The following is a 62,460-nucleotide window of genomic DNA, read 5'->3' as shown; positions in this document are numbered from 1 at the left end:
TACATAGGATTACAGGATTACATAGGATTACAAGGATTACATAGGATTACAGGATTACATAGGATAACAGGATAACATAGGATTACAGGATTACAGGATTACATAGGATTACAGGATAACATAGGATTACAGGATTACATAGGATTACAGGATTACATAGATTACATAGGATAACATAGGATAACAGGATTACAGGATTACATAGGATTACAGGATTACATAGGATACAGGATTACATAGGATTACAGGATTACAGATTACAGGATTACATAGGATAACAGGATTACAGGATTACATAGGATTACAGGATTACATAGGATAACAGGATTACATAGGATAACAGGATAACATAGGATTACAGGATTACATAGGATAACAGGATAACATAGGATTACAGGATTACATAGGATTACAGGATTACATAGGATTACAGGATAACAGGATTACATAGGATTACAGGATTACATAGGATAACAGGATTACATAGGATTACAGGATTACATAGGATAACAGGATTACATAGGATACAGGATTACATAGGATTACAGGATTACATAGGATAACAGGATTACATAGGATTACAGGATTACATAGGATTACAGGATTACATAGGATAACAGGATTACATAGGATTACAGGATTACATAGGATAACAGGATTACATAGGATTACAGGATTACATAGGATAACAGGATTACATAGGATTACAGGATTACATAGGATAACAGGATAACATAGGATTACAGGATTACAGGATTACATAGGATTACAGGATTACATAGGATAACAGGATTACATAGGATTACAGGATTACATAGGATAACAGGATTACATAGGATTACAGGATTACATAGGATTACAGGATTACATAGGATAACAGGATTACATAGGATTACAGGATTACATAGGATAACAGGATTACATAGGATTACAGGATTACATAGGATAACAGGATTACATAGGATAACAGGATAACATAGGATTACAGGATTACATAGGATAACAGGATTACATAGGATAACAGGATTACATAGGATAACAGGATTACATAGGATTACAGGATAACATAGGATAACAGGATTACATAGGATAACAGGATAACATAGGATTACAGGATTACAGGATTACATAGGATTACAGGATTACATAGGATTACAGGATTACATAGGATAACAGGATTACATAGGATTACAGGATTACATAGGATTACAGGATTACATAGGATAACAGGATAACATAGGATTACAGGATTACATAGGATTACAGGATTACATAGGATAACAGGATAACATAGGATTACAGGATTACATAGGATTACAGGATTACATAGGATAACAGGATAACATAGGATTACAGGATTACATAGGATTACAGGTTACAGGATTACATAGGATAACAGGATAACATAGGATTACAGGATTACATAGGATTACAGGATTACATAGGATAACAGGATAACATAGGATTACAGGATTACATAGGATAACAGGATAACATAGGATTACAGGATTACAGGATTACATAGGATAACAGGATTACATAGGATTACAGGATTACATAGGATTACAGGATTACATAGGATAACAGGATTACATAGGATAACAGGATAACATAGGATTACAGGATTACAGGATTACATAGGATAACAGGATAACATAGGATTACAGGATTACATAGGATTACTAGGATTACAGGATTACAGGATTACATAGGATAACAGGATAACATAGGATTACAGGATTACATAGGATAACAGGATTACATAGGATTACAGGATTACATAGGATAACAGGATAACATAGGATTACAGGATTACAGGATTACATAGGATTACAGGATTACATAGGATTACAGGATTACATAGGATAACAGGATAACATAGGATTACAGGATTACAGGATTACATAGGATAACAGGATTACATAGGATAACAGGATTACATAGGATAACAGGATTACATAGGATTACAGGATTACATAGGATAACAGGATTACATAGGATAACAGGATTACATAGGATTACAGGATTACATAGGATAACAGGATAACATAGGATTACAGGATTACAGGATTACATAGGATAACAGGATTACATAGGATTACAGGATTACATAGGATTACAGGATTACATAGGATAACAGGATAACATAGGATTACAGGATAACATAGGATTACAGGATTACATAGGATAACAGGATTACATAGGATAACAGGATAACATAGGATTACAGGATTACAGGATTACATAGGATTACAGGATAACATAGGATTACAGGATTACATAGGATTACAGGATTACATAGGATAACAGGATAACATAGGATTACAGGATTACAGGATTACAGGATTACATAGGATTACAGGATTACATAGGATTACAGGATTAACAGGATAACATAGGATTACAGGATTACAGGATTACATAGGATAACAGGATTACATAGGATTACAGGATTACATAGGATTACAGGATAACATAGGATTACAGGATTACATAGGATTACAGGATTACATAGGATAACAGGATAACATAGGATTACAGGATTACATAGGATAACAGGATTACATAGGATTACAGGATTACATAGGATTACAGGATTACATAGGATTACAGGATTACATAGGATAACAGGATTACATAGGATAACAGGATTACATAGGATTACAGGATTACATAGGATTACAGGATTACATAGGATTACAGGATTACATAGGATAACAGGATTACATAGGATTACAGGATTACAGGATTACATAGGATAACAGGATAACATAGGATAACAGGATTACATAGGATAACAGGATTACATAGGATTACATAGGATAACAGGATTACATAGGATAACAGGATTACATAGGATAACAGGATAACATAGGATTACAGGATTACACAGGATTACAGGATTACATAGGATAACAGGATAACATAGGATTACAGGATTACAGGATTACATAGGATTACAGGATTACATAGGATAACAGGATTACATAGGATTACATAGGATAACAGGATTACATAGGATTACATAGGATAACAGGATTACATAGGATAACAGGATTACATAGGATAACAGGATTACATAGGATTACAGGATAACATAGGATTACAGGATTACATAGGATAACAGGATAACATAGGATTACAGGATTACATAGGATTACAGGATTACATAGGATAACAGGATTACATAGGATTACAGGATTACATAGGATAACAGGATTACATAGGATAACAGGATAACATAGGATTACAGGATTACATAGGATTACAGGATTACATAGGATAACAGGATAACATAGGATTACAGGATTACATAGGATTACAGGATTACATAGGATAACAGGATAACATAGGATTACAGGATTACATAGGATAACAGGATTACATAGGATAACAGGATTACATAGGATAACAGGATTACATAGGATTACAGGATAACATAGGATTACAGGATTACATAGGATAACAGGATAACATAGGATTACAGGATTACATAGGATTACAGGATTACATAGGATAACAGGATTACATAGGATTACAGGATTACATAGGATTACAGGATTACATAGGATTACAGGATTACATAGGATTACAGGATTACATAGGATTACAGGATTACATAGGATTACAGGATTACATAGGATAACAGGATTACATAGGATTACAGGATAACATAGGATTACAGATACAGGATTACATAGGATAACAGGATAACATAGGATTACAGGATTACATAGGATTACAGGATTACATAGGATTACAGGATTACATAGGATTACAGGATTACATAGGATTACAGGATTACATAGGATTACAGGATTACATAGGATTACAGGATTACATAGGATTACAGGATTACATAGGATTACAGGATTACATAGGATTACAGGATTACATACGATTACAGGATTACATAGGATAACAGGATTACATAGGATTACAGGATTACATAGGCATTACAGGATTACATAGGATAACAGGATAACATAGGATTACAGGATTACAGGATAACATAGGATTACAGGATTACATAGGATAACTGGATTACATAGGATAACAGGATAACATAGGATTACAGGATTACAGGATTACATAGGATTACAGGATAACATAGGATTACAGGATTACAGGATTACATAGGATTACAGGATTACATAGGATAACAGGATTACATAGGATAACAGGATAACATAGGATTACATAGGATAACAGGATAACATAGGATTACAGGATTACAGGATTACATAGGATAACAGGATAACATAGGATAACAGGATTACATAGGATTACAGGATTACAAGGATTACAGGATTACATAGGATAACAGGATTACATAGGATTACAGGATTACATAGGATTACAGGATTACATAGGATTACAGGATTACATAGGATAACAGGATAACATAGGATTACAGGATTACATAGGATAACAGGATAACATAGGATTACAGGATTACATAGGATTACAGGATTACATAGGATAACAGGATAACATAGGATTACAGGATTACACAGGATAACAGGATTACATAGGATAACAGGATTACATAGGATAACAGGATTACATAGGATTACAGGATTACATAGGATTACAGGATTACATAGGATAACAGGATTACATAGGATAACAGGATTACATAGGATTACAGGATTACATAGGATTACAGGATTACATAGGATAACAGGATTACATAGGATAACAGGATAACATAGGATTACAGGATTACAAGGATTACAGGATAACATAGGATTACAGGATTACAGGATTACATAGGATAACAGGATAACATAGGATTACAGGATTACATAGGATTACAGGATAACATAGGATTACAGGATTACATAAGATTACAGGATTACATAGGATTACAGGATTACATAGGATTACAGGATTACATAGGATTACAGGATTACATAGGATAACAGGATAACATAGGATAACAGGATAACATAGGATTACAGGATTACATAGGATTACAGGATAACATAGGATTACATAGGATTACAGGATTACATAGGATTACAGGATTACATAGGATAACAGGATAACATAGGATTACAGGATTACATAGGATAACAGGATAACATAGGATTACAGGATTACATAGGATTACAGGATTACATAGGATAACAGGATAACATAGGATTACAGGATTACAGGATTACATAGGATTACAGGATTACATAGGATAACAGGATAACATAGGATTACAGGATTACAGGATTACATAGGATTACAGGATTACATAGGATTACAGGATTACATAGGATAACAGGATTACATAGGATAACAGGATTACATAGGATTACAGGATTACATAGGATTACAGGATTACATAGGATAACAGGATAACATAGGATTACAGGATTACAGGATTACATAGGATAACAGGATTACATAGGATTACATAGGATAACAGGATTACATAGGATTACATAGGATAACAGGATTACATAGGATAACAGGATTACATAGGATAACAGGATTACATAGGATTACAGGATTACATAGGATAACAGGATTACATAGGATAACAGGATAACATAGGATTACAGGATTACATAGGATAACAGGATTACATAGGATTACAGGATTACAGGATTACATAGGATAACAGGATAACATAGGATTACAGGATTACATAGGATAACAGGATTACATAGGATAACAGGATTACATAGGATTACAGGATTACTAGGATTACAGGATTACATAGGATAACAGGATAACATAGGATTACAGGATTACATAGGATAACAGGATAACATAGGATTACAGGATTACATAGGATAACAGGATTACATAGGATTACAGGATTACATAGGATTACAGGATTACATAGGATTACAGGATTACATAGGATACAGGATTACATAGGATTACAGGATTACATAGGATTACAGGATTACATAGGATAACAGGATAACATAGGATTACAGGATTACATAGGATTACAGGATTACATAGGATAACAGGATAACATAGGATTACAGGATTACATAGGATTACAGGATTACATAGGATTACAGGATTACATAGGATTACAGGATTACATAGGATTACAGGATTACATAGGATTACAGGATTACATAGGATTACAGGATTACATAGGATTACAGGATTACATAGGATTACAGGATTACATAGGATTACAGGATTACATAGGATTACAGGATTACATAGGATAACAGGATAACATAGGATTACAGGATTACATACGATTACAGGATTACATAGGATAACAGGATAACATAGGATTACAGGATTACATAGGATTACAGGATTACATAGGATAACAGGATAACATAGGATTACAGGATTACAGGATAACATAGGATTACAGGATTACATAGGATAACAGGATTACATAGGATAACAGGATAACATAGGATTACAGGATTACAGGATTACATAGGATTACAGGATAACATAGGATTACAGGATTACAGGATTACATAGGATTACAGGATTACATAGGATAACAGGATTACATAGGATAACAGGATACATAGGATTACATAGGATAACAGGATAACATAGGATTACAGGATTACAGGATTACATAGGATAACAGGATAACATAGGATAACAGGATTACATAGGATTACAGGATTACAGGATTACATAGGATAACAGGATTACATAGGATTACAGGATTACATAGGATTACAGGATTACATAGGATTACAGGATTACATAGGATAACAGGATAACATAGGATTACAGGATTACATAGGATAACAGGATAACATAGGATTACAGGATTACATAGGATTACAGGATTACATAGGATAACAGGATAACATAGGATTACAGGATTACATAGGATAACAGGATTACATAGGATAACAGGATTACATAGGATAACAGGATTACATAGGATTACAGGATTACATAGGATTACAGGATTACATAGGATAACAGGATTACATAGGATAACAGGATTACATAGGATTACAGGATTACATAGGATTACAGGATTACATAGGATAACAGGATTACATAGGATAACAGGATAACATAGGATTACAGGATTACAGGATTACAGGATAACATAGGATTACAGGATTACAGGATTACATAGGATAACAGGATAACATAGGATTACAGGATTACATAGGATTACAGGATAACATAGGATTACAGGATTACATAAGATTACAGGATTACATAGGATTACAGGATTACATAGGATTACAGGATTACATAGGATTACAGGATTACATAGGATAACAGGATAACATAGGATAACAGGATAACATAGGATTACAGGATTACATAGGATTACAGGATAACATAGGATTACATAGGATTACAGGATTACATAGGATTACAGGATTACATAGGATAACAGGATAACATAGGATTACAGGATTACATAGGATAACAGGATAACATAGGATTACAGGATTACATAGGATAACTGGATTACATAGGATAACAGGATAACATAGGATTACAGGATTACAGGATTACATAGGATTACAGGATAACATAGGATTACAGGATTACAGGATTACATAGGATTACAGGATTACATAAGATTACAGGATTACATAGGATTACAGGATTACATAGGATTACAGGATTACATAGGATTACAGGATTACATAGGATAACAGGATAACATAGGATAACAGGATAACATAGGATTACAGGATTACATAGGATTACAGGATAACATAGGATTACATAGGATTACAGGATTACATAGGATTACAGGATTACATAGGATAACAGGATAACATAGGATTACAGGATTACATAGGATAACAGGATAACATAGGATTACAGGATTACATAGGATAACTGGATTACATAGGATAACAGGATAACATAGGATTACAGGATTACAGGATTACATAGGATTACAGGATAACATAGGATTACAGGATTACAGGATTACATAGGATTACAGGATTACATAGGATAACAGGATTACATAGGATAACAGGATAACATAGGATTACATAGGATAACAGGATAACATAGGATTACAGGATTACAGGATTACATAGGATAACAGGATAACATAGGATAACAGGATTACATAGGATTACAGGATTACAGGATTACATAGGATAACAGGATTACATAGGATTACAGGATTACATAGGATTACAGGATTACATAGGATTACAGGATTACATAGGATAACAGGATAACATAGGATTACAGGATTACATAGGATAACAGGATAACATAGGATTACAGGATTACATAGGATTACAGGATTACATAGGATAACAGGATAACATAGGATTACAGGATTACACAGGATAACAGGATTACATAGGATAACAGGATTACATAGGATAACATGATTACATAGGATTACAGGATTACATAGGATTACAGGATTACATAGGATAACAGGATTACATAGGATAACAGGATTACATAGGATTACAGGATTACATAGGATTACAGGATTACATAGGATAACAGGATTACATAGGATAACAGGATAACATAGGATTACAGGATTACAGGATTACAGGATAACATAGGATTACAGGATTACAGGATTACATAGGATAACAGGATAACATAGGATTACAGGATTACATAGGATTACAGGATAACATAGGATTACAGGATTACATAAGATTACAGGATTACATAGGATTACAGGATTACATAGGATTACAGGATTACATAGGATTACAGGATTACATAGGATAACAGGATAACATAGGATAACAGGATAACATAGGATTACAGGATTACATAGGATTACAGGATAACATAGGATTACATAGGATTACAGGATTACATAGGATTACAGGATTACATAGGATAACAGGATAACATAGGATTACAGGATTACATAGGATAACAGGATAACATAGGATTACAGGATTACATAGGATTACAGGATTACATAGGATAACAGGATAACATAGGATTACAGGATTACAGGATTACATAGGATTACAGGATTACATAGGATAACAGGATAACATAGGATTACAGGATTACAGGATTACATAGGATTACAGGATTACATAGGATAACAGGATTACATAGGATAACAGGATTACATAGGATAACAGGATTACATAGGATTACAGGATTACATAGGATTACAGGATTACATAGGATAACAGGATAACATAGGATTACAGGATTACAGGATTACATAGGATAACAGGATTACATAGGATTACATAGGATAACAGGATTACATAGGATTACATAGGATAACAGGATTACATAGGATAACAGGATTACATAGGATAACAGGATTACATAGGATTACAGGATTACATAGGATAACAGGATTACATAGGATAACAGGATAACATAGGATTACAGGATAACATAGGATAACAGGATTACATAGGATTACAGGATTACAGGATTACATAGGATAACAGGATAACATAGGATTACAGGATTACATAGGATAACAGGATTACATAGGATAACAGGATTACATAGGATTACAGGATTACAGGATTACAGGATTACATAGGATAACAGGATAACATAGGATTACAGGATTACATAGGATAACAGGATGACATAGGATTACAGGATTACATAGGATTACAGGATTACATAGGATAACAGGATAACATAGGATTACAGGATTACATAGGATTACAGGATTACATAGGATTACAGGATTACATAGGATTGCAGGATAACATAGGATTACAGGATTACATAGGATTACAGGATTACATAGGATAACAGGATTACATAGGATAACAGGATAACATAGGATTACATAGGATAACAGGATTACATAGGATAACAGGATTACATAGGATAACAGGATTACATAGGATTACAGGATTACATAGGATTACAGGATTACATAGGATAACAGGATAACATAGGATTACAGGATTACAGGATTACAGGATTACATAGGATAACAGGATAACATAGGATTACAGGATTACATAGGATAACAGGATAACATAGGATTACAGGATTACATATGATTACAGGATTACATAGGATAACAGGATAACATAGGATTACAGGATTACAGGATTACAGGATTACAGGATTACAGGATAACATAGGATTGCAGGATAACATAGGATAACAGGATAACATAGGATTACAGGATTACATAGGATTACAGGATTACATAGGATTACAGGGTTACATAGGATAACAGGATAACATAGGATAACAGGATAACATAGGATTACAGGATTACATAGGATAACAGGATAACATAGGATAACAGGATAACATAGGATTACAGGATAACATAGGATAACAGGATAACATAGGATTACAGGATTACATAGGATAACAGGATAACATAGGATAACAGGATAACATAGGATTACAGGATTACATAGGATAACAGGATAACATAGGATAACAGGATAACATAGGATTACAGGATTACATAGGATTACAGGATTACATAGGATAACAGGATTACATAGGATTACATAGGATAACAGGATAACATAGGATTACAGGATTACATAGGATAACAGGATAACATAGGATAACAGGATTACATAGGATAACAGGATAACATAGGATTCCAGGATTACATAGGATTACAGGATTACATAGGATTACAGGATAACATAGGATTACAGGATAACATAGGATAACAGGATTACATAGGATTACAGGATTACATAGGATTACAGGATTACATAGGATAACAGGATTACATAGGATTACAGGATTACAGGATTACAGGATTACAGGATTACATAGGATTACAGGATTACATAGGATTACAGGATTACAGGATTACAGGATTACATAGGATTACAGGATTACATAGGATTACAGGATTACAGGATTACAGGATTACAGGATTACAGGATTACATAGGATTACAGGATTACAGCATTACATAGGATAACAGGATTACATAGGATTACAGGATTACATAGGATTACAGGATTACATAGGATTACAGGATAACATAGGATTACAGGATTACATAGGATAACAGGATTACATAGGATAACAGGATTACATGATTACATAGGATAACAGGATTACATAGGATAACAGGATAACATAGGATTACAGGATTACATAGGATAACAGGATTACATAGGATAACAGGATAACATAGGATTACAGGATTACATAGGATAACAGGATTACATAGGATAACAGGATAACATAGGATTACAGGATTACATAGGATAACAGGATTACATAGGATAACAGGATTACATAGGATTACAGGATTACATAGGATTACAGGATTACACAGGGTTACAGGATTACATAGGATAACAGGATAACATAGGATTACAGGATTACAGGATTACATAGGATAACAGGATTACATAGGATTACAGGATAACATAGGATAACTGGATTACATAGGATTACAGGATAACATAGGATAACAGGATTACAGGATAACATAGGATTACAGGATTACATAGGATAACAGGATAACATGGGATTACAGGATTACATAGGATTACAGGATTACATAGGATTACAGGATAACATAGGATTACAGGATTACATAGGATTACAGGATTACATAGGATTACAGGATAACATAGGATAACAGGATTACATAGGATTACATAGGACAACAGGATAACAGGATTACATAGGATAACAGGATTACATAGGATTACATAGGATAACAGGATAACAGGATTACATAGGATTACAGGATTACAGGATAACATAGGATTACAGGATTACATAGGATAACAGGATAACATAGGATTACAGGATTACAGGATTACATAGGATTACAGGATAACATAGGATTACAGGATTACATAGGATTACAGGATAACATAGGATTACAGGATTACATAGGATAACAGGATTACATAGGATAACAGGATAACATAGGATTACAGGATAACAGGATAACATAGGATTACAGGATTACATAGGATAACAGGATTACATAGGATAACAGGATAACATAGGATTACATAGGATAACAGGATAACATAGGATTACAGGATTACAGGATTACATAGGATAACAGGATAACATAGGATTACAGGATTACAGGATTACATAGGATTACAGGATAACATAGGATTACAGGATTACATAGGATTACAGGATAACATAGGATTACAGGATTACATAGGATAACAGGATTACATAGGATAACAGGATAACATAGGATTACAGGATAACAGGATAACATAGGATTACAGGATTACATAGGATAACAGGATTACATAGGATAACAGGATAACATAGGATTACATAGGATAACAGGATAACATAGGATTACAGGATTACAGGATTACATAGGATAACAGGATAACATAGGATAACAGGATAACATAGGATTACAGGATTACATAGGATTACAGGATTACATAGGATAACAGGATTACATAGGATTACAGGATTACAGGATTACAGGATTACATAGGATTACAGGATTACATAGGATAACAGGATTACACAGGATTACAGGATTACAGGATAACATAGGATTACAGGATTACATAGGATTACAGGATTACATAGGATTACAGGATTACATAAGATTACAGGATTACATAGGATTACAGGATTACATAGGATAACAGGATTACATAGGATAACAGGATAACATAGGATTACAGGATTACATAAGATTACAGGATTACATAGGATTACAGGATTACATAGGATTACAGGATTACATAGGATAACAGGATAACATAGGATTACAGGATTACATAAGATTACAGGATTACATAGGATAACAGGATAACATAGGATTACAGGATTACATAGGATAACAGGATAACATAGGATTACAGGATTATATATGATTACAGGATTACATAGGATAACAGGATTACAGGATTACAGGATTACATAGGATAACAGGATAACATAGGATAACAGGATTACATAGGATAACAGGATTACAGGATTACAGGATTACATAGGATAACAGGATAACATGGGATAACAGGATAACATAGGATTACAGGATTACATAGGATAACAGGATAACATAGGATAACAGGATAACATAGGATTACAGGATTACATAGGATTACAGGATTACAGGATTACATAGGATTACAGGATTACAGGAATACATAGGATTACAGGATTACATAGGATAACATGATAACATAGGATTACAGGATTACATAGGATAACAGGATAACATAGGATTACAGGATTACATAGGATTACAGGATTACAGGAATACATAGGATTACAGGATTACATAGGATAACATGATAACATAGGATTACAGGATTACATAGGATAACAGGATAACACAGGATTACAGGATTACATAGGATTACAGGATTACATAGGATTACATAGGATTACATAGGATTACAGGATTACATAGGATTACAGGATTAGATAGGATAACAGGATAACATAGGATTACAGGATTACATAGGATAACAGGATAACATAGGATTACAGGATTACATAGGATTACAGGATTAGATAGGATAACAGGATAACATAGGATTACAGGATTACATAGGATAACAGGATAACATAGGATTACAGGATTACATAGGATTACAGGATTACATAGGATAACAGGATTACATTGGATTACAGGATTACATTGGATTACAGGATTACATAGGATAACAGGATAACATAGGATTACAGGATTACATAGGATTACAGGATTACATAGGATTACAGGATAACATAGGATTACAGGATTACATAGGATAACAGGATTACATAGGATAACAGGATAACATAGGATTACAGGATAACAGGATAACATAGGATTACAGGATTACATAGGATAACAGGATTACATAGGATAACAGGATAACATAGGATTACATAGGATAACAGGATAACATAGGATTACAGGATTACAGGATTACATAGGATAACAGGATAACATAGGATTACAGGATTACATAGGATTACAGGATTACATAGGATAACAGGATAACATAGGATTACAGGATTACATAGGATAACAGGATTACATAGGATAACAGGATAACATAGGATAACAGGATTACATAGGATTACAGGATTACATAGGATAACAGGATTACAGGATTACAGGATTACATAGGATAACAGGATAACATAGGATTACAGGATTACAGGATTACAGGATTACATAGGATTACAGGATTACATAGGATAACAGGATAACATAGGATTACAGGATTACAGGATTACAGGATTACATAGGATTACAGGATTACATAGGATAACAGGATAACATAGGATTACAGGATTACAGGATTACAGGATTACATAGGATTACAGGATTACATAGGATAACAGGATAACATAGGATTACAGGATTACATAGGATAACAGGATAACATAGGATTACAGGATTACATAGGATTACAGGATTACATAGGATAACAGGATAACATAGGATTACAGGATTACATAGGATAACAGGATTACATAGGATAACAGGATAACATAGGATTACAGGATAACATAGGATTACAGGATTACATAGGATAACAGGATAACATAGGATTACAGGATTACATAGGATTACAGGATTACATAGGATAACAGGATAACATAGGATTACAGGATAACATAGGATTACAGGATTACAGGATTACATAGGATTACAGGATTACAGGATTACAGGATTACATAGGATAACAGGATAACATAGGATTACAGGATTACATAGGATTACAGGATTACATAGGATAACAGGATAACATAGGATTACAGGATTACATAGGATTACAGGATTACAGGATTACATAGGATTACATAGGTTAACAGGATAACATAGGATAACAGGATAACATAGGATTACAGGATTACAGGATAACATAGGATAACAGGATAACATAGGATTACAGGATTACACAGGGTTACAGGATAACATAGGATTACAGGATTACAGGATTACATAGGATTACAGGATTACATAGGATTACATAGGATAACAGGATTACATAGGATAACAGGATAACATAGGATTACAGGATTACATAGGATTACAGGATTACATAGGATAACAGGATAACATAGGATTACAGGATTACATAGGATTACAGGATTACATAGGATAACAGGATAACATAGGATTACAGGATTACATTGGATTACAGGATTACATAGGATTACAGGATTACATAGGATTACAGGATAACATAGGATTACAGGATTACAGGATAACATAGGATAACAGGATAACATAGGATTACAGGATTACATAGGATAACAGGATTACATAGGATTACATAGGATAACAGGATTACATAGGATTACATAGGATAACAGGATTACATAGGATAACAGGATTACATAGGATAACAGGATAACATAGGATTACAGGATTACAGGATTACATAGGATTACAGGATTACATAGGATAACAGGATTACATAGGATTACAGGATTACATAGGATTACAGGATTACATGGGATTACATAGGATAACAGGATTACATAGGATAACAGGATTACATAGGATAACAGGATAACATAGGATTACAGGATTACATAGGATTACAGGATAACATAGGATTACAGGATTACAGGATTACAGGATTACATAGGATTACAGGATTACAGGATTACATAGGATTACAGGATTACATAAGATGACAGGATTACATAGGATTACAGGATTACATAGGATAACAGGATAACATAGGATTACAGGATTACATAGGATAACAGGATTACATAGGAGAACAGGATAACATAGGATTACAGGATTACATAGGATTACAGGATTACAGGATTACAGGATTACATAGGATTACAGGATTACATAGGATAACAGGATAACATAGGATTACAGGATAACATAGGATAACAGGATTACATAGGATAACAGGATAACATAGGATTACAGGATTACATAGGATTACAGGATTACAGGATTACATAGGATTACAGGATTACATAGGATAACAGGATTACATAGGATAACAGGATAACATAGGATTACAGGATACATAGGATAACAGGATAACATAGGATTACAGGATTACAGGATTACAGGATTACATAGGATTACAGGATAACATAGGATTACAGGATTACAGGATTACATAGGATTACAGGATTACATAGGATAACAGGATTACATAGGATAACAGGATAACATAGGATAACAGGATAACATAGGATTACAGGATTACATAGGATAACAGGATTACATAGGATAACAGGATAACATAGGATAACAGGATAACATAGGATTACAGGATTACAGGATTACATAGGATTACAGGATTACATAGGATAACAGGATAACATAGGATTACAGGATTACAGGATTACATAGGATTACATAGGATAACAGGATTACATAGGATTACAGGATTACATAGGATTACAGGATTACATAGGATTACAGGATTACAGGATAACAGGATAACATAGGATAACAGGATTACATAGGATTACAGGATTACATAGGATAACAGGATAACATAGGATTACAGGATTACATAGGATAACAGGATTACATAAGATTACAGGATTACATAGGATAACAGGATAACAGGATTACATAGGATTACAGGATTACATAGGATAACAGGATTACATAGGATTACAGGATTACATAGGATAACAGGATTACATAAGATTACAGGATTACATAGGATTACAGGATAACATAGGATTACAGGATTACATAGGATAACAGGATTACATAAGATTACAGGATTACATAGGATAACAGGATAACATAGGATTACAGGATAACATAGGATTACAGGATTACAGGATAACAGGATAACAGGATTACATAAGATTACAGGATTACATAGGATTACAGGATTACATAGGATTACAGGATTACATAGGATTACAGGATTACTTAGGATAACAGGATAACATAGGATAACAGGATAACATAGGATTACAGGATTACAGGATAACAGGATTACAGGATTACATAGGATAACAGGATAACATAGGATAACAGGATAACATAGGATAACATAGGATAACAGGATTACATAGGATTACAGGAATACATAGGATTACAGGATTACAGGATTACATAGGATTACAGGATTACATAGGATTACAGGATTACATAGGATTACAGGATAACATAGGATTACAGGATTACAGGATTACAGGATTACATAGGATTACAGGATTACATAGGATTACAGGAATACATAGGATTACAGGATTACATAGGATTACAGGATTACATAGGATTACAGGATTACATAGGATTACAGGAATACATAGGATTACAGGATTACATAGGATTACAGGATTACATAGGATAACAGGATTACATAGGATTACAGGATTACATAGGATTACAGGATTACATAGGATAACAGGATTACATAGGATTACAGGATTACATAGGATAACAGGATTACATAGGATTACAGGATTACAGGATTACAGGATTACAGGATTACATAGGATTACAGGATTACATAGGATTACAGGATTACAGGATTACAGGATTACATAGGATTACAGGATTACATAGGATTACAGGATTACAGGATTACAGGATTACAGGATTACATAGGATTACAGGATTACAGCATTACATAGGATAACAGGATTACATAGGATTACAGGATTACATAGGATTACAGGATTACATAGGATTACAGGATAACATAGGATTACAGGATTACATAGGATAACAGGATTACATAGGATAACAGGATTACATGATTACATAGGATAACAGGATTACATAGGATAACAGGATAACATAGGATTACAGGATTACATAGGATAACAGGATTACATAGGATAACAGGATAACATAGGATTACAGGATTACATAGGATAACAGGATTACATAGGATAACAGGATAACATAGGATTACAGGATTACATAGGATAACAGGATTACATAGGATAACAGGATTACATAGGATTACAGGATTACATAGGATTACAGGATTACACAGGGTTACAGGATTACATAGGATAACAGGATAACATAGGATTACAGGATTACAGGATTACAGGATTACATAGGATAACAGGATTACATAGGATTACAGGATAACATAGGATAACTGGATTACATAGGATTACAGGATAACATAGGATAACAGGATTACAGGATAACATAGGATTACAGGATTACATAGGATAACAGGATAACATGGGATTACAGGATTACATAGGATTACAGGATTACATAGGATTACAGGATAACATAGGATTACAGGATTACATAGGATTACAGGATTACATAGGATTACAGGATAACATAGGATAACAGGATTACATAGGATTACATAGGACAACAGGATAACAGGATTACATAGGATAACAGGATTACATAGGATTACATAGGATTACAGGATTACAGGATAACATAGGATTACAGGATTACATAGGATAACAGGATAACATAGGATTACAGGATTACAGGATTACATAGGATTACAGGATAACATAGGATTACAGGATTACATAGGATTACAGGATAACATAGGATTACAGGATTACATAGGATAACAGGATTACATAGGATAACAGGATAACATAGGATTACAGGATAACAGGATAACATAGGATTACAGGATTACATAGGATAACAGGATTACATAGGATAACAGGATAACATAGGATTACATAGGATAACAGGATAACATAGGATTACAGGATTACAGGATTACATAGGATAACAGGATAACATAGGATAACAGGATAACATAGGATTACAGGATTACATAGGATTACAGGATTACATAGGATAACAGGATTACATAGGATTACAGGATTACAGGATTACAGGATTACATAGGATTACAGGATTACATAGGATAACAGGATTACACAGGATTACAGGATTACAGGATAACATAGGATTACAGGATTACATAGGATTACAGGATTACATAGGATTACAGGATTACATAAGATTACAGGATTACATAGGATTACAGGATTACATAGGATAACAGGATTACATAGGATAACAGGATAACATAGGATTACAGGATTACATAAGATTACAGGATTACATAGGATTACAGGATTACATAGGATTACAGGATTACATAGGATAACAGGATAACATAGGATTACAGGATTACATAAGATTACAGGATTACATAGGATAACAGGATAACATAGGATTACAGGATTACATAGGATAACAGGATAACATAGGATTACAGGATTATATATGATTACAGGATTACATAGGATAACAGGATTACAGGATTACAGGATTACATAGGATAACAGGATAACATAGGATAACAGGATTACATAGGATAACAGGATTACAGGATTACATAGGATAACAGGATAACATGGGATAACAGGATAACATAGGATTACAGGATTACATAGGATAACAGGATAACATAGGATAACAGGATAACATAGGATTACAGGATTACATAGGATTACAGGATTACAGGATTACATAGGATTACAGGATTACAGGAATACATAGGATTACAGGATTACATAGGATAACATGATAACATAGGATTACAGGATTACATAGGATAACAGGATAACATAGGATTACAGGATTACATAGGATTACAGGATTACAGGAATACATAGGATTACAGGATTACATAGGATAACATGATAACATAGGATTACAGGATTACATAGGATAACAGGATAACACAGGATTACAGGATTACATAGGATTACAGGATTACATAGGATTACATAGGATTACATAGGATTACAGGATTACATAGGATTACAGGATTAGATAGGATAACAGGATAACATAGGATTACAGGATTACATAGGATAACAGGATAACATAGGATTACAGGATTACATAGGATTACAGGATTAGATAGGATAACAGGATAACATAGGATTACAGGATTACATAGGATAACAGGATAACATAGGATTACAGGATTACATAGGATTACAGGATTACATAGGATAACAGGATTACATTGGATTACAGGATTACATTGGATTACAGGATTACATAGGATAACAGGATAACATAGGATTACAGGATTACATAGGATTACAGGATTACATAGGATTACAGGATAACATAGGATTACAGGATTACATAGGATAACAGGATTACATAGGATAACAGGATAACATAGGATTACAGGATAACAGGATAACATAGGATTACAGGATTACATAGGATAACAGGATTACATAGGATAACAGGATAACATAGGATTACATAGGATAACAGGATAACATAGGATTACAGGATTACAGGATTACATAGGATAACAGGATAACATAGGATTACAGGATTACATAGGATTACAGGATTACATAGGATAACAGGATAACATAGGATTACAGGATTACATAGGATAACAGGATTACATAGGATAACAGGATAACATAGGATAACAGGATTACATAGGATTACAGGATTACATAGGATAACAGGATTACAGGATTACAGGATTACATAGGATAACAGGATAACATAGGATTACAGGATTACAGGATTACAGGATTACATAGGATTACAGGATTACATAGGATAACAGGATAACATAGGATTACAGGATTACAGGATTACAGGATTACATAGGATTACAGGATTACATAGGATAACAGGATAACATAGGATTACAGGATTACAGGATTACAGGATTACATAGGATTACAGGATTACATAGGATAACAGGATAACATAGGATTACAGGATTACATAGGATAACAGGATAACATAGGATTACAGGATTACATAGGATTACAGGATTACATAGGATAACAGGATAACATAGGATTACAGGATTACATAGGATAACAGGATTACATAGGATAACAGGATAACATAGGATTACAGGATAACATAGGATTACAGGATTACATAGGATAACAGGATAACATAGGATTACAGGATTACATAGGATTACAGGATTACATAGGATAACAGGATAACATAGGATTACAGGATAACATAGGATTACAGGATTACAGGATTACATAGGATTACAGGATTACAGGATTACAGGATTACATAGGATAACAGGATAACATAGGATTACAGGATTACATAGGATTACAGGATTACATAGGATAACAGGATAACATAGGATTACAGGATTACATAGGATTACAGGATTACAGGATTACATAGGATTACATAGGTTAACAGGATAACATAGGATAACAGGATAACATAGGATTACAGGATTACAGGATAACATAGGATAACAGGATAACATAGGATTACAGGATTACACAGGGTTACAGGATAACATAGGATTACAGGATTACAGGATTACATAGGATTACAGGATTACATAGGATTACATAGGATAACAGGATTACATAGGATAACAGGATAACATAGGATTACAGGATTACATAGGATTACAGGATTACATAGGATAACAGGATAACATAGGATTACAGGATTACATAGGATTACAGGATTACATAGGATAACAGGATAACATAGGATTACAGGATTACATTGGATTACAGGATTACATAGGATTACAGGATTACATAGGATTACAGGATAACATAGGATTACAGGATTACAGGATAACATAGGATAACAGGATAACATAGGATTACAGGATTACATAGGATAACAGGATTACATAGGATTACATAGGATAACAGGATTACATAGGATTACATAGGATAACAGGATTACATAGGATAACAGGATTACATAGGATAACAGGATAACATAGGATTACAGGATTACAGGATTACATAGGATTACAGGATTACATAGGATAACAGGATTACATAGGATTACAGGATTACATAGGATTACAGGATTACATGGGATTACATAGGATAACAGGATTACATAGGATAACAGGATTACATAGGATAACAGGATAACATAGGATTACAGGATTACATAGGATTACAGGATAACATAGGATTACAGGATTACAGGATTACAGGATTACATAGGATTACAGGATTACAGGATTACATAGGATTACAGGATTACATAAGATGACAGGATTACATAGGATTACAGGATTACATAGGATAACAGGATAACATAGGATTACAGGATTACATAGGATAACAGGATTACATAGGAGAACAGGATAACATAGGATTACAGGATTACATAGGATTACAGGATTACAGGATTACAGGATTACATTGGATTACAGGATTACATAGGATAACAGGATAACATAGGATTACAGGATAACATAGGATAACAGGATTACATAGGATAACAGGATAACATAGGATTACAGGATTACATAGGATTACAGGATTACAGGATTACATAGGATTACAGGATTACATAGGATAACAGGATTACATAGGATAACAGGATAACATAGGATTACAGGATACATAGGATAACAGGATAACATAGGATTACAGGATTACAGGATTACAGGATTACATAGGATTACAGGATAACATAGGATTACAGGATTACAGGATTACATAGGATTACAGGATTACATAGGATAACAGGATTACATAGGATAACAGGATAACATAGGATAACAGGATAACATAGGATTACAGGATTACATAGGATAACAGGATTACATAGGATAACAGGATAACATAGGATAACAGGATAACATAGGATTACAGGATTACAGGATTACATAGGATTACAGGATTACATAGGATAACAGGATAACATAGGATTACAGGATTACATAGGATTACATAGGATAACAGGATTACATAGGATTACAGGATTACATAGGATTACAGGATTACATAGGATTACAGGATTACAGGATAACAGGATAACATAGGATAACAGGATTACATAGGATTACAGGATTACATAGGATAACAGGATAACATAGGATTACAGGATTACATAGGATAACAGGATTACATAAGATTACAGGATTACATAGGATAACAGGATAACAGGATTACATAGGATTACAGGATTACATAGGATAACAGGATTACATAGGATTACAGGATTACATAGGATAACAGGATTACATAAGATTACAGGATTACATAGGATTACAGGATAACATAGGATTACAGGATTACATAGGATAACAGGATTACATAAGATTACAGGATTACATAGGATAACAGGATAACATAGGATTACAGGATAACATAGGATTACAGGATTACAGGATAACAGGATAACAGGATTACATAAGATTACAGGATTACATAGGATTACAGGATTACATAGGATTACAGGATTACATAGGATTACAGGATTACTTAGGATAACAGGATAACATAGGATAACAGGATAACATAGGATTACAGGATTACAGGATAACAGGATTACAGGATTACATAGGATAACAGGATAACATAGGATAACAGGATAACATAGGATAACATAGGATAACAGGATTACATAGGATTACAGGAATACATAGGATTACAGGATTACAGGATTACATAGGATTACAGGATTACATAGGATTACAGGATTACATAGGATTACAGGATAACATAGGATTACAGGATTACAGGATTACAGGATTACATAGGATTACAGGATTACATAGGATTACAGGAATACATAGGATTACAGGATTACATAGGATTACAGGATTACATAGGATTACAGGATTACATAGGATTACAGGAATACATAGGATTACAGGATTACATAGGATTACAGGATTACATAGGATAACAGGATTACATAGGATTACAGGATTACATAGGATTACAGGATTACATAGGATAACAGGATAACATAGGATTACAGGATTACAGGATTACAGGATTACATAGGATAACAGGATAACATAGGATTACAGGATTACATAGGATTACAGGATTACATAGGATAACAGGATTACAGGATAACAGGATAACATAGGATTACAGGATAACAGGATAACAGGATAACATAGGATAACAGGATAACATAGGATAACAGGATAACATAGGATTACAGGATAACAGGATAACAGGATAACATAGGATAACAGGATAACATAGGATTACAGGATAACAGGATAACAGGATAACATAGGATAACAGGATAACATAGGATTACAGGATAACAGGATAACAGGATAACATAGGATTACAGGATTACATAGGATTACAGGATTACAGGATTACAGGATTACATAGGATTACAGAATTACATAGGATAACAGGATAACATAGGATAACAGGATTACAGGATTACAGGATAACATAGGATAACAGGATTACAGGATTACAGGATAACATAGGATAACAGGATTACATAGGATAACAGGATTACATAGGTTAACAGGATAACATAGGATTACAGGATAACATAGGATTACATAGGATAACAGGATAACATAGGATTACATAGGATAACAGGATAACATAGGATTACAGGATTACATAGGATTACATAGGATAACAGGATAACATAGGATTACATAGGATTACAGGATAACATAGGATTACATAGGATTACAGGATTACATAGGATTACATAGGATTACAGGATTACATAGGATTACAGGATTACATAGGATTACATAGGATTACAGGATTACATAGGATTACAGGATTACATAGGATAACAGGATTACATAGGATAACAGGATAACATAGGATTACAGGATTACCTAGGATTACAGGATTACATAGGATTACCTAGGATTACAGGATTACATAGGATAACAGGATTACATAGAATTACCTAGGATTACAGGATTACATAGGATAACAGGATTACATAGGATAACATAGGATAACAGGATAACATAGGATTACAGGATTACATGTGATAACAGGATTACATAGGATTACCTAGGATTACAGGATTACATGTGATAACAGGATTACATAGGATTACCTAGGATTACAGGATTACATAGAATTACCTAGGATTACAGGATTACATAGGATTACAGGATTACATAGGATAACATAGTATAACAGGATAACATAGGATTACAGGATTACATAGGATAACATAGGATTACAGGATTACATAGGATAACATAGGATTACATGATTACATGTGATAACAGGATTACATAGGATTACCTAGGATTACAGGATTACATAGGATAACAGGATTACATAGAATTACCTAGGATTACAGGATTACATAGGATAACAGGATTACATAGGATAACATAGGATAACAGGATAACATAGGATTACAGGATTACATGTGATAACAGGATTACATAGGGTTACCTAGGATTACAGGATTACATGTGATAACAGGATTACCTAGGATTACAGGATTACATAGAATTACCTACGATTACAGGATTACATAGGATTACAGGATTACATAGGATAACATAGGATAACAGGATAACATAGGATTACAAGATTACATAGGATAACATAGGATTACAGGATTACATAGGATAACATAGGATTACATGATTACATGTGATAACAGGATTACATAGGATTACATAGGATAACAGGATTACATAGGATTACAGGATTACATAGGATAACAGGATTACATAGGATAACATAGGATAACAGGATTACATGTGATAACAGGATTACATAGGATTACCTAGGATTACAGGATTACATAGGATTACAGGATTACATAGGATTACAGGATTACATAGGATAACAGGATTACATAGGATAACATAGGATAACAGGATAACATAGGATTACAGGATTACATGTGATAACAGGATTACATAGGGTTACCTAGGATTACAGGATTACATGTGATAACAGGATTACATAGGATTACCTAGGATTACAGGATTACATAGAATTACCTAGGATTACAGGATTACATAGGATTACAGGATTACATAGGATAACATAGGATAACAGGACAACATAGGATTACAGGATTACATAGGATAACATAGGATTACAGGATTACATAGGATAACATAGGATTACATGATTACATGTGATAACAGGATTACATAGGATTACCTAGGATTACATAGGATAACAGGATTACATAGGATTACAGGATTACATGTGATAACAGGATTACATAGGATTACCTAGGATTACAGGATTACATAGGATTACAGGATTACATAGGATAACAGGATTACATAGGATAACATAGGATAACACGATTACATAGGATAACAGGATTACATAGAATTACCTAGGATTACAGGATTGCATAGGATTACAGGATTACATAGGATAACATAGGATAACAGGATAACATAGGATTACAGGATTACATAGGATAACATAGGATAACAGGATAACATAGCATTACAGGATTACATAGGATAACATAGGATTACAGGATTACATGTGATAACAGGATAACATAGGATTACAGGATTACATAGGATTACCTAGGATTACAGGATTACATAGGATAACAGTATTACATAGGATAACATAGGATTATTTAGGATTACACGATTACACAGGATAACAGGATAACATAGAATTACCTAGGATTACATGATTACATAGGTTAACAGGATTACATAGGATAACATAGGATTATTTAGGATTACAGGGTTACATAGGATAACAGTATTACATAGGATAACATAGGATTATTTAGGATTACAGGGTTACATAGGATAACAGGATTACATAGGATAACATAGGATTATTTAGGATTACAGGGTTACATAGGCCCCGGGCCGTGGAGCGTGGAGCCGGCGATGGTGAAGAGGAGGCCGCACTGGAGCATTCACATCCCGACGATGTGTTCGGCGAGTCGGGCGGAGGAGCGCAGCGCAACGAGCAGCAGCGGCAGACTCACGACGCGCTGCAGCACGTCGGCCGGCCGCTCCATTTCGGGTAACTCGCAGTCCGGATGGGAGGAGGGGCATGGTGGCCGGAGCGGGAGAAGCAGGCCACCACACGTGGAGCCGGCAACAGTGAGGAGGAGGCCGCGGTGAAGAGGAGGACGGAGCGGCTGAGGGACATCGTGCTCCCACTGCCACGGGAAGCCATTGTATTGACTCTGAACGCGGCGCTGTATGTATAGCTGACGCGTCCCGACGGGGAACAAGCACTCCATTGTACTTTGTTACATATGGCAAATAAATCTAATCTGAATCTGAATCTGAATCTGAATCAGATAACATAGGATTATTTAGGATTACAGGATAACAGGATTATTTAGGATAACATAGGATTACATAGGATTACGAACATACACACGAACATACGAATTGGAGCAGGAGTCGGCCACTCGGCCCCTCGAGCCTGCTCCGCCATTCAATACGATCACGCCTGATCTGATGACTCCACATTCCCGTCGACCCCCGATAACCTTTCACCCCCTCGCTTACCAAGAATCTATCTACCTCTGCCTTAAAAATATTCAAAGACTCCGCTTCCACCACCCTCTGAGGAAGAGAGTTCCAAAGACTCACGACCCTCTGTGAGAAAAAAATCTCTCCTCATCTCTGTCTTAAATGGGCGACCCCTTATTTTTAAACAGTGACCCCTAGTTCTAGATTCTCCCACAAGAGGAAACATCCTCTCCACATCCACCCTGTCCCGACCCCTCAGGATCTTGTACGTTTCAATCAAGTCCCCTCTTACTCTTCTAAACTCCAGCGGATACAAGCCTAGCCTGTCCAGCCTTTCCTCATAAGACAACCCGCCCACTCCAGGTATTAGTCTGGTAAACCTTCTCTGAACTGCTTCCAACGCATTGACATCCTGCCTTAAATAAGGAGACCGATACTGTACACAATACTCCAGATGTGGTCTCACCAATGTCCTGTATAACTGAAGCATAACCTCCCTACTTTTGTATTCAGTTCCCCTTGCAATAAACGATAACATTCTATTAGCTTTCCTAATTACTTGCTGTACCTGCATACTAAACTTATGCGATTCATGCACTAGGACACCCAGATCCCTCTGCATCTCCAAGCTCTGCAATCTCTCACCGTTTAGATAATATGCTTCTTTTTTATTGGGAGGGAGGGAGGGTGGGCAGCACGGTGGCATAGTGGTTAGCACAGTTGCCTCACAGCGCCAGGGACCCGGGTTCGAATCCAGCCTCGGGTGACTGTCTGTGTGGAGTTTGCACATTCTCCCCGTGTTTGCGTGGGTTTCCTCCGGGTGCTCCGGTTTCCTCCCACAGTCCAAAGATGTGCGGGTTAGGTTGATTGGCTATGATAAATTGACCCTTAGTGTTAGGGGGATTAAATACGTGGGGTTACGGGGATAGGGTGGGATATGTGTTGGTGTAGGGGTTACGGGGACCGGGTGGGATATGCGTCGGTGCAGGCTCGATGGGCTGAAATGGCCTCTATCTGCACTGTGGGGTTTCTGTGGACTTTCTGTGGTATGCTGTGAGGAGGATGTCGTGAAACTCCAGTACGATTTGGACAGGTTAGGCGATTGGGCAGAAACATGGCAAATGCACTATAATGTGGATACATGTGAGGTTATCCACTTTGGTGGCAAAAACAGGAAGGCAGATTATTACTTGAATGGCAATAGATTGGGAGAAGGGGAAGTGCAACGAGACCTGGGTGTCCTTGTGCACCAGTCGCTGAAGGTAAGCATGCAGGTGCAGCAGGCGGTTAAGAAGGCAAATGGTGTGTTGGCCTTCGTAGCAAGAGGGTTCGAGTACAGGAACAAGGATGTCTTGCTGCAGTTGTACAGGGCCTTGGTGAGACCACACCTTGAGTATTGTGTGCAGTTTTGGTCGCCTTATCTGAGGAAGGACGTTCTTGCCATGGAAGGAGTGCAGCAAAGATTCACCAGGCTGATACCTGGGATGGCAGGAATGACGTATGAGGAGAGATTGTGTCGATTGGGCTTCTACTCACTGGAGTTTAGAAGATTGAGAGGGGATCTCATCGAAACTTATAAAATTCTGTCAGGCCTGGACAGACTAGATGCAGGAAGGATGTTTCTGATGGCCGGGGAGTCCAGAACGAGGGGTCATAGTCTAAGGATAAGGGGTAGGCCATTTAGGACTGAAATGAGGAGGAGTTTCTTCACCCAGAGAGTGGTGTCCACATCACGGAAGACCTCTCCTGGTCCCTCAATACCTCCTCTTTGGTGAAGAAGGCCCAGCAGCGCCTATATTTCCTAAGGAGGCTGAAGGGATGTAACCTATCACCCCTGATCCTCTCTAACTTTTACCGCTGCACAATAGAGAGCATCCTGACGAACTGTATCACAGTACGGTATGGCAGCTGTAGCTCCAATGACCGGGAAGCCCTGCAGCGGGTAGTCAAAACTGCCCAACGCATTACCGGCACCCGGCTACCGACCATAGAGCACATATACCAGAAACGCTGTTTACGGAGGTCACGGTCCATCATCAAAGACCCTACCCACCCCAGCCACAGTCTGTTCGCCCTCCTGCCACCTGGGAGACGCTACAGATGCATTCGCACCCGTACGACTAGATTTAGGAACAGTTTCTTTCCCAGGGCTGTCATCCTACTGAACTCCACAAATAAACTCTAAAGCCTGCACACCTGCCAATGTACTTTATTATGGTCATGTTTATGTTAATGTATTACAAGCCAAATGTATGTTGAATGTTTAAATGTCTTAATCTAAATGTACACTCTCGGGAGCCGCAAGCCTACATTTCGTTGTACTGCACTTGTGTACTAACAATGACAATAAAAGTTGATTTGATTTGATTTGATTTTGATTTGATTTGAAAGAGAGATTAGGCTCTTTGTCGGCCGGCACAGACAAGATTGGCCGAATGGCCTCCTTCTGTGCTGTAAACTTCTAGCGATTCTAGGATCCTGTACGCTTTGTTAACTGCTTTCTCCACCTGCCCTGCCACCTTCAACGATTTGTGCAACACATACCCCCAGGTGTCTCTTCCGGATTGTACCCTTTGAGTTTACATTGCCTAGCATCATAGAGTCATCGAGTTATACAGCGCAGAAAGAGGCGCTTCGGCCCGTCGTGTCCGCGCTGGCCATCAAGCCCTGTCTATTCTAATCCCATTTCCCAGCACCAGGTCCGTCGCCTTGTATGCTGTGGCGTTTCAAGTGCTCATCTAAATGCTTCTTGAATGCTGTGAGGGTTCCTGCCTCGACCACCCTTTCAGGCAGTGAGTTCCAGATTCCAACCACCCTCTGGGTGAAAAATTTTTTCCTCAAATCCCCTCTAAACCTCCTGCCCCTTACCTTGAAACTATGCCCCCTGGTTATTGACCCCTCTACTAAGGGGAAAAGTTCCTTTCTATCTACCCTATCTATGCCCCCTCATAATTTTGTACACCTCAATCAGGCCCCCCCCCCGCCTCAGCCTTCTCTGCTCTAAGGAAAACAACCCCAGCCTTTTGTACACCTCAATCAGGTCCCCCCCCCAGCCTCAGCCTTCTCTGCTCTAAGGAAAACAACCCCAGCCTGTCCAGTCTCTTTTCATAGCTGAAGCGCTCCAGCCCAGCTAACATCCTGGTGAATCTCCTCTGCACCCTCTCCAATGCAATCACATCCTTCCCATAGTGTGGCGACCAGAACTGCACACAGTATTCCAGCTGTGGCCTAACTAGCGTTTTGTACAGCTCCATCATAACCTCCCTGCTCTTATATTCTATGCCTCGGCTAATGAAGGCAAGTATCTCATATGCCTTTTTAACCACCTTATCTACCTGTCCTGCTGCCTTCAGGGATCTATGTACATCCACTCCAAGGTCCCTCTGATCCTCTGTCCTTCCTAGGGTCCTATCATTCATTGGGTATTCCCTTCACAGAAATCACAGAAACCCCACAATGCAGATAGAGGCCATTTCGGCCCATCGAGCCTGCACCGACACATATCCCACCCGATCCCCGTAACCCCTACACCAACACATATCCCACCCTATCCCCGTAACCCCACGTATTTAATCCCCCTAACACTAAGGGTCAATTTATCATAGCCAATCAACCTAACCCGCACATCTTTGGACTGTGGGAGGAAACCGGAGCACCCGGAGGAAACCCACGCAAACACGGAGAGAATGTGCAAACTCCACACAGACAGTCGCCCGAGGCCGGATTCGAACCCGGGTCCATGGCACTGTGAGGCACAGTGCTAACCACTATGCCACCGTGCTGCCCTTGCCTTGTTAGTCCTCCCTAAATGCATCACCTCACACTTTTCAGGGTTAAATTCCATTTGCCACTGTTCTGCCCATCTGACCAACCCATCCACATCGTCCTGTCTTCTTCTTAGGCAGTCCCTCGGAACCGAGGATGACTTGCTTCCACACTGAAAATGAGTTCTCAGGTGACTGATGAGTCCAATGCAGGACCTACAGTCTCTGTCACAGGTGGGGCAGACGGTGGTTGGAGGGGCGGGTGGGGTGGGGTGCTTGGGTTGACGTGCGCTCCTTGCGCTGCCTGCGCTTGGCTTCCACTTGCTCCTGGCGAAGAGACTCGAGGTTTTGGGCGCCTTCCCGGATGCTTCTCCTCCACTTTGTGCGGTCTTGGGCCAGGGATTCCCAGGTGTCGGTGGGGATGTTACACTTTTTCAAGGAGGCTTTGAGGGTGTCCTTGAAGCGTTTCCTCTGCCCACCTGGGGCTCTCTTGGCGTGCTGTAAGAATTCGCAATAATTTACAGTTCTGAAGATTAATTTTTTTGATTAAAGAATCCCTGGGCGTTGTGCTTTTAAATTTCATGGGATAAAAATGTCTGTCGCACCACATGGCCGAAGACAAAGGACTTGGAAAGCAGCTTTCTGTGTCTGGAAGTAAGGTTCAATGGAGCTGCCAATCAAAGGGTGTCCCCACCCCACCCTGCAGCAGGACAATCGATACCTGTACCACAGGACAATGCTTTGTTTACAAAGCAATTGAATGCTATTAGCATTTGTTTGTATATCGAGCGGATACATCTAAACTGCAGAAGAGACTTTTGCACCTTGAATGGGAATCGTTCAAGATTTGAATGGGTTTTAAATCACCCAGCACTGGACAATAGAGCAGTTGTATCTCCCTTTTGTTTCACCCAGGCAGCTCCGGAAGACACATTAACCCAGTCCAACCACTCTGAGTTAGCCAATCACAGCTTTCTCTTGTGTATTGGACCCTTTTGGGTGGGGAATTTTGCACACAGCCCTTGCAAGGCAGAACGGCAGGGGCCGCACCAGGTATAAAGATAGCGGCTGAGAAGCTAGCTCGCGCTCTTACTTCGCTGGATCACAGGTGAGCAGGGTGTTCTGACTCCTCGGCAAGGCAACCTAGCAGGAGTTAGGGGGTGGTGATTTGAGGGTAATTGCTAAGATTGTTGAAGTAACATTGGAGCCATTTTATCCCTCGTTTTCACCGTCTGCAACCCCCTGTTATATATGTAGCCAAGTGGGGAAAATGCAGTGAATATTTAAGTCCACTAGATGGCGCGGTTCATTTTCCCCTTTAGTAATTTGAACAAGGAGAAAAGGATTATGGGTAGGACCATGTGATGCCAAAGGAACCTCCCCTTTCTTCACAGCCTCCATTTTCTACATCCAGCGTGAGAGATTTCTTGAGGGAGCTGGGATGAATATGACTTTTGAAATGAACTTATTCTGTGTAAAGTACAACTAAAACAGTATTAAATGTAACCCAGACATAGTTTTAAAGTGATATTGTTTCCCAAATCACTCGATACCACGGGGATGCTTGCAGATTGTCCCACCATGTGCTGGTGTTAACACTTGCTAAAATTGTTGTTGAGTCCTTGGGGGCTACGTTGCGAACGAGTTTAATATTCTGTGTTTTCTTGTAAGATGTAACAAGTGATAACGGGACATAAGAATGTATTGTACTATTGGTTTTGTTTTGTATAATGAGTGTTAGCTAACTAACTAACTGCACCTGTGGTTTGCCTCGTGTTCTGTTCTACAGCAAGCCACTGCTGTATTTTATCGACTGTGTTTTCTTGTATTTGCCGTATTTCCGTCTTTTCTGTATTTTATACAATTAAATGTGGTTTTATGTATTTACAACTACATCCTAAGCCTATAACCCAAGTTATCAATTCAGAATAAAAAACCCCAGAAAAAAGAAAGTTCTGTGTCCTGTGCTGCACCATTTCGCCAGGCTACATATAGTTTTACTGTAATTACTGTGTTCGTGTGGTATAGTTTATTCTTTTGATTGTAGTTTATTTAGGTAATAAAACTTGATTTTTCTCTCATCCAAACCACTTGTCCGTTTTAAAATCATTAATTATAAGTTCCTCCACTCAGAACTGAAGGAGGGGTAGCGATTCGAAACCACTGTTTGTAAATTGGTTTCGAGTGCAGCAGCAAAAGGCTGCTGACCAGGTGAATTACCGTAAACCAGGTAAAAGGTTGGAATTGGTCAGAGCTCAGAGGCAAAGGCTGCTGGCCGGGTAAATTACCATAAACCAGTTAAAAGAAGCCCCCCCTTACAGTGCTGGAGCTCCGAGTAGAGCGCTTGTCCAGTAGCCTGAGGCTTCCCTCCTCGCTATTTACCACTCCACCAATTTTTGTGTCATCTGCGAACTTACTGATCATACCTCCTACATTCATATCTAAATCATTAATGTACACTACAAACAGCAAAGGGACCCACCCAGCACCGATTCCTGTGGTGCATCACTGGACACAAAGCTGGGTGGGAGGGTAAGCTGTGAGGAGGATGTCGTGAAACTCCAGTACGATTTGGACAGGCTGGGTGATTGGGCAGAAACATGGCAAATGCACTATAATGTGGATAAATGTGAAGTTATCCACATTGGTGGCAAAAACAGGAAGGCAGATTATTATTTGAATGGCAATAGATTGGGAGAAGGGGAAGTGCAAAGAGACCTGGGTGTTATTCTGCACCAGTCGCTGAAGGTAAGCATGCAGGTGCAACAGGCGGTTAAGAAGGCAAATGGTATGCTGGCCTTCGTAGCGAGAGGGTTCGAGTACAGGAACAAGGATGTCTTGCTACAGTTGTACAGGGCCTTGGTGAGACCGCACCTTGAGTATTGTGTGCAGTTTTGGTCACCTTACCTGAGGAAGGACGTCCTTGCCATGGAGGGAGTGCAGTGAAGATTCACCAGGCTGATACCTGGGATGGCAGGAATGACGTACGAGGAGAGATTGTGTCGATTGGGCTTATACTCACTGGAGTTTAGAAGATTGAGAGGGGACCTCATCGAAACCTATAAAATTCTGTCAGGCCTGGTCAGACTAGATGCAGGAAGGATGTTCCCGACGGTCGGGGAGTCCAGAACCAGGGGTCATAGTCTAAGGATAAGGGGTAAGCCATTTAGGACTGAAATGAGGAGGAATTTCTTCACCCAGAGAGTGGTGAACCTATGGAATTCTCTGCCACAGAGGGCGGTGGAGGCCAGTTCATTAAATATATTCAAGAAAGAGTTGGATATATTTCTTGAGGCTAAAGGGATCAAGGGATATGGGGAGAAGGCAGGGACAGGGTACTGAATTTGGATGATCAGCCATGATCGCATTGAATGGCGGAGCAGGCTCGAAGGGCCGAATGGCCTACTCCTGCTCCTATCTTCTATGTTTCTATGTTTCCAGTCACAAAAACAACCCTCGACCATCACCCTCTGCCTCCTGTCACTAAGCCAATTTTGGATCCAATGTGCCAAATTGCCCTGGATCCCATGGGCTCTTACCTCGTTCTTTCCACCGAAACGAAATGAGAGGTGATCTTATTGAAACATATAAGATTCTGAGGGAGCTTGGCAGGGTGGATGCAGGGAGGATGTTTCTCCTCTTGGGGGGGAAACTAGATCTAGGGTGCACAGCCTCAGGATAAGGGGTCACCCATTCAAAACGGAGATGAGGAGGAATTCCTTCTTTCGGAGGGTGGCGAATCCTTGGAATTCTCCGCCCCAGAGAGCTGTGGAGGTTGGAGTCGGTGAATATATACAAGGCGGAGATTGACAGATGTTCGAGCTAAAAGGGGAGTCAAGGGTTATGGGGAGCAGGCGGGAAAGTGGAGTTGAAACCAAGATCAGATCAGCCATCTTATTGAATGGCGGAGCAGGCTCGAGGGGCCGAATGGCCTATTCCTGCTCCTTGTTCTTATGTTCTGAGAGTGAGGGACTGAGAGACACCAGTCAGTGTACAGATATCTCCCTGAGAGAGGGAGAGACTGAGAGACACCAGTCAGTGTACAGATATCTCCCTGAGTGAGAGAGACTGAGAGACACCAGTCAGTGTACAGATATCTCCCTGAGGGAGAGGGACTGAGAGACAGCAGTCAATGTGGCATAGTGGTTAGCACTGTTGCCTCACAGCGCCAGGGACCCGGGTTCGAATCCAGCCTTGGGTGACTGTCTGTGTGGAGTTTGCACATTCTCCCCGTGTTTGCGTGGGTTTCCTCCGGGTGCTCCGTTTCCTCCCACAGTCCAAAGATGTGCGGGTTAGGTTGATTGGCTATGATAAAAAAAAATTGACCCTTAAGTGTTAGGGGGATTAAATATGTGGGGGTTACGGGGATAGGGTGGATATGTGTTGGTGTAGGGGTTACAGGGATCGGGGTGGGATATGTGTCGGTGCAGGCTCGATGGGCCGAAATGGCCTCTATCTGCACTGTGGTGTTTCTGTGAGTCTGTGTGATTCTGAATGTACAGATATCTCCCTGAGAGAGAGGGACTGAGAGACACCAGTCAGTGTACAGATGTCTCCCTGAGAGAGAGAGGGACTGAGAGACACCAGTCAGTGTACAGATATCTCCCTGAGAGAGAGGGACTGAGAGACACCAGTCAGTGTACAGATACCTCCCTGAGAGAAAGTGACCTAGAGACACCAGTCAGTGTACAGATATCTCCCTGAGAGAGAGGGACTGAGAGTTACCAGTCACTGTGCAGATATCTCCCTGAGAGAGAGGGACTGAGAGACACCAGTCAGTGTACAGATATCTCCCTGAGAGAGAGGGACTGAGACACACCAGTCAGTGTACAGATATCTCCCTGAGAGAGAGGGACTGAGAGACACCAGTCAGTGTACAGATATCTCCCTGAGAGAGAGGGACTGAGAGACACCAGTCAGTGTACAGATATCTCCCTGAGAGAGAGGGACTGAGAGACACCAGTCAGTGTACAGATATCTCCTGAGAGAGAGGGACTGAGAGTTACCAGTCACTGTGCAGATATCTCCCTGAGAGAGAGGGACTGAGAGACACCAGTCAGTGTACAGAAATCTCCCTGAGAGAGAGTGACTGAGAGACATCAGTCAGTGTACAGATATCTTCCTGAGAGAGAGGGACTGAGAGACACCAGTCAGTGAATATATTCACGGTGGAGATAGAGAGATATTTGAGTCGAGGGTTGTGGGGAGCGGGCGGGGAAGGACTTTGAGGCCAGGATCAGATCAGCTAAGATCTTATTGAATGGTGGGACAGGCTCGATGGGCCGAATGTCCTCCTCCTGCTCCTATTTCTTATGTTCTTATGCACCACTTGGCACTTTACCAGGTTTAAATTGCATCTGCCACCTGCCCGCCCATCTACGCCCAATTGAAGTCCATCCCAATCCTTCTCCTCCCCCTCACTGCTCACTATACTGCCCATTTTTAGGGCCTCCTCCACAGTGGGTTATGGAAAGTGTTGGGGGGACACAGATTGAATGGCTCCCCCAGAGGCAGCTGGGAGATGTAGTTCCCCAGCACCATTTTAACATGAGGCGGGCGGCGGGGCGAACTACAACTCCCGTCATGCACCGGGCGGCCCTGTCTGAACAACAGGAGAGAGGGCCGCCACCGCAGTGCCCGCTGGGAGCTGTAGTTCACCGACTCCATTTTAACATGAGGCGGGCGGCAGGGCGGACTACAACTCCCAGCGGGCCGCGGGCGGCCCGCTGTTAACAAGAAGGGAGATATGGCCGCCACCGCAGAGGCCGCTGGGAGCTGTAGTTCCGCGCCTCCATTTTAACATGAGGCGGACGGCGTGGCGGACTACAACTCCCAGGGTGCCGCGGGCGGCCCAGACTGGGGATATTGAGGGAGATGGGCCGCCAGGTTAACTCATTTTTCAAACAGAAAACAAACTTCGGGGGCCTCCCTTCACACATTCTCCTCCATCGGCAGCACCGATATGTTTGATTATTAAAACATTTTTTCGACGGGGAGCGTGTGTCCAGGGGCTTGATCTTAACTTCATGTTTTGATGATGTTGTTGTGGTTTAACTCCCGTTTCCTATTGGCTGGCGTTTTGTTGTTCACCCGCCCCAATTCCCTGCTCTGTGATTTGCGGGCTTGCCCTTCACGAAGATGGCGGCGCTGTCCCTTTCCCTGCTCTTTGATTGGCGCGTTTGCCCTTCACTAAGATGGCGGCGCTGTCCCATTCTCTGCTCTCTGATTGGCGGGTTAGACCTACACTAAGATGGCGGCGCCGCCTCAGTCCCTACTCTGTGATTGACGGGTTTCCCCTTGACCAAGATGGCGGCGCTGTCCCAATTCCTGATCTCTGATTGGCGGGTCCGCCCTCACAAAGATGGCGGCGTTTCTCTCATCCCCGTTCTCTGATTGGCGGAGTTTCCCTCATCCCCGTTCTCTGATTGGCGGAGAGCCGAGCAGGTGAGGGCGGAAGTAAGGTGCCAGTTTCCGGTCCAGCTCTACGCCGGCTGAAGGTCGATGGCGGCGCTGTTGCAGCTGGCGAGACGGGCGGGGAGCGGATCCCTGCGGCAGGCGGCGGCCCAGAGCCGGAGGTAAAGGCGGGGGGAAGGTCATAGGGCAGGGATAGGGGCGAGACAGGTCATGGGGCGTCATAGGGCAGGGATGGGGGCGAGACAGGTCATGGGGCGGTCATAGGGCAGGGATAGGGGCGAGACAGGTCATGGGGGGGGTCATAGGGCAGGGATGGGGGGCGAGACAGGTCATGGGGCGGTCATAGGGCAGGGATAGGGGCGAGACAGGTCATGGGGGGGGGTCATAGGGCAGGGATGGGGGCGAGACAGGTCATGGGGCGGTCATAGGGCAGGGATAGGGCGAGACAGGTCATGGGGGGGTCATAGGGCAGGGATGGGGGCGAGACAGGTCATGGGGCGGTCATAAGGGCAGGGATAGGGGCGAGACAGGTCATTGGGTGGGGACATAGGGCAGGGATGGGGGCGAGACAGGTCATGGGGCGGTCATAGGGCAGGGATAGGGGCGAGACAGGTCAATGGCGGGTCATGGGGGGTCATAGGGCAGGGATTGGGGCGAGACAAGTCATGGGGGGAGTCACAGGGAAAGGATAGGGGCGAGACAGGTCATGGGGGGGTCGCAGGGCAGGTATAGGGGTGAGACAGGTCATGGGAGGTCACAGGGCAGGGATAGGGGCGAGACAGGTCATGGGGGGGTCATAGGGCAGGGGTAGGGGTGAGACAGGTCATGGGGGGTCATAGGGCAGGGGTAGGGGCGAGACAGGTCATGGGAGGGTCATAGGGTAGGGATAGAGGCGAGACAGGTCATGGGGGGTCACACGGCAGGGATAGGGGCGAGACAGGTCATGGGGGGGGTCATAGGGCAGCGATAGAGGCGAGACAGGTCATGGGGGGGTCACAGGGCAGGGATGGGGCGAGACAGGTCATGGGGGGTCATAGGGCAGGGGTAGGGGCGAGACAGGTCATGGGAGGGTCATAGGGTAGGGATAGAGGCGAGACAGGTCATGGGGGGTCACACGGCAGGGATAGGGGGCGAGACAGGTCATGGGGGGTCACACGGTAGGGATAGGGGCGAGACAGGTCATGGGGGGTCACAGGGCAGGGATAGGGGCGAGACAGGTCATGGGGGTCACAGGGCAGGGATAGGGATGCCACAGGTCATGGGGAGGTCACAGGGCAGGGATGGGGCGAGACAGGTCATGGGGGGTCATAGGGCAGGGATAGGGGCGAGACAGATCATGGGGAGGTTACAGGGCAGGGATGGGGCGACACAGGTCATGGGGGGTCACAGGGCAGGGATAGGGGCGAGACAGATCATGGGGGGTCACAGGGCAGGGATAGGGGTTAGACAGGTCATGGGGGGTCGTAGGGCAGGGATAGGGGTGAGGACAGGTCATGGGGGGTCGTAGGGCAGGGATAGGGGCGAGAGAGGTCATGGGGGGGTCACAGGGCAGGGATAGGGACGAGAGGTCATGGGGGGTCACAGGGCAGGGATAGGGGCGAGACAGGTCATGGGGGGTCACAGGGCAGGGATAGGGGCAAGACAGGTCATGGGGGGGTCACGGCAGGGATAGGGGTGAGACAGATCATGGGAGGTTACAGGGCAGGGATGGGGCGAGACAGGTCACGGGGTCACATGGCAGGGATGGGGCGAGATAGGTCATGGGGGGGATCAGAGGGCAGGGATCGGGGCGAGACAGGTCATGGGGGATCACAGGGCAGGGAGTGGAGGGCACAGGGCAGGGAGTGGGGGGCACAGGTCATGGGGGTGTCACAGGGCAGGGAGTTGCGGGGAGACAACTTCTCCAGTCTCTCCATGCCTAATCCCCGGTACCATTCTGGTCAATCTCCTCTTAACCTTCTCTGCTCCAAGAAGAACAACCCCAGCTTCTCCAGTCTCTCCACATCACAAGTCCCTCATTCCTGGTACCATTCTGGTCAATCTCCCCTTAACCTTCTCTGCTCTAAGGAGAACAACCCCAGCTTCTCCAGTCTCTCCACGTAACTGAAGTCCCTCATCCCCGGTACCATTCTGGTCAATCTCCCCTTAACCTTCTCTGCTCTAAGGAGAACAACCCCAGCTTCTCCAGTCTCTCCACGTAACTGAAGTCCCCTCATCCCTGGTACCATTCTGGTCAATCTCCCCTTAACCTTCTCTGCTCTAAGGAGAACAACCCCAGCTTCTCCAGTCTCTCCACGTAACTGAAGTCCCTCATCCCTGGTACCATTCTGGTCAATCTCCCCTTAACCTTCTCTGCTCTAAGGAGAACAACCCCAGCTTCTCCAGTCTCTCCACGTAACTGAAGTCCTCATCCCCGGTACCATTCTGGTCAATCTCCTCTTAACCTTCTCTGCTCTAAGGAGAACAACCCCAGCTTCTCCAGTCTCTCCATGTAACTGAAGTCCCTCATCCCTGGTACCATTCTGGTCAATCTCCCCTTAACCTTCTCTGCTCTAAGGAGAACAACCCCAGCTTCTCCAGTCTCTCCATGTAACTGAAGTCCCTCATCCCTGGTACCATTCTGGTCAATCTCCGCTTAACCTTCTCTGCTCCAAGGAGAACAACCTCAGCTTCTCCAGTCTCTCCACATCACTGAAGTCTCTCATCCCCGGTACCATTCTGGTCAATCTCCCCTTAACCTTCTCTGCTCTAAGGAGAACAATCCCTGCTTCTCCAGTCTCTCCACGTCACTGAAGTCCCTCATCCCCTGGTACCATTCTGGTCAATCTCCCCTTAACCTTCACTGCTCTAAGGAGAACAACCCCAGCTTCTCCAGTCTCTCCACGTCACTGAAATCCCTCATCCCCTGGTACCATTCTGGTCAATCTCCCCTTAACCTTCTCTGCTCTGAGGAGAACAACCCCAGCTTCTCCAGTCTCTCCATGTAACTGAAGTCCCTCACCCCTGGTACCATTCTGGTCAATCTCCCCTTAACCTTCTCTGCTCCAAGGAGAACAACCCCAGCTTCTCCAGTCTCTCCATGTAGCTGAAGTCCCTCATCCCTGGTACCATTCTGGTCAATCTCCCCTTAACCTTCTCTGCTCTAAGGAGAACAACCCCAGCTTCTCCAGTCTCTCCACGTAACTGAAGTCCCTCATCCCTGGTACCATTCTGGTCAATCTCCCCTTAACCTTCTCTGCTCTAAGGAGAACAACCCCAGCTTCTCCAGTCTCTCCACGTAACTGAAGTCCCTCATCCCTGGTATCATTCTGGTCAATCTCCCCTTAACCTTCTCTGCTCTAAGGAGAACAACCCCAGCTTCTCCAGTCTCTCCACGTAACTGAAGTCCCTCATCCCTGGTACCATTCTGGTCAATCTCCCCTTAACCTTCTCTGCTCTAAGGAGAACAACCGCAGCTTCTCCAGTCTCTCCACGTAACTGAAGTTCATCATCCCCGGTACCATTCTGGTCAATCTCCCCTTAACCCTCTCCAAGGCCTTGACATCCTTCCTAAAGTGCGGTGCCCAGGATTGGACACAAGACTCCAGTTGGGATCTAACCAGTGTTTTATGAAGGTTCATCATATTTCCATTGTTTTTGTACTCGATGCCACTGTTTATAAAGCCCACGATCCGGTCTGCTTTATTAACAACCTTCTCCACTTGTTCTGCCGTCTTCAAAGACTTGTGTCCGTCCACCCTCAGGTCTCTCTGTTCCAGTTGCCCTATTTAGGATTGTACTACTTGGGTGAGGTCTGGGGGAGCGGGGTTCACCGGTTTGGGGAAGGGGGGGCGGGTGGGGAGTGTCACAGGTCCTGCTTGGGGTGGCAATGAGGAGTGGGTAGCTACGAGGAGAGAGAATCTTGGACGATGGGGGGTGGGGAATGAACGATTTGAATCTGCAGTATCGCCGAGAGATTAGATTCCTTCTGGTCGATCTGACGGAGGATGAGTTTCACTCTCTCACGCGCTGCCCCGCTCACGCTCTGCCCCCCTCTCTCTCGCGCGCTGCCCCTCCCTCTCGAGCTCCGCCCCTCTCTCTCGCGCTCCGCCCCTCTCTCTCGCGCCCCGCCCCTCCCTCTCGCGCCCCGCCCCTCCCTCTCGCGCCCCGCCCCTCCCTCTCGCGCCCCGCCCCTCCCTCTCGCGCCCCGCCCCTCCCTCTCGCGCCCCGCCCCTCCCTCTCGCGCCCCGCCCCTCCCTCTCGCGCCCCGCCCCTCCCTCTCGCGCCCCGCCCCTCCCTCTCGCGCCCCGCCCCTCCCTCTCGCGCCCCGCCCCTCCCTCTCGCGCCCCGCCCCTCCCTCTCGCGCCCCGCCCCTCCCTCTCGCGCCCCGCCCCTCCCTCTCGCGCCCCGCCCCTCCCCCTCGCGCCCCGCCCCTCCCCCTCGCGCCCCGCCCCTCCCCCTCGCGCCCCGCCCCTCCCCCTCGCGCCCCGCCCCTCCCCCTCGCGCCCCGCCCCTCCCCCTCGCGCCCCGCCCCTCCCCCTCGCGCCCCGCCCCTCCCCCTCGCGCCCCGCCCCTCCCTCTCGCGCCCCCTCCCCCTCTCTCACGCCCAGCCCCTCCCTCTCTCTCTCTCTCTCAAACTCTCCCCCTCTCGGTAGGGGGGCGAAGCAATGGCAACCGGACCCCGAATGGATGGAGCAGTACGCGGGAGCCGTCATGTACCCGACGGAGATCACCGCCAAGTGGAAACCGCCTCCCTGGAATGGTAAGTGAGGCCGGGGAATGGTGGGATGGTGGGGGGGCGGCCAGTGTGTGTCAGAAACCTTGACAATCAACGGCATTACCATCGCCGAAACCCCCACCATCAACATCCTGGGGGGGTCACCATTGACCAGAAACTTAACTGGACCAGCCACATAAATACTGTGGCTACAAGAGCAGGTCAGAGGCTGGGTATTCTGCGGCGAGTGTCTCACCTCCTGACTCCCCAAAGCCTTTCCACCATCTACAAGGCACAAGTCAGGAGTGTGATGGAATACTCTCCACTTGCCTGGATGAGCGCAGCTCCCAACAACTCTCAAGAAGCTCGACACCATCCAGGACAAAGCAGCCCGCTTGATCGGCACCCCATCTACCACCTTAAACATTCACTCCCTCCACCACCGGCGCACCGTGGCTGCAGTGTGGACCATTTACAAGATGCACTGCAGCAACTCGCCAAGGCTTCTTCGACAGCACCTCCCAAACCCGCGACCTCTTCCACCTAGAAGGACAAGGGGCAGCAGGAGCATGGGAACACCACCACCTCAAAGTTCCCCTCTAAGTCACACACCATCCTGACTTGGAAGTATATCGGCCGTTCCTTCATCGTCGCTGGGTCAAAATCCTGGAACTCCCTCCCTAACAGCACTGTGGGAACACCTTCACCACACGGACTGCAGCAGTTCAAGGAGGCGGCTCACCACCACCTTCTCAAGGGCAACTAGGGATGGACAGTAAATGCTGGCATTGCCAGTGACGCCCACATCCCATAAACGAATAAATAAAACAACGACCTGTAACCCCTCCAGCGACCAGGGGTCACTCCAGGTGTGAGAGGGCGTCCCAAATGAGGGAGAGCGATTGTGACTCGGGACGCGTCCTGTTTGGTGGGTGGTGTTTATAAGTTTCATCTTTAAAATTTCTGATTCCTACCTCCCTCCCCCTCCCCCTCCCCCTCTCTCTCCCCCCTCTCCCCTTCTCCTCCTTCCCCTCCCTCTCTCCCCCTCCCTCTCTCCCCCTCCCTCTCTCCCCCTCCCTCTCTCCCCCTCCCTCTCTCCTCCCCCTCCCTCTCTCCCCCTCCCTCTCTCCCCCTCCCTCTCTCCCCCTCCCTCTCTCCCCCTCCCTCTCTCCTCCCCCTCCCTCTCTCCTCTCCCTCCTCCCTCTCTCCTCCCTCCCCCTCTCTCTCCCCGTCTCGTTATCAGACAAGGACCCACCAGTAGAGCGGATGGTCTCGAACTACACCATCAATTTTGGGCCACAGCACCCAGCTGCCCATGGAGTGCTGCGGCTGGTCTTGGAGCTGAGCGGCGAATCGGTGAAGAAGTGCGACCCTCACATCGGGCTTCTGCACAGAGGCACGGAGAAACTCATCGAGTACAAGACCTACCTGCAGGTACCTCGCCGCGACCCCCCCCCCCCCCTGCCTCTGGGCCCCACCCGGGCAGCCCGGTTACACGCCGCACTTTTAACTCGCAACCTCCCTCCGCACGTGTCTCTGCGTCGCAGTCCCGCGCTCGCACGCGTGGCTGAATGCGCCGTCAAACCTCGAGCCTTGCAGGGTGCGAGTAGCCCTTTGCACTGAGGGAGCGCCGCGCTGGCGGAGGGGCAGTACTGAGGGAGCGCCGCGCTGTCGGAGGGGCAGTACTGAGGGAGCGCCGCACTGTCGGAGGGGCGGTACTGAGGGAGCGCCGCACTGTCGGAGGGGCAGTACTGAGGGAGCACCGCACTGTCGGAGGGGCAGTACTGAGGGAGCGCCGCACTGTCGGAGGGGCAGTACTGAGGGAGCGCCGCGCTGGCGGAGGGGCAGTACTGAGGGAGCGCCGCGCTGGCGGAGGGGCAGTACTGAGGGAGAGCCGCACTGTCGGAGGGGCAGTACTGAGGGAGCGCCACACTGTCGGAGGGGCAGTACTGAGGGAGCACCGCACTGTCGGAGGGGCAGTACTGAAGGAGCGCCGCACTGTCGGAGGGGCAGTACTGAGGGAGTGCCGCACTGTCGGAGGGTCAGTACTGAGGGAGTGCCGCACTGTCGGAGGGGCAGTACTGAGGGAGTGCCGCACTGTCGGAGGGGCAGTACTGAGGGAGCGCCGCACTGTCGGAGGGGCAGTACTGAGGGAGCGCCGCACTGTCGGAGGGGCAGTACTGAGGGAGCGCCGCGCTGTCGGAGGGGCAGTACTGAGGGAGTGCCGCACTGTCGGAGGGGCAGTACTGAGGGAGCGCCGCACTGTCGGAGGGGCAGTACTGAGGGAGCGCCGCGCTGGCGGAGGGGCAGTACTGAGGGAGCGCCGCGCTGGCGGAGGGGCGGTACTGAGGGAGCGACGCACTGTCTAAAACAGATGATCTGGTCATTATCACATTGCTGTTTGTGGGAGCTTGCTGTGTGCATATTGGCTGCCGCGTTTCCTACATTACAACAGTGACCACACTTCAATAAAGTGCTTTATTGGCTGTAAAGCACTGAGGTTGTTCCTCCTTTCACTCTCTCGTTCTCCTTCCCCAGGCCCTCCCGTACTTCGACCGCCTGGATTACGTATCCATGATGTGCAACGAGCAGTGCTACTCCCTGGCCGTGGAAAAGTTGCTGAACATCCGCCCCCCAATCCGTGCACAGTGGATTAGAGGTAAGGCTGGGTGTGGGGCGGAGCGGCGGTGGGGGGGGGGGTGTTTGCTGTGAAAGTCTCGACAATGTTGTTGGTTATTGTTATTTGCCACTGGACAGCTGCCCGCTCGCCAACGCGCCGCCCCGGCACCAGGGGCTATTCTCATGTGGGGGGCATCGCCGGGCCAGGTTTCCGTCTTCCGGCCTCCTCTCGAGGTGCGGCTGTTCAGCCGCGTGAGGTAGCCAGGTTCTCCGTCCACCCTCCACTCCCGGAAGAACATAAGAAATAGGAGCAGGAGTAGGCCAATCGGCCCCTCGAGCCTGCTCCGCCATTCAATAAGATCACGGCTGATCATAAGATCATGGCTGATCTGCTCCTAACCGCCAATCCACTATCACAGAACCATCTCCTGAATCTAACAGGATTAGACACACGAAATAGGAGCAGGATCAGGCTACACGGCCCCTGGGCCCGCTCCGCTACCCACAGGGCCATGACCGATCCGAACCTAGACTCACGTCCAAATTCCTGCCCGCTCCCCGTAACCCTTAATTCCCTTTACTTCTAGGAAACTGTCTATTTCTGTTTTAACTTTATGTAATGATGTAGCTTCGACAGCTTTTTGGGGCAGCATATTCCATGGACCTACCACCCTCTGAGTGAAGTAGTTCCTCCTCATCTCAGTTTTGAAAGAGCAGCCCTTTATTCTAAGACTATGCCTCTTAGTTCTAGTTTCACCCATCATCGGGAACATCCTCCCCGCATCCACCTGATCCAACCCCTTCACAATCTTATATGTTTCAATAAGATCGCCTCTCATTCTTCTGAACTCCAATGAGTAGAGTCCCAATCTACTCAACCTCTCCTCATATGTCCATCCCCTCATCCCCGGGATTAACCGAGTGAACCTTCTTTGTACCGAAGAGGCCATCTCCTCTGAGCGCAGGCGGTGGCGGCGAGATATTCGACTATGGCCGGCAGCACGCTAACTCCAACACCCCGTCCGCTGAGCGCAGACGGCGGAGGTGAGATATTTGACTGCGGCGGCAGCGCGCTGACCCCAACATCCCCGTCCGCTGAGCGCAGACGGTTTCGGTGAGATATTCGACTGCGGCGGCGGCACTCTAACCCTCTTCCTGCCAGAATGGCACTGACTCTCGCATCCGTTCCGCCCCTTTGACCATCTCTGTTTTGTTCCCCGCTCTCTCTCTCTCTCTCTCTCTCTCTCTCTCTCTCTCTCTCTCTCTCTCTCTCTCTCTCTCTCTCTCCCCGCTAGTCCTCTTCGGCGAGCTGACCCGGCTGATGAACCACATCATGGCCATCACCACACACGCCCTGGACATTGGCGCCATGACGCCATTCTTCTGGATGTTTGAGGAGCGCGAGAAGGTGAGGCTGGGGCGGGTGGGGGGAGGAGGGCTGACTAACTAACTAACTAGCTCATTAACTAACTACTTAACTCAGCATTTAACTGATGAACTATCCAAATAATGAATTGACTAATGGATTAACAAAACATAGAAGATAGGAGCAGGAGTAGGCCATTCGGCCCCTCGAGCCTGCTCCGCCATTCAATGCGATCATGGCTGATCATCCAAATTTAGTACCCTGTCCCTGCCTTCTCCCCATGTCCCTTGATCCCTTTAGCCTTAAGAAATATATCCAACTCCTTCTTGAATATATTTAATGAACTGGCCTCCACTGCCTTCTGTGGTAGAGAATTCCACAGGTTCACCACTCTCTGGGTGAAGAAATTCCTCCTCATCTCTGTCCTAAATGGCCTACCCCTTATCCTTAGACTGTGACCCCTGGTTCTGGACTCCCCGGCCATCAGGAACATCCTTCCTGTGTCTAGTCCTGTTAGAATTTTATAAGTTTCAATGAGATCCCCTCTCATTCTTCTAAACTCCAGTGAGTATAAGCCCAATCGACCCAATCTCTCCTCGTACGTCATTCCTGCCATCCCAGGTATCAGCCTGGTGAATCTTCACTGCACTCCCTCCATGGCAAGAACATCCTTCCTCAGATAAGGCGACCAAAACTGCACACAATACTCAAGGTGTGGTCTCACCAAGGCCCTGTACAACTGCAGCAAGACATCCTTGTTCCTGTACTCGAATCCTCTCGCTACGAAGGCCAACATACCATTTGCCGCCTTAACCGCCTGCTGCACCTGCATGCTTACCTTCAGCGACTGGTGCACAAGGACACCCAGGTCTCGTTGCACTTCCCCTCTCCCAATCTGTTACCATTCAAATAATAATCTGCCTTCCTGATTTTGCCACCAAAGTGGATAACCTCGCATTTATCCACATTATACTGCATCTGCCCAATCACCCAACCTGTCCAAATCATCCTGGCGTTTCTCAGCATCCTCCTCACAGCACACACGCCCACCCAGCTTTGTGTCGTCTGCAAACTTGGAGATATTACTTCTAGTTCCCTCGTCCAGATCATTAATATGTATTGTGAATAGCTGGGGTCCGCATGAACATGCTCAACAATGAACGGATTAGTTATCTGTCTTGCTCATTCTCTAAGGAACCAGCGAGTCAGTTCAGTAACGATCTAACGAGTTAACGAGTGGATTAACCTCTCTCTCTCTCTCTCTCTCTTTCTCTAGATGTTTGAGTTTTACGAGCGGGTATCTGGAGCGCGGATGCACGCAGCCTACGTACGGCCCGGAGGAGTTCACCAGGTCAGGAGTCCGCGGGAGGGGGTCAGGGGTCGAGTGTCCCGTCCCTGACTTCAACTCCATACTCGCGTTTCCCTCCCCTGTCCCGCGCCCCATAAATGCGAGGTTATCCACTTGGGTAGGAAGAATAAAAAAGCAAATTATTATTTCAATGGGGGAGAGATTACAAAATGCTGAGGTGCGGAGGGACCTGGGGGTCCTTGTACATGAATCACAAAAAGTTAGCATGCAGGAACAGCAAGTCATTAGGAAGGCAAATGGAGTGTTGGCCTTTATAGAAACATATACGTAGAAGATAGGAGCAGGAGTAGGCCATTCGGCCCCTCGAGCCTGCTCCGCCATTCCATGAGATCATGGCTGATCATCCAAATTCAGTACCCTGTCCCTGCTTTCTCCCCATACCCCTTGATCCCTTTAGCCTTAAGAAATATATCCAACTCTTTTTTGAATATATTTAATGAACTGGCCTCCACCGCCCTCGAGAATTCCACAGGTTCACCACTCTCTGGGTGAAGAAATTCCTCCTCATTTCAGTCCTAAATGGCTTACCCCTTATCCTTAGACTATGAGGACTCCCCGGCCATCATAAACATCCTTCCTGCATCTAGTCTGTCCAGGCCTGACAGAATTTTACAGGTTTCGATGAGATCCCCTCTCAATCTTCTAAACTCCAGCGAGTACAAGCCCAATCGACACAATCTCTCCTCGTACGTCATTCCTGCCATCCCAGGTATCAGCCTGGTGAATCTTCGCTGCACTCCTTCCATGGCAAGAACGTCCTTCCTCAGGTAAGGCGACCAAAACTGCACACAATACTCAAGGTGCGGTCTCACCAAGGCCCTGTACAACTGTAGCAAGACATCCTTGTTCCTGTACTCGAACCCTCTCGCTACAAAGGCCAACACACCATTTGCCTTCTTAACCACCTGCTGCACCTGCATGCTTACCTTCAGCGACTGGTGCACAAGAACACCCAGGTCTCGTTACACTTCCCCTTCTCCCAATCTATTGCCATTCAGATAATAATCTGCCTTCCTGCAAAGGGAATAGAGTCTAAAAGTAGGGAAGTCCTGCTACAACTGTACGGGGTGTTGGCGAGACCACACCTGGAGTACTGCGTACAGTTTTGGCCTCCTTATTTAAGGAGGGATATACTTGCATTCGAGGCCGTTCAGAGAAGGCTCACGAGGTCGATTCCGGAGATGAAGGGGGTTGTCATATGAGGAAAGGTTGAGCAGGTTCACAATCACAGAATCACAGAAACCTCACAGTGCAGATAGAGGCCATTTCGGCCCATCGAGCCTGCACCGACACATATCCCACCCGATCCCCGTAACCCCTACACCAACACATATCCCACCCGATCCCCGTAACCCCTACACCAACACATATCCCACCCGATCCCCGTAACCCCACGTATTTAATCCCCCCTAACACTAAGGGTCAATTTTATCATAGCCAATCAACCTAACCCGCACATCTTTGGACTGTGGGAGGAAACCGGAGCACCCGGAGGAAACCCACGCAAACAACGGGGAGAATGTGCAAACTCCACACAGACAGTCGCCCGAGGCCGGATTCGAACCCGGGTCCCTGGCGCTGTGAGGCAACAGTGCTAACCACTATGCCACCGTGCCATACTCCGGGCCGATACTCATTGGAGTTTAGAAGAATGAGAGGGGATCTTATTGAAACTTAGAAGATACTGAGGGGGCTCGACAAGGTAGATGCAGAGAGGATGTTTCCCCTCGAGGGGGAATCTAGAACTCAGGGGTATAGCTTCAGAATAAAGGGGCACCCATTTAAATCGGAAATGAGGAATTTCTTCTCTGAGGGTCATTGTCTATCTCCACCTTAAATATATTCAGAGTTCAAGGTGGAGATGGACAGATTTTTGAACGATAAAGGAGTCGAGGGTTATGGGGAGCGGGACGGGGAGTGGAGTTGAGGCCAAGATCGGATCAGCACCGATCTTATTGAATGGCGGAAGCAGGCTCGAGGGGCCGAATGACCTACTCCTGCTCCTCCGTCTTATGTTCTTAATGTCCCTCGCACGTCTGTGGATTGCTGGCTCCCATTCTGACTCCTCTCTCTCTCTCTCTCTCCCTTTCCAGGACATGCCCTTGGGGCTGATGGACGACATCTATGAGTTTATCAAGAATTTCTCCATCCGCATCGATGAGGTGGAGGAGGTAAAGTAGAGCGTCTATTTACTTTTGGCGGATGATTTGTCCGTGTTTGACAGCATTGAGCTGCTGTCAAACACTGACGGACACTGTACAAAGGTGAGCCCTTGCACCCAGGCTCTCCAATGACTCTCTCCTTAGGCTAAAACAGATGGCCGCTGCAGGTGAGGGTACAGAAGCGATCTGTCACTTCTCCCAATGAGGTCAGGCCACACAAACACTTCAAAGCTTGTCGCCTACAGAAAAATCTAAACACATTAAAAATGACTTTCCCAACATCTCCTTACCTCTGATCCTCACCAGTGTCCCATTGGATCCTTCACACCACTTCTGCAGCTGTCATCTATACACCGACATTGCAACAGACCCACAGCACGCCTCACTTAGCCTCACACCCTGTGTGTCTCTCTCTCTCCGACACGGGGTCAGTGTGATGTCTGTCTCGCTCGCTCTGTCTCGCTCGCTCTGTCTCGCTCGCTCTGTCGCCCCTCGAGCCTGCTCCACCATTCAATAAGACCATGGCTGATCTTCTACCTCATCTCCACTTTCCTGCACTCTCCCCATATCCCTTGATTCACTTCATATCCAAAAATCTCTGCCTTGAATATACTCAATAACTGAGCCTCCACAGCCCTCTGGGGTAGAGAATTTCAAAGATTCACCGCCCTCTGAGTGAAGAAATTTCTCCTCCTCTCAGTCCTAAATGGCCGACCCTTTATTCTGAGACTGTGACCCCTGGTTCTCGACTCCCCAGCCAGGGGAAACATCCTCCCTGCATCTACCCTGTCAATCCCCCTCGGAATCATGGTGTCATAGAGTTACACAGCACAGAAAGAGGCCCTTCGGCCCGTCGTGTCCGCGCCGGCCATCAAGCCCCGTCTATTCTAATCCCATTTTCCAGCACTTGGTCCCTAGCCTTGTACGCTATGGCGTTTCAAGTGCTCATCTAAATGCGTCTTGAATGTTGTGAGGGTTCCTGCCTCTACCACCCTTTCAGGCAGTGAGTTCCAGATTCCAACCACCCTCTGGGTGAAAGAGTTTTTCCTCAAATTCCCTCTAAACCTCCTGCCCCTTACCCTGAAACTATGCCCCCTGGTTATTGACCCCTCTACGAAGGGGAAAAGTTCCTTTTCTATCTACCCTATCTATGCCCCTCATAATTTTGTACACCTCAATCAGGTCCCCCCTCAGCCTTCTCTGCTCCAAGGAAAACAACCCCAGCCTGTCCAGTCTCTCTTCATAGCTGAGGCGCTCCAGCCCAGGTAACATCCTGGTGAATCTCCTCTGCACCCTCTCCAATGCAATCACATCCTTCCTATAGTGTGGCGACCAGAACTGCACACAGTATTCCAGCTGTGGCCTAACTAGCGTTTTGTACAGCTCCATCATAACCTCCCTGCTCTTATATTCTATGCCTCGGCTAATGAAGGCAAGTATCCCATATGCCTTTTTAACCACCTTATCTACCTGTCCTTCTGCCTTCAGGGATCTATGTACATGCACACCAAGGTCCCTCTGATCCTCTGTCCTTCCTAGGGTCCTACCATTCATTGTGTATTCCCTTGCCTTGTTAGTCCTCCCTAAACGCATCACCTCACACTTTTAAGGGTTAAACTGCATTTGCCACTGTTCTGCCCATCTGACCAACCCGTCTATATCGTCCTGTAGCCTGAGGCTTCCCTCCTCGCTATTTACCACTCCACCAATTTTCGTGTCCTCTGCGAACTTACTGATCATGCCTCCTACATTCATATCTAAATCATTAACGTACACTACAAACAGCAAGGGACCCAGCACCGATCCCTGAGGTACCCCACTGGACACAGGCTTCCAGTCACAAAAACAACCTTCGACCATCACCCTCTGCCTCCTGCCACTAAGCCAATTTTGGATCCAACGTGCCAAATTGCCCTGGATCCCATGGGCTCTTACCTTCTTGACCAGTCTCCCATGCGCGACTTTGTCAAAAGCCTTACTGAAGTCCATGTATACCACATCCACAGCACTTCCACAGGTTCACCACTCTCTGGGTGAAGAAATTCCTCCTCATCTCAGTCCTAAATGGCTTACCCCTTATCCTTAGACTATGACCCCTGGTTCTGGACTCCCCCGCCATCGGGAACATCCTTCCTGCACCTAGTCTGTCTAGTCCTGTTAGAATTTTATAAGTTTCAATGAGATCGCCTCTCATCCTTCTAAACTCTAGCGATTATAAGCCCAATCGACCCAGTCTCTCCTCATACGTCATTCCTGCCATCCCAGGTATCAGCCTGGTGAATCTTCGCTGAACTCCTTCCATGGCAAGAACGTCCTTCCTCAGATAAGGCGACCAAAACTGCACGCAATACTCAAGGTGTGGTCTTAACAAGGCCCTGTACAACTGCAGCAAGACATCCTTGCTCCTTTACTCGAATCCTCTCGCTATGAAGGCCAACATATCATTTGCCTTCTTAACCGCCTGCTGCACCTGCACGCTTACCTTCAGCGACTGGTGCACAAGGACACCCAGGTCTCATTGCACTTCCCCTTTTCCCAATCTATTGCCGTTCAGATAATCTGTCCTCCTGTTTTTGCCACCAAAGTGGATTTATCCACATTATACTGCATCTGCCATGCATCTGCCCAATCACCCAACCTGTCCAAATCATCCTGGAGTTTCTCTGCATCCTCCTCACAGCACACACGCCCACCCAGCTTTGTGTCGTCTGCAAACTTGGAGATATTATCTAGTTCCCTCGTCTAGATCATTAATATATATTGTGAATAGCTGGGGTCCTAGCACCGATCCCTGCGGTACCCCACTAGTCACTGCCTGCCACTTGGAAAAAGACCCGTTTATTCCAACTCTTTGCTTCCTGTCTGCCAACCAGTTCTCTATCCAAGTCAGTACCTTACCCCCAATCCCATGTGCTTTAACTTTGCACGCCAATCTCTTATGCGGGACCTTATCGAAAGCCTTCTGAAAGTCCAAATACACCACATCTACTGGTTCTCCCTTATCTATTCTACCAGATACATCCTCAAAAAATTCCAGTAGATTAGTCAAGCACGATTTACCTTTTGTAAATCCATGTTGACTTTGTCCGATCCTGTCACTGTTTTCCAAGTGCTCTGCTATTACATCTTTTATAATGGACTCTAGCATTTTCCCCACTACCGATGTCCGGCTATAATTCCCTGCTTTTTCTCTACCACCTTTTTTAAACAGTGGGGTAACATTAGCTACCCTCAAATCCATTGGGTACTGTTCCAGAATCTATCGAATTTTGGAAGATGACCAGCAATGCATCTACTATTTCTAGGGCCACTTCCTTAAGTACCCTAGGATGTAGCTTATCAGGCCCTGGGGATTTATCGGCCTTCAATCCCGTCAATTTTCCTACTGGATCCAATGGGCTCTTACCTTATCTGAGGACAGATATCCTTATCTGAGGAAGGATGTTCTTGCCATGGAGGGAGTGCAGCGAAGATTCACCAGGCTGATACCTGGGATGGCAGGAATGACGTATGAGGAGAGATTGTGTCGATTGGGCTTATACTCACTGGAGTTTAGAAGATTGAGAGGGGATCTCATTGAAACCTATAAAATTCTAACAGGACTGGACAGACTAGATGCAGGAAGGATGTTCCCGATGGTCGGGGAGTCCAGAACCAGGGGGTCACAGTCTAAGGATAAGGGGTAAGCACGGTGGCATAGTGGTTAGCACTGTTGCCTCACCGCGCCAGGGACCCGGGTTCGAATCCGGCCTCGGGTGACTGTCTGTGTGGAGTTTGCACATTCTCCCCGTGTTTGCGTGGGTTTTCTCCGGGCGCTCCGGTTTCCTCCCACAGTCCAAAGATGTGCGGGTTAGGTTGATTGGCTATGATAAATTGACCCTTAGTGTTAGGGGGATTAAATACGTGGGGTTACGGGGATAGGGTGGGATATGTGTTGGTGTAGGGGTTACGGGGATCGGGTGGGATATGTGTCGGTGCAGGCTCGATGGGCCGAAATGGCCTCTATCTGCACTGTGGGGTTTCTGTGATTCTGAGATGAGGAGGAATTTCTTCACCCAGAGAGTGGTGAACCTGTGGAATTCTCTAACACAGAAGGCAGTGGAGGCCAATTCATTAAATATATTCAAGAAGGAGTTAGATATATTTCTTAAGGCTAAAGGGATCAAGGGATATGGGGAGAAGGCAGGGACTCGGGACTGAATTTGGACGATCAGCCATGATCTCATTGAATGGCGGAGCAGGCTCGAGGGGCCGAATGGCCTACTCCTGCTCCTATCTTCTATGTTTCTTGACCAGTCTCCCATGCGGGACTTTGTCAAAAGCCTCACTGAAGTCCATGCAGACTGCATCAACTGCGCTACCCTCGTCCACACACATAGTCACCCCCATGGAAAAGTGCTGTACATAGAACCAATGATGGATCGTGACTCTCTCTCTCTCGCGGTCTCGCTCCACAGATGTTTACCAACAACAGGATCTGGAAGAAGCGAACAGTTGATATTGGAATCATCAGCGCGGAAGAGGCGCTGAACTACGGATTCAGGTAAAGGGGGGGCGATTCCCCGGGGTGCGAGGGAATGGGGGGGTGGGGGAGACACAGTCCAGTCCAGTCCAAGCTCACCACTTCCCTCGCCTCTCTCCCGCCAGCGGCGTGATGCTCCGTGGATCGGGAATCCGCTGGGACCTGCGGAAGTCCCAGCCCTACGACGTGTACGACCAGGTGGATTTTGATGTCCCCATCGGAAGCAACGGAGATTGTTACGACAGGTCAGGAGCTTGTTAGTTTGTACTCTTGAGTGTCGCTGCCCTGGGAGTGTTTGACGGGACAGTGTAGAGGGAGCTTTACTCTGTATCTAACCCGTGCTGTACCTGCCCTGGGAGTGTTTGATGGGACAGTGTAGAGGGAGCTTTACTCTGTATCTAACCCTGTGCTGTACCTGTCCTGGGAGTGTTTGATGGGACAGTGTAGAGGGAGCTTTACTCTGTATCTAACCCCGTGCTATACCTGTCCTGGGAGTGTTTGATGGGACAGTGTAGAGGGAGCTTTACTCTGTATCTAACCCATTCTGTACCTGCCCTGGGGGTGTTTGATGGGACAGTGCAGAGGGAGCTTTACTCTGTATCTAACTCCGTGCTGTACCTGCCCTGGGAGTGTTTGATGGGACAGTGTAGAGGGAGCTTTACTCTGTATCTAACACCATACTGTACCTGCCCTGGGAGTGTTTGATGGGACAGTGTAGAGGGAGCTTTACTCTGTATCTAACTCCGTGCTGTACCTGCCCCGGGAGTGTTTGATGGGACAGTGTAGAGGGAGCTTTACTCTGTATCTAACCCCGTGCTGTACCTGCCCTGGGAGTGTTTGATGGGACAGTGTAGAGGGAGCTTTACTCTGTATCTAACCCATGGTGTAGCTGCCCTGGGAGTGTTTGATGGGACAGTGTAGAGGGAGCTTTACTCTGTATCTAACCCGTGCTGTACCTGCCCTGGGAGTGTTTGATGGGACAGTGTAGAGGGAGCTTTACTCTGTATCTAACCCCGTGCTGTACCTGCCCTGGGAGTGTTTGATGGGACAGTGTAGAGGGAGCTTTACTCTGTATCTAACCCGTGCTGTACCTGCCCTGGGAGTGTTTGATGGGACAGTGTAGAGGGAGCTTTACTCTCTATCTAACCCCGTGCTGTACCTGCCCTGGGAATGTTTGATGGGACAGTGTAGAGGGAGCTTTACTCTGTATCTAACCCCGTGCTGTACCTGCCCTGGGGGTGTTTGATGGGACAGTGTAGAGGGAGCTTTACTCTGTATCTAACCCCGTGCTGTACCTGCCCTGGGAGCGTTTGATGGGACAGTGTAGAGGGAGCTTTACTCTGTATCTAACCCGTGCTGTACCTGCCCTGGGAGTGTTTGATGGGACAGTGTAGAGGGAGCTTTACTATGTATCTAACCCGTGCTGTACCTGCCCTGGGAGTGTTTGATGGGACAGTGTAGAGGGAACTTTACTCTGTATCTAACCCCATGCTGTACCTGCCCTGGGGTGTTTGATGGGACAGTGTAGAGGGAGCTTTACTCTGTATCTAACCCCGTGCTGTACCTGCCCTGGGAGCGTTTGATGGGACAGTGTAGAGGGAGCTTTACTCTCTATCTAACCCGTGCTGTACCTGCCCTGGGAGCGTTTGATGGGACAGTGTAGAGGGAGCTTTACTCTGTATCTAACCCCGTGCTGTACCTGCCCTGGGAGTGTTTGATGGGGACAGTGTAGAGGGAGCTTTACTCTGTATCTAACCCCGTGCTGTACCTGCCCTGGGAGTGTTTGACGGGACAGTGTAGAGGGAGCTTTACTCTGTATCTAACCCATTCTGTACCTGCCCTGGGGGTGTTTGATGGGACAGTGCAGAGGGAGCTTTACTCTGTATCTAACCCCGTGCTGTACCTGCCCTGGGAGTGTTTGATGGGACAGTGTAGAGGGAGCTTTACTCTGTATCTAACCCGTGCTGTACCTGCCCTGGGAGTGCTTGATGGGACAGTGTAGAGGGAGCTTTACTCTGTATCTAACCCCGTGCTGTACCTGCCCTGGGAGTGTTTGATGGGGACAGTGTAGAGGGAGCTTTACTCTGTATCTAACCCCGTGCTGTACCTGCCCTGGGAGTGTTTGACGGGACAGTGTAGAGGGAGCTTTACTCTGTATCTAACCCGTGCTGTACCTGCCCCGGGAGTGTTTGATGGGACAGTGTAGAGGGAGCTTTACTGTGTATCTAACCCGTGCTGTACCTGCCCTGGGAGTGTTTGATGGGACAGTGTAGAGGGAGCTTTACTCTGTATCTAACCCATGCTGTACCTGCCCTGGGAGTGTTTGATGGGACAGTGTAGAGGGAGCTTTACTCTGTATCTAACCCGTGCTGTACCTGCCCTGGGAGTGTTTGATGGGACAGTGTAGAGGGAGCTTTACTCTGTATCTAACCCGTGCTATACCTGCCCTGGGAGTGTTTGATGGGACAGTGTAGAGGGAGCTTTACTCTGTATCTAACCCCGTGCTGTACCTGCCCCGGGAGTGTTTGATGGGGACAGTGTAGAGGGAGCTTTACTCTGTATCTAACCCATGCTGTACCTGCCCTGGGAGTGTTTGATGGGACAATGTAGAGGGAGCTTTACTCTGTATCTAACCCCGTGCTGTACCTGCCCTGGGAGTGTTTGATGGGACAGTGTAGAGGAAGCTTTACTCTGTATCTAACCCCGTGCTGTACCTGCCCTGGGAGTGTTTGATGGACAGTGTAGAGGGAGCTTTACTCTGTATCTAACCCATGCTGTACCTGCCCCTGGGAGTGTTTGATGGGACAGTGTAGAGGGAGCTTTACTCTGTATCTAACCTGTGCTGTACCTGCCCTGGGAGTGTTTGATGGGACAGTGTAGAGGGAGCTTTACTCTGTATCTAACCCCGTGCTGTACCTGCCCTGGGAGTGTTTGATGGGACAGTGTAGAGGGAGCTTTACTATGTATCTAACCCGTGCTGTACCTGCCCTGGGAGTGTTTGATGGGGACAGTGTAGAGGGAGCTTTACTCTGTATCTAACCCCGTGCTGTACCTGCCCTGGGAGTGTTTGATGGGACAGTGTAGAGGGAGCTTTACTATGTATCTAACCCGTGCTGTACCTGCCCTGGGAGTGTTTGATGGGACAGTGTAGAGGGAGCTTTACTCTGTATCTAACCCCGTGCTGTACCTGCCCTGGGAGTGTTTGATGGGACAGTGTAGAGGGAGCTTTACTCTGTATCTAACCTGTGCTGTACCTGCCCTGGGAGTGTTTGATGGGACAGTGTAGAGGGAGCTTTACTCTGTATCTAACCCCGTGCTGTACCTGCCCTGGGAGTGTTTGATGGGACAGTGTAGAGGGAGCTTTACTATGTATCTAACCCGTGCTGTACCTGCCCTGGGAGTGTTTGATGGGACAGTGTAGAGGGAGCTTTACTCTGTATCTAGCCCCGTGCTGTACCTGCCCTGGGAGTGTTTGATGGGACAGTGTAGAGGGAGCTTTACTGTGTATCTAACCGGTGCTGTACCTGCCCTGGGAGTGTTTGATGGGACAGTGTAGAGGGAGCTTTACTCTGGATCTAACCCCGTGCTGTACCTGCCCTGGGAGTGTTTGATGGGACAGTGTAGAGGGAGCTTTACTCTGTATCTAACCCGTGCTGTACCTGCCCTGGGAGTGTTTGATGGGACAGTGTAGAGGGAGCTTTACTCTCTATCTAACCCCGTGCTGTACCTGCCCTGGGAGTGTTTGATGGGACAGTGTAGAGGGAGCTTTACTCTGTATCTAACCCGTGCTGTACCTGCCCTGGGAGTGTTTGATGGGACAGTGTAGAGGGAGCTTTACTCTGTATCTAACCCCGTGCTGTACCTGCCCTGGGGGTGTTTGATGGGACAGTGTAGAGGGAGCTTTACTCTGTATCTAACCCCGTGCTGTACCTGCCCTGGGAGCGTTTGATGGGACAGTGTAGAGGGAGCTTTACTCTGTATCTAACCCGTGCTGTACCTGCCCTGGGAGCGTTTGATGGGACAGTGTAGAGGGAGCTTTACTCTGTATCTAACCCCGTGCTGTACCTGCCCTGTGAGTGTTTGATGGGACAGTGTAGAGGGAGCTTTACTCTGTATCTAACCCGTGCTGTACCTGCCCTGGGAGTGTTTGATGGGACAGTGTAGAGGGAGCTTTACTCTGTATCTAACCCCGTGCTGTACCTGCCCTGGGAGTGTTTGATGGGGACAGTGTAGAGGGAGCTTTACTCTGTATCTAACCCCGTGCTGTACCTGCCCTGGGAGTGTTTGACGGGACAGTGTAGAGGGAGCTTTACTCTGTATCTAACCCCGTGCTGTACCTGCCCCGGGAGTGTTTGATGGGACAGTGTAGAGGGAGCTTTACTGTGTATCTAACCCGTGCTGTACCTGCCCTGGGAGTGTTTGATGGGACAGTGTAGAGGGAGCTTTACTCTGTATCTAACCCGTGCTGTTCCTGCCCTGGGAGTGTTTGATGGGACAGTGTAGAGGGAGCTTTACTCTGTATCTAACCCCGTGCTGTACCTGCCCTGGGAGTGTTTGATGGGACAGTGTAGAGGGAGCTTTACTCTGTATCTAACCCGTGCTATACCTGCCCTGGGAGTGTTTGATGGGACAGTGTAGAGGGAGCTTTACTCTGTATCTAACCCCGTGCTGTACCTGCCCCGGGAGTGTTTGATGGGGACAGTGTAGAGGGAGCTTTACTCTGTATCTAACCCATGCTGTACCTGCCCTGGGAGTGTTTGATGGGACAATGTAGAGGGAGCTTTACTCTGTATCTAACCCCGTGCTGTACCTGCCCTGGGAGTGTTTGATGGGACAGTGTAGAGGAAGCTTTACTCTGTATCTAACCCCGTGCTGTACCTGCCCTGGGAGTGTTTGATGGGACAGTGTAGAGGGAGCTTTACTCTGTATCTAACCCATGCTGTACCTGCCCTGGGAGTGTTTGATGGGACAGTGTAGAGGGAGCTTTACTCTGTATCTAACCTGTGCTGTACCTGCCCTGGGAGTGTTTGATGGGACAGTGTAGAGGGAGCTTTACTCTGTATCTAACCCCGTGCTGTACATGCCCTGGGAGTGTTTGATGGGACAGTGCAGGGGGAGCTTTACTCTGTATCTAACCTGTGCTCCGTGTGCTGCCCGTCAGGTACCTGTGTCGAGTGGAGGAGATGAGACAAAGTCTGCGAATTATCCTCCAGTGTATGAACAAGATGCCCGAAGGGGAAATCAAGGTCGATGACGCTAAGATTTCACCTCCTAAACGAGAGGAAATGAAGGTACTCTTTCCCTCTCTCTCTCTGTCTCTCTCTCGCTCTCTTGTGTGTCTATTTCTGTCTCTCTCTCCCTTTCTGTCTCTGTGTCTCTCTCTCTGCAGAGTTAGGTGATCCCAGCGACTGCCGAAACCCGGAGTATATCGGCGAGCGCTGTCTTGCCGAACCTCGATCTCTGGCCTCCTCCTCGGGGCGCAATCAAAATAAGATGGATGCCTCTTCAGCGAGCCTCGCCTCTCCGCTTGCGCCGGACCGCGGCGGCGCCGTGAGGGTAGAGTTCAGGGTTCGCGAGGCCCCCACGCTGCCGAGGTGCTCGCACGCGGCGCGACAGTAACACTTCAGAGCTTGTAATGTCCTCGCGCGCTGGGACTGTAACATTTCAGAGCTTGTAATGTCGCCACGCTGCTCCAGCCATCCCACGCCGTGAAGCGAGGCGGGAGGGGGGAGCATTGTAAGTCGCGTTTCCCCACGCTCGCCACCTTGTGCCCCTCTCTTTTCCCCCCCCCCCCCCCTGCACCCATTCCTAATTTTAAAGACCTCTATTATGTCATCTCAAAGTCTTCTCATTTCCAAAGAAGATTGCCCCAACTTGTTCAATCTTTCTCGATAGCTGTAATCTCTCAGGTCTAGTACCATCCTTGTAAATCTTTTTTTGCCCTTTTTCCAGTGCTTCTATGTCCCTTTTGTAGTATGGAGACTAGAACTGTGCACAGTACTCCAAGTGTGGTCTAACCAAGGTATATGGAGACCAGAACAGTGCACAGTGCTCCAAGTGCGGTCTAACCAAGGTATATGGAGACCAGAACTGTGCGCAGTGCTCCAAGTGTGGTCTAACCAAGGTATATGGAGATGAGATCTGTGCACAATGCTCCAAGTGTGGTCTAACCAAGGTATATGGAGACCAGAACTGTGCACAGTGCTCCAAGTGCGGTCTAACCAAGGTTCGATATAATGTTACTGCTTTTGAATTCTATTCCCCTAGAAATCAATCCCAGTGCCTTGTTAGCATTTTTAATTATTCCTCCCTCCCTCCCTCCCTCCCTCTCTCTCTCTCTCTCTCTCTTCCCCCCCCCCTCGCCCTCTCTCTCGCCCTCTCTCTCTCCCCCCTCTCCCTCTCTCCCCCCTCTCCCTCTCTCCCCCCTCTCCCTCTCTCCCCCCTCTCCCCTCTCTCCCCTCTCTCCCCCTCTCCCCCCTCTCCCTCTCTCCTCTCCTCTCTCCCTCTCTCCCTCTCTCCCCCCTCTCCCTCTCTCCCCCCTCTCCCTCTCTCCCCCCCTCCCTCTCTCCCCCTCTCCCTCTCTCCCCCCTCTCCCTCTCTCCCCCCTCTCCCTCTCTCCCCCCTCTCCCTCTCTCCCCCCTCTCCCTCTCTCCCCCCTCTCCCTCTCTCCCCCCTCTCCCTCTCTCCCCCCTCTCCCTCTCTCCCCCCTCTCCCTCTCTCCCCCCTCTCCCTCTCTCCCCCCTCTCCCTCTCTCCCCCCTCTCCCTCTCTCCCCCCTCTCCCTCTCTCCCCCCTCTCCCTCTCTCCCCCCTCTCCCTCTCTCCCCCCTCTCCCTCTCTCCCCCCTCTCCCTCTCTCCCCCCTCTCCCTCTCTCCCCCCTCTCCCTCTCTCCCCCCTCTCCCTCTCTCCCCCTCTCCCTCTCTCCCCCCTCTCCCTCTCTCCCCCCTCTCCCTCTCTCCCCCCTCTCCCTCTCCTCTCTCCCCCCTCTCCCTCTCCCTCTCTCCCCCCTCTCCCTCTCTCCCCCCTCTCCCTCTCTCCCCCCTCTCCCTCTCTCCCCCCTCTCCCTCTCTCCCCCCTCTCCCTCTCTCCCCCCTCTCCCTCTCTCCCCCCTCTCCCTCTCTCCCCCCTCTCCCTCTCTCTCTCTCTCTTCCCCCCCCTCTCTCTCTCTCTCTCTCTCTCTCTCTCTCTCTCTCTCTCTCTCTCCCTCCCTCCCTCCCTCCCTCCCTCCCTCCCTCCCTCTCTCCCTCTCTCCCCTCTCTCCCCTCTCCCCCCTCCCCCCTCCCCCCTCCCTCTCTCTCTCTCTCTCTCTCTCTCTCTCTCTTCCCCCCCCTCTCCCCCTCTCTCTCTCTCTCCCCCCTCCCTCTCTCTCTCTCTCCCCCCTCTCTCCCTCTCGTTCACAGACCTCGATGGAATCTCTCATCCACCATTTCAAGCTGTACACGGAAGGGTTTCAGGTGCCCCCGGGTGCCACGTACACTGCCATCGAGGCCCCCAAGGTAAGCGCGACAGGAGGGGTGGACGGAGGCCGTCTGCGTGACACCGAGACCGGAGGGGTGGGAAAGATGGCGGGAGGGAAGGAGAGGGAATTTAGCGGAGATGGAGGGAGGGAACATTCAAGGGAGAGGGAGGGAGAGAGAATTCAGGAAGGGAAGGAGGAAGAGAATTCATAGAAACATAGAAGATAGGAGCAGGAGTAGGCCATTCGGCCCCTCGAGCCTGCTCCGCCATTCAATGAGATCATGGCTGATCATCCAAATTCAGTACCCTGTCCCTGCCTTCTCCCCATATCCCTTGATCCCTTTAGCCTTAAGAAATATATCTAACTCCTTCTTGAATATATTTAATGAATTGGCCTCCACCGCCCTCTGTGGTAGAGAATTCCACAGGTTCACCACTCTCTGGGTGAAGAAATTCCTCCTCATCTCAGTCCTAAATGACTTACCCCTTATCCTTAGACTGTGAGCCCTGGTTCTGGACTCCCCGACCATCGGGAACATCCTTCCTGCATCTAGTCTGTCCAGTCCTGTTAGAATTTTATAGGTTTCGATGAGATCCCCTCTCAACCTTCTAAACTCCAGCGAGTACAAGCCCAATCGACACAATCTCTCCTCGTACGTCATTCCTGCCATCCCAGGTATCAGTCTGGTGAATCTTCGCTGCACTCCCTCCATGGCAAGAACGTCCTTCCTCAGGTAAGGCGACCAAAACTGCACACAATACTCAAGGTGTGGTCTCACCAAGGCCCTGTACAACTGCAGCAAGACATCCTCGCTCCTGTACTCGAATCCTCTCGCTACGAAGGCCAACATACCATTTGCCTTCTTAACCGCCTGCTGCACCTGCATGCTTACCGTCAGCGACTGGTGCACAAGGACACCCAGGTCTCGTTGCACTTCCCCTTCTCCCAATCTATTGCCGTTCAGATAATAATCTGCCTTCCTGTTTTTGCCACCAAAGTGGATAACCTCACATTTATCCACATTATAGTGCATTTGCCATGTTTCTGCCCAGTCACCCAACCTG

General features: G+C 45.0%; 1 protein-coding gene across 1 annotated transcript; it reads left to right on the top strand.

Moving 5' to 3' along the window:
• Nucleotides 1-37,242: 37,242 nt before the first annotated feature.
• Nucleotides 37,243-61,622, top strand: ndufs2 (NADH:ubiquinone oxidoreductase core subunit S2). Its single transcript, XM_085978165.1, has 11 exons — nt 37,243-37,365; nt 41,839-41,945; nt 43,144-43,334; nt 44,439-44,559; nt 45,815-45,927; nt 47,162-47,236; nt 49,348-49,425; nt 53,874-53,959; nt 54,064-54,183; nt 59,100-59,229; nt 61,338-61,622. Exons 1-11 carry the CDS (start codon nt 37,292-37,294, stop codon nt 61,605-61,607), a joined length of 1,365 nt encoding a protein of 454 aa, XP_085834291.1. The 5' UTR covers nt 37,243-37,291; the 3' UTR covers nt 61,608-61,622.
• Nucleotides 61,623-62,460: the final 838 nt, after the last annotated feature.

Source organism: Somniosus microcephalus, unplaced genomic scaffold, assembly GCF_052327205.1.
Source record: "Somniosus microcephalus isolate GS21.2 unplaced genomic scaffold, FLI_Smic_1.0 unresolved_chr6, whole genome shotgun sequence".
NCBI lineage: Eukaryota > Metazoa > Chordata > Chondrichthyes > Squaliformes > Somniosidae > Somniosus > Somniosus microcephalus.
This window is presented reverse-complemented; position numbering and strand designations above follow the sequence as displayed.

Bases quoted from the DNA above. Each gene is read 5' to 3' on its own strand.
- ndufs2 (XM_085978165.1), top strand. From the start codon at position 37,292: ATGGCGGCGCTGTTGCAGCTGGCGAGACGGGCGGGGAGCGGATCCCTG. The intron at 54,184-59,099 runs GTCAGGAGCTTG...GCTGCCCGTCAG, and splicing joins AACGGAGATTGTTACGACAG to GTACCTGTGTCGAGTGGAGG. The intron at 59,230-61,337 runs GTACTCTTTCCC...TCTCGTTCACAG, and splicing joins CTAAACGAGAGGAAATGAAG to ACCTCGATGGAATCTCTCAT.